The sequence below is a fragment of the Macrobrachium rosenbergii genome, chromosome 9 (assembly GCF_040412425.1).
Source record: "Macrobrachium rosenbergii isolate ZJJX-2024 chromosome 9, ASM4041242v1, whole genome shotgun sequence".
Taxonomy (NCBI): Eukaryota; Metazoa; Arthropoda; class Malacostraca; order Decapoda; family Palaemonidae; genus Macrobrachium; species Macrobrachium rosenbergii.
The window spans coordinates 5249396-5309395 of NC_089749.1; the positions used below are offsets into that span (position 1 = coordinate 5249396).

At 36.8% G+C, this 60000-nt stretch overlaps 2 long non-coding RNA genes across 3 annotated transcripts in view; one reads left to right on the forward strand and one right to left on the reverse strand.

Annotated features, from left to right (window-relative positions):
* LOC136841376 (uncharacterized) overlaps positions 1 to 20273 on the forward strand; it is a 246229-nt gene extending 225956 nt beyond the window's left edge. Inside the window, exon 3 of the long non-coding RNA XR_010853924.1 lies at positions 19801 to 20273. This is a non-coding gene — a long non-coding RNA (uncharacterized lncRNA). The remainder of the gene's footprint in view (positions 1 to 19800) is intronic.
* A 7701-nt stretch (positions 20274 to 27974) lies between these two features.
* On the reverse strand, positions 27975 to 53544 carry LOC136841377 (uncharacterized). Of its 2 annotated transcripts, none has more exons than XR_010853926.1 (5): positions 53462 to 53544; positions 48872 to 48931; positions 39309 to 39461; positions 38989 to 39119; positions 27975 to 29130 (listed from the first exon to the last, which is right to left on the reverse strand). It is a non-coding gene; the product is annotated as an uncharacterized lncRNA (long non-coding RNA). The 2 variants fall into 2 exon arrangements; XR_010853925.1 differs by lacking the exon at positions 27975 to 29130 and adding an exon at positions 31844 to 34053.
* Positions 53545 to 60000: the final 6456 nt, after the last annotated feature.

The window sequence follows — 60000 nt, forward strand, 5'->3', positions numbered from 1 at the left end:
TATCTCTTTCTGTATTTCCAGTTTCCTTTGTTTTCCCTTCACCACCATCTACGAGAACATGGTAGAACCAATTTAATTTTATGAAGTCTAGTGTAAGAATAATTAATATTGCTTTAGCAACACCAGCTATTCCCATGCAGTAAGTAGGAATTAGGAGGGTTAAGTAAGTGAATTTCAGGCAGCCTTGTGTCTGATCCCATTGTTCAGAAGAGAAATAGCCTTTACCAGTACTAAATTGTATTGATGAAATAGTAGTACAGACATCTGTTGTGCTATAACTTTACTTGAAGCAAGGGGAAACTTGACTGTCCAACGTGAGCAAAAGTTCATGTAATTTCCTCGCTGACCACACTTTCTTTCTTTGTCGGGACCAATAGGGAAGTAAGGGGGGATTGTTGTAATCCATGTGTTGCAGAGTAACCCTTTATTCTCTAGTATTGTTTTTTCCTGACTGGCGAAATTTATTCCATTAAGTGAAATTGTCTGTCTTGAGGGTAACTATAACTTTAATTGACAGGTTCCGTGTGTCATTGGCAACTCAGGACCTCATAAATTACGTTAATTAATTAAACTCATCAGCCAAGCCTCACACGGCACTATATATATATATATATATATATATATATATATATATATATATATATATATATATATATATATATATATATATATATATATATATATATATATATAATATATATATATATATATATATATATATATATATATATATATATATATATATATATATATATATATGTATATAGTTACTAATATATTCTGTGCTGTCAAATACTATGACTTTTTTATTGGTTGGCAAAAACCGGCTTAAAGTGGAATGATTCCCCTATGAGATTCAACTCAGTTGTTCAGATATTACACAATACCAGATTTGAAAGGATTTGTTCTCTATCAATTACCAAACCAGAATTGCTGATTCCTTTCAAAAAATATTTAGGGATATCAATATGTTTATATTTCCGAAACTTCCCAAAAGCTGTTTAGTTACATCACAGAGCGAAATCAATAGAAAGCGGGCTTAAGGTAGATGGATATTAAGAGGAAATGCAATCGGGATTTCAGTGCTGATGGTTCAAAAGTTTCTGTCGGTTTGGAGTTGAAGGGTTTGAGACGGAAAAGTAAACGAGTTGAAATTTTCCAGGAAATGTTTTATATATATATTATATATATATATATATATAATACCTGATATATATATTATATACATAATATATATATATATATATTATGAGCTATATATATATATATATATATATAATATATATATATATATATATATACCATATATATAATATGTATACATATATATATATATATACCACATACATACATACATATACATCATACATACATATATGTATATATATATATATATATATATATATATATATATATATATATATATATATATGTATATATATATATAAAGTAGGTGTGCGTATTTGTATGTGCGTGAGTTTGTGCATGTATAAGAAAAAATAACATTCCTTTTATTGTCTCGGTAAATATCTAAGTGAGCAAATGTTTGTATGTAATTCTCTCTCTCTCTCTCTCTCTCTCTCTCTCTCTCTCTCTCTCTCTCTCTCTCTCTCTCTCTCTCTCTGCCTTATTACGTCCCAAAATATCATATAGAACAGTTGCATTTAGATCGTTTGGTTCATTATTTTAAAAAAGTGCAATAACTGGCTTCGTATAAACTTTACACACACGAACTTATAAAGAGGGCAATAGATATTTTAACATTATAACCGAGCGTTGTCATGTCAGCAATGAACTAACGGGTTTTTCTATATAGGACAACCCACAGAAGTCTTTCAAAGCTATAAATAGTCTCTGGCTGTTCGAAAATTCAGATAATTTCATATTATTCATTGTTTTCAACAATGGAATTAAAATGATAGAGGTGTCAGCAAAGAAACCAAAAGTTATTATTTTTAGGTAAAACGAAAACAAATTCCTGACACCCTGATAGGAAGAAAAGTTATATCAAGTTTTTAAAGTAAAAAGCAAACTCCAAAATTAACTCACGGTGATTTGCTTTATTTAAGGAAAAAAGATCGTTCAGTCTTTTAATAAAGTTGAGTATCACGAAGCGCTTTCCTTGCAATGAGCTCTAACACCGAACTGCTTCGCGACAGACACTCGAAACTTTTGGCTGCTGAACATTAGGAAAAATTGATTTTCCTGAGAGATTCTGGTAGTCGCATGAGAGGGGAAAGAGAATGCGTGTGAGAGAGAGAAGGGGTGGTGGTGTCTGTGTCTTAATTAAGATGATGTTCCTAGCGAGAGCAAAGTTGAGATTAAACTCCGATACTTCGGAGGAATCTCCGTCAGAAGTTTAGCGAGCAACAGAAACACTTGTTACGGCCTCTGTTATCGGCTCTTTTCCTCCGGTCATCGCGTCTTTTTCGCTTTTATTGAGCTCAGTACGGTCTTTCGTACGCTGTAAAATAGGTTTGTCATAACCATTAAACTATCTGTCTGTCTATCTATCTACCTATCTATCTATCAACTCAACCCTAGTGGAACTCAGGACAGATAGATTGACCTGAAGAAGTAGCGAATTGGAGTTACACTTGAGCAGTAATTGCCGCAATTTCTTCTTCTTCTTCTTCTTCTTCTTCTTCTTCTTCTTCTTCTTCTTCTTCTTCTTCTTCTTCTTCTTCGAAAGACACTTCTGCTTTGCTTCAGGAGATTCTCTTTCTTATAAAATCATCATCATGAGACTTACAACACGGTAACCATTACAATGATTGCTATTCACAGTAGTGTCTGTACACACACACACACACACACAGGCTTATATACATATATATATATATATATATATATATATATATATATATATATATATATATATATATATATATATATATATGTGTGTGTGTGTGTGTATGTGTATGTGTGTGTGTGTGTGTGTATGTGTATGCGCGTGTGTGTGTGTAAAGTTGTGTGTGTGTGTGTAAAAAATATAAAGTGTTTATTATCGCTGGAGAATCTTTTATGAATTGAAATACATGATGTATAGCGCTTACATTACTTGATTTTTTTTTTTTTTACTGAACCGCAATTTTGTTATATAAAATGAATGACCCTTTGGTATTTCGAAATGCTCACTTGGGAATTTAGAGGATTATGAGTCGATTTAATATTCTCGATACAAAATAATTTAATAAAAAAAAAATTTTAGATATCTTGCCCAATTAATTTAAGAGTAATTATGGTTTAGTGTGGTGGAAATATTCTGGTTTCTCTTCATATCCATTTTCATAATATAGTATAAAAAAGGGTTTAGTTGATTTGAGCCTTTTTTCCTCTTGATGATAACATCGATAATTCCCTACATCCTGATGAGGGCAGACGACACATTTAATTAGCTGAAAATTTCCCAACAATGAGAAATTGAAGTTATTTATCGCATTCAGTTTATTGCTGATACTAATCGTGGCATTGGTTTTAGTAATGCTTTTCAAATATTCAAGATGACGATGATGGTTATAGCGACTATAAAACCAGTAGCAGTTAATATGTAGTGTAACTGAAACTTGAACAATGACAGTAACGGCCGTAATAACCGAGGCTGATTCGAGCTGAAGCAATGAAAGTGGAGTAATGGAGGGCGTCCTGTTTGTCAGTGGGAACGATCATCACCTTTTCGTGGGTCCTAAAATGCCCCATCTCCCCAGGAAAGACTCGAGGGACATTTATTGAAAATATTAGCACATGGCTGTTATTTTCCATCGTATATCGGTATCAGATTAAGTGCTCTCTCTCTCTCTCTCTCTCTCTCTCTCTCTCTCTCTCTCTCTCTCTCTCTCTCTCTCTCTGCATAACAGTTTTATTTTTTCTCCAGTGAACTTGTCCGTCTTTCATAAATTATAAAACTAAGATTACTCTCACGTTCTTACCTAACTACCACCATGATTAGTTATGCTAAAACAATGCAAGTCAGTGTAAACCAAACTTGGAAGAGTCTGTTATACTACTTTCGCCATGCACTACTTCCTCAGCATTCCTTAATTATATCGCTTCTTTTTAGGCATGTATATCATATGATTAACTGCTTAAAGATTTCCCTATTTGTATTCCATATTCATTTGTTATTCATCTGTTCTTCCAGTCTCATCACATCAAGGGGTCCATATGGAGAATCATATCTCGTTGTGTATGAAGGCATACAAATTCTGTATAACATTTATCCAACATCCTCGAACATCCGCCGGACAATCTCCTCACATGAGGCAGTTGGAAGATTATGGAAGCCCTTTGAGCTTATATGTCTTTAAACATATAGAGTATGGCTTGTTATTCATCTGTTCTTCACACACACTCATATATATATATATATATATATATATATATATATATATCGTTATATATATATATATATATATATATATATATATACTATATTATATATATACATTATATATATATATATATATATATATATATATATATATATTCTATGTGTGAAGTGTGTGTGTGTGTGTTTTGTAGATTATACGGAGAGAGAGAAAGGAAGGTATTAGACAGCTTGCATCATTATAAAGGAGGTTAATCAAGAAATCCATAGAAACACAGAGTCAAAATTGTTTTCTGTCTGTAATGAAAAGTCTTCTTCAGTAACAATTTCCTCCAAGGCAATTTCACTTATTTAATGCAACGAAATACAGCGAAGCTTCATCGTATCAAATACAGTCACTCAAACTCAACCAAAATTAATCGCGTGCGTGAGTAACTGAAAATCGCTATCGGAAATCTTGCTTTCATTCAAATATTCGCACCCGAAATGAGACGATGGCAAAATCTTGTTGCAAATAAAAAAAGGAGAGTTTTATTTGCTTTAGTTATTGAATCAAAACAAACTGATTATGTCAGACAGAAAAACTGGACTGAAAATAGTTCTTTATATTATAGGTGATTATAGAAACATTTAAAGTTGAGTTTTCCGGAGAGAGAGAGAGAGAGAGAGAGAGTAGATACTAGAAGAGTTCTATAGATATATATATATATATATATATATATATATATATATATATATATATATATATATATATATATATATATATATATATATATATATATATATATATATATATATATATATATATATATATTTTTTTTTTTTTTTTTGTCAGCGAAAGAGAGAGAGAGAGAGAGAAAGAGAGAGAGTTTACAAGAGATAGAGTTCTCTCTCTCTCTCTCTCCTCTCCAGGATAAAGGTCTGGATACATTCTCTGAACTTTATAAAGTCATAAACAAAATAAAAGACTCCATCTTAAGAATCGTCCTTTGATGGTCATAAAGAGCAAATTACTTTAAAAGACGCGATCTCCACAAGTTATAAACCCGGCTGAGGAAAGGCAAAATTTATGAAGGGACAAGTGAATAAAGTCCAATACATTCAGAAGATTACTCCAATTGGAATGTCTTCAAAGTAAGCAGTCTTTCAAACAAAATTGGTATTAAATGAAGAATACTAAACGTCAAAGACAAAAAGAATTAAATACCGTTAACATATAAATACTTTTTAAATAAAAATTAATATGGAAATGTCCCAAAAAGTAGAGAGAGAGAGAGAAAGAGAGAGAGAGACAACATAGAGAGAGAGAATCGAAACAAGTTAATCATATATTTCCTGAATGACTTTAACCTGAGTTTTTTTTTTATTTAAGTTTTTCTACTTGGAATATTTTATCTAAAAATTAAAATCTCAACATTGTACAGTAATTTTGAAGTTTGCATAGAAAAGGCTCAGAATATTCCAAGAATATTCATAATTTTGAGCTGGTAATTTTACCCATTTACTGCCAAAACCTATAAAAAGACAACGAATGGAAGAGCTGGACATTATCTTAATGGAAATCTTTACCAAAAACTTGAATAACCCATCCTGAACACGAGTTTAAGAAAATGAAACAAAACACGAAGCCTCCTCATAGAAAGCTTTCCAAGATGAAAATTTCCAATTGCTGAAAGTGTCCGGGAGGTGATTGAGTCGAACTTGTTATTAAAAAAATCGCCGACCGGTTTCAGCAAACTCTGCTCTGGATTTAGAGGCTGTGGTTCGCGCTTGAGTATTATTTCTGTTATTTAAAAGTTGATAAAATAAGGACCGAAGATCCAGCGGTCAAATTTCTCACAAATCAATGAATCTCTCGCCCAGCACCAGAAGGAAAAAAGATCTGCACTGAAGGCCAACGGAATATCATTTAATCTCAGACAGTTATATTCAACCAAATTTAGGTCAGAAGATGCAAAATTTAAATCTTATATTTAGATCAAATTTAAAACATGCATAAAAGAGATGCGGAGCTTCATTAAAAGTCTTGAATATAACAGTTGTTTTCAATCAAATTTATTTCAAATTGTTCATTGCTAATAACTACACGTAATGGATAACAGTACAAGAAGAGTCTGTAACATACAGTGATAGATAATAAGGATGCCGATTTTTGTCCTAATTTTTTTAACTTATTATTATTATTATTATTATTATTATTATTTTTTTATTATTATTATTATTATGAAACCAGCTTTCAATAACTGTTATAAAAGTATTTTATGATAAGGGTTACCTCTGGTAGCAGGAAAATAAAATATTATTCATACTAAGAAGTTTGTTTAAAGACAAAATCTTTCCAAAAAGTGTATAAAGTTCAAATTCTTTGCGTTTCCAGGTGTATGGGTTCATCCATAGAGAAAGTATTCCAGTTAAAACTAGGAGATAGTAAATCTTTCTTATATATGTATCTATACATATATATGTATATATATAATAGGATGGAATATATATATATATATATATATATATATATATATATATATATAATATATCCATATATAAATATATATATATATATATGGTATATATATATATATATATAGTATATATATATGCAAGATTTTGATATATATATATATGCAGATCAGTTTGTGTGAATCAGAGCTTGATAAATAGATACAAAATGTTGTTAAACAGTCAAGGCTTTACGCTTGTCAGACAAAACAAATCCTGCCTATCAAAACCTCTTGGACGAATCTCACGCTGAAATTTGCGTCTTTTTATCCTTCGAAATTGGTGTAAATGCTCCCAAGTAATTCAAACCTGATGAGTTCTGGATAAGTAATGAAGGTAAGCATTTCGTTGATGTCGGCTGGAGGACGTTACTGGCGTTGTAGGTCTCACAAATTAAAAATCCAAGAGAGCACGCGATGTAACGATGTGAACACGGGGAAACGAGATAGAAAGGAGCAAAGTGAAGGAAAGAAGCAGAAAAACTGAAATAAATTTGTGGTGCACAAGTCCATGATTGGGGGAATGAGAACTGATGATTAAGAATGAATTATGAAAGAGCAAGGAAATATTCAGGGTTTAGTTTAACCAATAACGAGAAATCAGAGTTTAAAAGCTTACTAAAGGATCCCTTCTTCCTTATGAAAGCACAGAAATGTAAGGATATTACTTCGTTGAAGTTATCAGCCCATTCCATTTTTTGTGGTTGGATGCAACCCAAACCAGTCGTCTAACTACCATGTACATAATCACTGCTTAGGTCAATAGAGGCATGATGCCTTTTAGCAGACTACACCCAAATCCACGCGTCCTTAGACGAGAATCAAACCGGGCTCTTCTCATCTCGCTGGTCTCAGTCGTTTATTTTCTGCGCCAGTTTTCCTCGCTAAGGATTCTGGCATTCACTTCTTTTAGGCTCATGTATTCAATGTACGGGTTTTCCATTTACTTGCAAACTTTTCCACATAACTGTTTCCACAACAAACCTTACTGTTCCATGAACAAACCCACGCACTCATCTTCTGTCTGTTCAATAACTATCCAGTCTTCATCACCTTCCTTGCTTTCTCAGTCTTTCTAATCTTTCATAGTTATGTTCCCTAGTTGACTAAATAACCATTTTTCCTTGTCTTTCCTCGTGACTGGCTGCATGTTGCTCCTTCCAGGGGATAGTGCCGTCAGTGTCCCTCACGTGGAGCATTGTAGGGATTACTAAAGGGTGTCAGCAACGTCCCTTCAGACCCTGCCTTCACCCACTTTTCAGACTTATACTCTTATCTCCTGTCCCGCTTGTTTTCTTAAGTCGTGCTGTTCAACCCCTCTAATTATTACTTCTTAGTGCAACTGAGGAGGATTTCTCCGTGCTCCGCCTTTAGACCCTTGTACTTCCTCTCCTTTGTTTTCTGGATTTCGTTATCTTCAAGTCCAACCACTACAACTCAACTCCCTCTTTTAACTGTTTTAAGCATTGAATGGCCGAAAGTGCCCCAGTGCTTGGTTTGACAGCCTATATTTAATGAAATCAAATCTTGCTTCTAATCTGATCAATTCCTGGTACCATTCAATTCTTCAGCTTCTTTATTGCTCTGTTTATATCCTCAATAGTGACTCCCATGAGAATTCCCAAAATGAGACTAATTCCTGTCACTACATCTTCGTCTCTGTTCTGTGTGTGTGCTTGTGTAAATAATTAGATATAATCCCGTGTATGTGAGTGTGTGTGTGTGTGTGTGTGTGTAAATATTTGGATATAAACCTGAGTATGTGCGTGACTTTTTATAGGTAAACGACGAAGCTTCATCCGTAATTTCATGCATGTAACAAATAAAACATAGAATGTTGCACATGTCTTGACTGCACTGAGCTCTAAATATGTTTGTTAGTTTCTCTCTCTCTCTCTCTCTCTCTCTCTCTCTCTCTCTCTCTCTCTCTCTCTCTCTCTCTTAAACTTTTGCTCGAGTCTTAATTGCACTGAGCTTTAAATATGTTTGTTAGTCTCTCTCTCTCTCTCTCTCTCTCTCTCTCTCTCTCTCTCTCTCTCTCTCTCTCTCTCTCTCTCCTTGTCTTAATTGCACTGAGCTTTAAATATGTTTGTTAGTCTCTCTCTCTCTCTCTCTCTCTCTCTCTCTCTCTCTCTCTCTCTCTAACATCCTAACCACCATTGCATTAACGTTTCTCTGGCCACTCTGAAGTTATTGTGACGAATTTTGGCAATCAGATGCATTGACTGAATATTTTCTGTCAACAAGAGTTACATTTTCGAATACCTAAAAGAATCTTCCGTTTATTTTATAGGCAGCTTCTGACAGGAACGAAAATCTTTAATGAACGTTTTCCAACAGTGTCAGTTTTTCCAACAGAAGGACCAACCCTGATCATTATGAGTGGAATTTTTAACAGGAAACAATGGAACTGTATTGAAAGTCGAATTATTGGGAATGTTATATATCTTTTAAAATCGATTCATTTCTAATTATAGAGAACAAGAGGATGAAATTTTGAATATTGGAAAATATTGCCAAATATTTTTGGTTTAATTTACTTTCTTGTCAGTCATAAAAGGCCCGTTATTATGCATGACAAGAAACAATGGAAATGTTCCTGATAAATGTCTATTTTTTTTATTAATTTATGCAATGGGATGATATTTCATTGGTGAAGAATAAAATGATGGCTTTTATCTCAAGGTTTTGTTTTGTTTAAAATTACATCATGGTACCTGTTATTTTAATTTATATAGCTCATTATGGAACATGATGTTTGAAATGCACAAAATCAAAAGATTTTTAATAGATAAAATTAAATGAAAAACGGGCAATGGACAATGTTTCATAAATCCTGGTTCAGATGTTTTTTTATGAAGAATAAATGATGGCTTTTATCTCAGGTTTTGTTTTGTTTTAAAAATTACATCATGGTACCTGTTATTTTAATTTATATAGCTCGCAATGGAACATGATGTTTTCGCACAAAATCAAAAGATTTTTAATAGATAATTAGGTCAAGTGCACACTAAATGAAAAACGGGCAATGGACAATGTTTCATAAATCCTGACATTCAGATGCTGCCTAAAACAACGTATGTTTTCATATTGGTCATTTATTCCATATATTTTCTGTAGCTTTGCTATTTGCATTGTTTGGTTTCTTTCGCTCTCAACAGATGTCAGTGTTACTTGAGGTGATGTAAGATTCCTGGAATTGTCGTTTGACTCCAAGATCCTTTGTTTATTACCTGGGCCAATCAGAGGTCGTTTTTCTCCTCTGTTTGAAAGTGAGGACTTGGGCTTTGTGATTGGTGAAGAGACGATGAGGTTTTCAGGAAAAGAAGTGACTTAGTTTAGCTCCTAGTTTGTATCCGGTCATTTTGTATTTGTGTGCTGTGCTGAAAGTGTTCTGAGAAATTTATGATGAAACTTAATTTAGTTTTGGGTAATTTATGTAAATTTTAATATAGAAGTTTTTTTCATTGAAAATTTAATGTTCATGTTCTGAGTGTTGGATGGTGAAATACTTTCTGCGAACATACGTAAGGTAAGGCCTTAGCAAAGAAACTGGTATACTGGGCTTGTTGGTCGGTTTTTTCTTGGCAGGAGGAGACCTGCGTTTGGTTGTCAAATGTATGAACTCTGTCAGTTTGGTTAGACGAGAAGTGGTCTGTCAGTTTTCTTTAGACGAGTTTTAGGTCTGTCGGTTTTGATAGGGAATGGTCTGTCGGTTTGGTTAGACGAGAAGTGGTCTGTCGGTTTGGTTAGACGAGAAGTGGTCTGTCGGTTTGGTTAGACGAGAAGTGGTCTGTCGGTTTGGTTAGACGAGAAGTGGTCTGTCGGTTTGGTTAGACGAGAAGTGGTCTGTCGGTTTGTTAGACGAGAAGTTTGGTCTGTCGGTTTAATTTAGAAGAAGTGGTCTGTCGGTTTGGTTAGACGAGAAGTGGTCTGTCGGTTTGGTTAGACGAGAAGTGGTCTGTCGGTTTGGTTAGACGAGAAGTGGTCTGTCGGTTTGGCTAGACGAGAAGTGGTCTGTCGGTTTGTCCTAGACGAGAATGGTCTGTCAGACGCAGAGAAGTGGTATGAGGTATTTCTTTGCAGTTTTAGTCTTGCAGAAACTTTTATTTAAACGAGCAGTTTCTTAAACTGACTTGTGACACTGATATTTATTTTTTTACAGGGAGAAAGTTGCCCTGTAAAAGATTCTTAATTTTCAAAACTGTGGTTTATAATTAATTTTTGGAACTTTAAGAGATTTTTGGTCGTTTTATCTGCAATTCCTTCTTAATCGTAATGTACTTATCCGCAGAACTGTAGCCATGGTCTGCTTAAGCCTTTGCCGTTTTTATCTGAAATCTAAACTTTAATTGCTTTGAATTTTGCAAACACGGTATTTTAGTTTGTCTTTCGGTCATAAATTGCCAATGCAGTGACTTCATGCCAAAGATATTTTTAAGCCTTATGAAGTCATGAGTATGAAGTTTTAGTTCTTGTAAACTTTGCATCAATGCTTTATTTACAATGGCTGGTGTTTATTTCTGAAAGATTTTAGATGCTGGCGAAGTACAAGTGTATGATCTTTAGCTAGTGTTAGTACTTGTTCTTAGTGTTCAAAGGGGTAGATCTAAGTCGGCTGTCTGCTGTGAGCTAGACTATGGCAGTTGACGTTTTTCTATAGAACTTTACCTGCTGAACAAGAATTTAAAGTAATATTTTGTTGCTCGGCTGTAATTAAGCTGTAAACTATCTTAGAACTGTAGCCGATGGTAAAGGGGACTCGTTGTTAATCGGGGTTTTGGATGGGGTTAAACACTTTCGAGAATAGCTACTGGTAAGGGAGACCCGTTGGGGATTCGGGGTTTTGGGTGGGGTAAATAACTTGGGAAAAGGTTTGGGCACCTTATTGTTGTATTTCCTGTTTGTCATTTGGAACAAAAAACAAGCTTAAAAAATAGGGGGGCGGCAAATAAATGGACAGCGGGAGCCGTTCCAAAGGCACTTTTCATGCATTACTAGTACTGTTGATTCCAGGCCCTATCACGCATGCACGGTCTTATAGGCAAGCCAATCACCCGATGCCTCCAACTGAGAGAGTAGTATTCTAACCCGGTGTTCCGCGCTGAGCTAGACTGTGGCAATTGACGTTTTCCTGTTATTTTACTTGAATTAAAGTAATATTTTTACATTTTCTGTAAACCCTGTGGCTAGTGCGCGCAGCGAAACATTACTGCCTCCCAGAGTATACGAGTTTGCCAAAAATATTTCAAATTGTGGATAAGGCACGAAGCACCGTTCCACCACCTGTTTACATTTCTTCGCCCCAAAAAAATGAATACTTGAATATAGTCCAGTCGAGCTAGAAGGGTTTCTTTTTTTTAGTGTTATTTACTTTCTTTTGCCCAAGAGTTTTTGTAATATTTTGCCAGTCGGCTGTCAAGTTTAAACTGTAACTCAGGTTGAGAGTACAGGTTGGTGCAACCAGTTGGTACCGTCATGAAGCCTTCAAAGGTCAATTACAGTTTAGTTACAGCCGGTTGGATAAAAATATTGCTTTAAATTCTTGTGTAAAATAACATAGGAAAACGTCAACTGCTATAGCCTAGCTCACCGTGGACAGCCGGCTTAGAATTACCTGCATATGGAGTAAGCCTTTAAAAGTTAACGTGCATTTTCCAAAAAATTAATACTGATAAAGCAGAACCGTAGAATGATTTGGTATTCATACTTTAACTGTGCAACATTGGTGTGTGGCATTAGAAAATTTTGCGATGTATATGACAAATGGCGTCTTGAAACTGTTAGGGGCGAGAATAAGCAAGGCTAAATTTATGGTTCTTCCCCGTTAGGGAAGTGTTTATAGGCCGCAGCCTGGCCTATGGCATTCTAATTTATATCTCAGGATCAGTAATAAGCATGGTATTACTTTCCCTGGCAGTTACTTCTGGTCGCCCATCTAAACACCAAGTTTGGGAACTTGCTAATGTTGAAGTGTGTCAGTGAATCCGGAAGTGTCCTTGCTGTAGCGTGTTTTTCTGGGACTTTGGTAAAGTGAAAGGTGTGCTTGAGTTTTTATAGACCCTCCTGTACTAAGGCACAGTTCGCTTGTCTAGTGTTTTAATTGTCTTAAATCACTGTTTGTGAGGGCAACCTGTCAGTACATCACACCATTAAAGAATATCTTAAATGTAAGAAATCTGAGCAATTAACTTATCGTTAGTTTTTCACAAATATTCGGGGATTATAACCTTTACTGCATTCCTGAATGGCTAGATAAGTTTATTTTAATACCTATGGTAAACGGTTGTAGTTTCATTCAACTCCTTAAACTGGCAGATAGAACATAAATCACGTTCCAAAGAGACGAACTCAAAACCATAATGGTCGGTATCCATAACACTAAATGTAGAGTGATTAGGTTAATATATTAACATTATTCTCGTAGTATTGTAGTATACTCTTTTCCGGACCTTATAAAGGATACTTGAGTCTAGATAATTAAGGGCTCTTGTCCTCTGGATAGCTTAGTCACTTAATGAACGAGAATTACTACTACTTAAGGCAAGCATGCGTATCCTTAATTCGACCCGCAGATCACATTGGTTTACTTGTTGCTTGGTAAGGAAGAGATCAGCACCATCTAGGAAACTAAAGCAGGAAGGTCAATTGCTGTCCAGCTTTTGAAAGCTGAGCCACAGTCCAAAATATTGATTAAAGTTCATTCATTGTGGTGTTTAAGATTATGTTCATGTGCTGAAATAATTTGTGGATGAAGTTTTCACTGGGTTCCTTGTAGAGAAGCTTCTTTTAGTTAATGGTTTAGACTGAGCTGGTTTCGCGCCAACACGGAAGCTCAAGTCCTTGTGTGAAGGGACTTGGGTATCCTGTATTCAAGGTTCGTAAGCATTCATTGTTGGCTTTAGGGATCAGCACAAATCCCTCTTACGTAATGTATTTTCGAAAATCCACATCTAACTATTTAAGGTTTTTTTAGTCATTAGTACTAAAGTTCAATTGCTTTTTACTGCATTGTTCTTGGTTAGTTTATACTGTACCCGTGCAGTAGAATTGCTCATTTTTTTTTTGTCAATACGTTTAGTAGTTATTTCAATATTACCAATAAGTGAACTACTTTCTAGCCCTTAAGAACTGTTCGTGACGTATCGTATCATCCAAAATTTACCGTTATTTTCTCATAACCCTATATTTTCCATCAGCTGGGTAGGCTATATTCTGGCAACTGGTAATGACGCGCATAAGTGACTGTAGTACGAAAGTTTTCAAGGTTTTCAAGTTATATTTTTTATTTACCTATACACATTCTTTGCGCCTGTTGTAATATCTTATTCCATAGATTACTTGGGTCTTATATCTAGTACATACTGGGTGTAAAGGGAAACATCTGTACAGAGACGTTCGTATCGCATGAGTTATTAACTTGTTCTCCACTACTTTGTCTTGTTTATCCATTTGATTGTACTTTTTTCAAATGTTTTTTTTTTTTGTAATATGGAAGTGGCAGAATGTTTGGTCTTTTGACCACAGTGAAAATGAGAGGTATTTCCATTAGTATATCAGCCTGACAGGTTGCTAAACCCGAGTGAAGTGAAGAGTGGGAACGTATTCCTGTGGCCTGAAAGAGTAGATAGGATCCTTCCCTTAACCTTAGTACAGTAACATAGTCAGGTGGTTTTCATGCTTCTTTTCGGAAAGCTAACAAGAGTCAGACACTTGTCACAATTTGCTTTGATAGTTTCTTGCTTGATGGTGGATACTGAAACATTTTAGAGATTGATTGAATAACAGAATTGCTTGCCCTTGAATTTGCCCTATTAACTTGAGGCTTGGGAATAAAGTTACATCTTCATATTATATATTCAATAGTAAGTCATTAAAATCGATACGATTGAGTAGTATCGCTCTTGATCCTTGGGAAGTAAGTTTTGTGACAAGTCTTGATAAATTTCATATCCCTATGATGGTGCTGAATTACAGGGTTTGCATTCGCTAATAGCGTTTAAAACTGGTTTGAGGTAATGGACCATCTTATTGCCCAAAAAGCTCGCTCTCTCTCTCTCTCTCTCTCTCTCTCTCTCTCTCTCTCTCGGCACTAATTTTTGAGCAGGACTTGAAAGCTTTCAGATTTAAACTTAATACTAAGCTCTCCAAGAGTTGATCTATTTGTATATATTATGAGCCACAAAATTTGGTGGTTTCATAGTTTTCATAGAATATTTAAGGGGTAACTCAATTTCTATATCAAAGTGCCTTTTGAATTCTGAGCTGTTGTTAAGCTGGCTTTATGCCAGCACGAGCTCTTGCTCATAGAGCAGCCCGTAAGTCATTTTTTTGATGTGCAGGTAAAATTAAGGATATGACGGTGATTACTTTGTGATTTATGGTCGTGCCAGTGAAATGGTGTGAATAACAGGTTAACAGGCGAGGTTACGAACCTCTGAGCTGCAAGGCACCCGTCAGTTGGAGAGAAAGAGCGATAGTAGCGAGTCCTGGCAAGTGGTAGATAGCCAGTAAGGAAAATGAAATATTCGTCTGAGAAAAATCAGAAAAACAGAAAATCTATGGAGTTAATCCCATATTTAACTTACTTTGCAAAACAAAGTATCATCGATCTTTTAGTGGTAGGGATCAATGGAGGAAATGAAGAATTTTAAGTTTTAGGAAAGCAACACAAATAGAAGTAATAGTTAAGTTTCATTCGAAAAGTGGAAATTTTCGGTCGTTAGACGTGACAGTCCTAAAGGGAAAAGGAAGGATTTGTGGAAGGAACGGGATAGTTGCTAATCAAATGATTAACCACATCAGAGTACATGTCTCAGGCTGCTGGTGAGGGTATTGCCAGGAGAAAGGTAATGATGGTAGCAGATTTCTTCGAACAGATCGCGTACCAATAAGAAAATCCTTTTTCTGGATTTCAGTGGTCTCTTTTCCCAGTGTTTGTGGCACCAGAAGGTATCTACTTGGTTTTTTTTCACGTATCTTCACGCCTTTGTCACTTTAGGGCACCAAGGAGGTCAATGTTTTTTTTGTTTATGGCTGTTGTATTTCCGGGCTTGAGGTTCGACGACGGGATTAGGAGTAGGTTGAGGAGGAAGGGAAGAGGATTGAGGTTCTGGGTTAGGAGTAGATTGAGGGGTTGGTGGTGTTGGCTGCTCAGTCTGAGTCCCTATATCGCGACACACAACGGACGCTGCTTCAACCACTTGTTCGATCGTTTCTACCCGTGGCTCTGGTGGTGTCGTTGGTCTGGGGGCAGGTGTTGCTATAGGAGGTAGTTTTGGCAGGTTGGCTCTTGCTTTCAACTGTGCAATGCGGGATAATAGATCACTGCATCGCTTTAATCACGCATGATAACACTCAGAACAGGTGGGACACTTAGGTGTTGTAGGTTCCCCTTTTTTCAGTTTCTCGAAACACAATTTCGTTTCGTGCTTCTTGCTACAGATGGCGCAGATTGCAGGGCCTCTGCAACGTTCTTGATGATGACGATAACGCTGACATCTGTAGCACCTGAAAGTCTCTGGCGTGTATTCCTCTGTGGGGAAGTATTCCCATGTCCTAAGCCATACTTGGCTCGGGACTGGTCCTCTGTAGGTGGTAAGGATCTTCCCTGAAGGTGCTTTTGTATCTAGTTAAAGACACCTCTGCGTTCACAGTATGGGGAGCTCCAGAAGAGGATCCAGAGGGAGCTCTGTTGGGTAATTACAGACGATGGTCTTGTTTAGCTTCTCATTTGGGTTCAGTAACTGAAATTCCGTGTTGTCTTTCAGGAGGTCGACTGTTGCTAGGTCTTTTGGAGTAATGGTAAATTCTCCTCTGTGGTTCGGCCGTGCTGAAATGTTGATGCTAGGGTTGTTGAATCCTAGCAGGTTTGAGTTGTAGCTTCTCGAAATTCGTTATTTAATTAAATGGCTGTAATATCATTAAATCATTTGGTTTTAATGTATATCCTCGATCATTAAGTTTCCTATTATATATTACAAGAAAGATTGTTACTTCCGATTAAGTTTCTACCATAATGCAATGTTCCACCTACCAGTTAAGTAGATTTTATTACGGTTGCTGCAGTGGATTGTAGAAGCTTCTTATTAGTTTCACGACCAGCTATGGGTTTGAAAATACTACGTCATAAAAATTTTTAGTGTGAGCTGTAATTGCCATAACTGTAAATTTCTGTAGAATCGATTTACGTGAAATTGACTTAGATTGATTGATATTTATAATTAAAGATCGGAAGCTGGATAAGTTAATGGTCTAAAGCTGAATGTTTTCAGAAGACTGTTTTACAGAGAACCTATTAGTTACTTTTATTGTGGAGACTTAATTTCAAGATTTACAAAATTATTCATCGTTCTTCCAAGATTTTTATGAAATAGTTCTTTGGTATTCTCATAATTTCGGTTTTGATGAAAATTCTTGTTTAATAATTGATACTGTTAAGAAGTGAGCAATGAATTCACAAAACACAGATCCAATGTAGTATATCAACTAGTGTAATACAAAGTTGTAAAAGTGATTGCTTATAGTTCATTGTAACTGGTAAACTAATAATAGCATGTCAAATATTGAATTCTGAAGGAAAAGTCTGCTGACAGTCCCGACAGTTACTTGCCGGTGAACTGTTTAAGAAATCAGGTTTGGTGCTAAAGCTTGAAGAGAAACTTAAGGATTTTGAGAAACTGACACATGAATGTAATGTTAAATTATAGCCCATAAAAAATGTACTGCACAATAACAACGATCAAGAGTGAGATAGCTCTTACATACAGTATATGGAGCGCTCATTGAATTAAAATAGATGAAAACAATGATTGATTATCAGGGCAACAGGAAGCAAAAAAATTACCTTGTAAACTAAGGTAGCCCAGGAAATGGAACGAAAGCGTTTAAGCAGCGCTCATATATAAATTCTCCGTTGAAAATGGTATATCTTTCAACAGCACAGGTGGTGGGGTTAGAGCTCCTTTTAAATTTTACTGAATTTCTGAGTTAATGTCAGTGGTTAATTTTTGTACTTGTCCTTTACAGATATTTCGCTGGTCAGTAATACCACCACTGTATCTATGGAACAGCCTCTTTATCGAAAAGATTTTTTGATGGCGCCAAGAATAAAGTTTATGAAGACTGCATAACTTCGTTCTTGAAGTAAGTAGTTTGTAAAGAACCCTAATATTGAATACAAATTTAGTAATTAATACATCAAAATTTTCACTTTTCTAATGTTTTGGTGATAGTTTCTGTATAGATCACACGTAAATAAAATTGATGTGCTTAACGAAAATTTTTGAAATAAACCCTTTTGACTAGCAAATAATAGCAATGACGTGACGAAATCTGAAGTTTTACCAATCAACTTTTAGTCTAGAAAATCTGAAATGGTCACTAACTTACTTTCAAAAAGCTAGGTTTAAAATCACAAGACTGTAAAATGACTAAGATCGTGAGTGATAATTTCCTGTAAATAACATTACTGAATATTTTTCCCCATAATTGTATTAAGGGATAAACTGACCATGTTAGCTGTGTTTAGTGATTGCTGGAACCTTTCAGTTCATCAAGATTTAATTTCATAGCCATTTGCAGTTCTTAAACAAAAAATCTAGTCAAAATAAATAACACTTATGTGGTAATGTAACTTATTACTGATAGGTAGTTACAGCACTTGCCTATGAGTGAATACTAAAAATATCGGCATTAGAGTGTAAGGGAACATTGAAATGGCAGTGAAAGTTTGATTAAACGTGTTACTTGAAAACTGACTATTCAACAGTATTGGGAGAGTTTATAGAAAAGCAAATACCAAAAACTTAACTAGGTAATGTAAACGTTGAACGTGAAACTCCAAGGAAGTCCTGATAACCTGACGCACTGAAATGACCAACTTCAATTATCCGATATGGAAGTGGAAGCTGAGTGGATATAAGAAAATCAGTGGCTTACATTGAAAAGTGACGTTCTTATGCGCGTAAGAAAACCAGATTTTTGGGACTTGCCCCCTAGTAGATTTAATTGAAAAATACTCTTGGGCCTTGTCACCAGCAAAAGATTTATAAGCGACAATATAATTCATCAGAGCAAACGAGTCTTAGACTTCAACGTCCATGCAATAAACTTGCAAAATATGATTTTTCTGCAACCATAAGGGAACATTACATGCCAACCATGGAACTGAATAAGACACTCCTGTAGAGCAGTTGTAGGCTACTTGACTTTTACTGTAGCTTTTTGACGTAATGGTAGACTGTTAGTGTACTTAGGCTTTACAATTTTAGGGAGTTTAGTCGGAGCTATATTTTAAGATTGTATGACAAGTTACTTTGTTATATTTTCAACTAGTTCTGCTTATTTGCATAGTCTTGACATAGCTTAAGTAAAACTAAACACTCTTGGTTAACTTTGTCGGCATCAGTCGGGGTCAGCAGTAGAAAATTCTTTTAGGAGGGAAATTGCTTTTGGACAGTGATTAAGGATCAGTTAAACCTTTTTCATATAATGCATAACTGATTCAGAACATAGCTAAACCCTACATACGTAAAAACTTTATTTTGAAATCCTGGATGTTCAAGTCCATTAAAGAATTCCAAAGGATACAATTAAATTTACTGAGATTTGCATTCCTTCCCCACTAAGAAAATCTGGGCGGTGTTACAATTCTCGTGATGAGCAACTTTAAAGTGAAAGTTGTAGTTCAATGAGTTGACAAAACCAGTGAACATTGATAAAAACAGAATCAATTTACCATTTTTGTTCTTAGTTTGATATCTAAGCATACAATCCTAAAACACATTGAGTAAAAACACATTTATGCCTGGAACTTTATGAATTAAATATAAAACTAAAATCATAACTTAAGTATTAGATACTTGGAAATTAACCCTTGAAACAGGGGCTCTCAGACTGAGATTCGCTGATCCTCATTAGTTTATGCTTAACTGAAGGGGTAATTGAAACAAGACTAAAAGATTTTTTTTGTTGCAGATCAGCCTTCGTTGACAAGATGATTCAAACACAATCCAAGACGAGGGAGAATTAACTCATCCTTGAAGACATCAGACCAAGTGACTTGCAGCTCATTCAGGCTCTGCCTCCAGGCCTCGTCGTGACCCAAATTATATTTTGCACATGACGAAACGAACTGACCCAACTGTCCTGTGCCCTCAGTCCAGTCATATCGAATAATCATTTTGGTCGAAAAGAAATTTGTTGAAGTAGAACTTATAGATATTTCATGGAGCCATTAGAAGAATTGTGTTATAGAAATTAGAGCAAGGTTCCAGAATGAAAATTGTACTATCAACATACATGAATCTATTTATCAGTATCAGTAACACTTAATAAGGTTTAGTATTCAGCAGTTTAATGTTTATGAATATTTAAAATCAGTAATATTTAGCAATTTATAATATTTAGCAATTCAATATTTACGAATATGGTTTAAGTAACATTTAGTAGCATTTAGCAATATCTTAATTTCGGAGTTTTATAGTTCGGCTGATTGTATACAATGTGCACAAGCAAAACACATGATAGAACCTCAGACCTAATTTCTTTCCAAATACTTGTGCTTTCAGGTGGTTTGCATTTATAGAATCTAGTCGGGGTTCAAAGGTTCAGCAGTAAATTTAGCACTTATATTTGTGTATTTGATTTTGCACTTGATTAAGCTTTCCCAATAACTTGATATCACTTCAGTGATATCTTACAGATGGGGAGATATCATTTTATACTTGAGATCGGCTATCTATTTACCAACTTTAGATTCCCTTCACACTTTTGATGTGGTTTTAGCAAGACGTTTCAAGTTTCATTATAGGTCACTGATCTTAAAAGTAAAACTTTTTTACAATTTTTTTTAGACTTTGGAAATTCTCTTTATTAGGATGTATCTCTACCTTATCTATTGATTCTTTACTATTCAACATCCAATGCAAAAAGTACCATAACCAACATAATTGCCAACACCAGCATGGCATCGGTACCTGTTAAAGAAGACAGTATGTAACATAAACACAAATTCAACGTTCTAGCTAAACCAAACACAAATTCAACATTCTAGCTAAACCCAACAGCCTAGCAGTCACCAACACTACATACAGCACAAACGCCAGCACCAATATCCTAGCCGACACCAACACTAAATTCACCAACGCGTGTGCTGCCATTAGTCTCGCACAAAAAAGCGCAAACACGACTGACCGACATCGCAGCGAACCCATGACTTGATGTACAGTACTTAGTCCTGAATATCAAAGCTTTTTAAGTCTGACTATAGTTACAGCATTTGAATGAATGTGTACAGTATTTAATTAAAGTGATTGTAAATGTTGCTTTACCTTAGCATTATATTTATGGCTTTAAGGGGCCGTTCAAAAATTACGTAACAACTTAGGGGGGCAGGTGGGGTATAGTGATGGTGTGTTATGAGTGACAGGGGGGAGGGGGCTGCAGCCATAAGTTATAGCATTTTCAGTTTTTATTTTCTTTTGAAAGATGTAAATGTAGGACAAAAAGAGAGATAGTAAAGATTCTGCTAAAGACTTTTTATATTTTAAATATTGAATATGGTATAAATTTTTTTACATAATTTTACTTTATTTTTGAGAATGTATTTAATTTTTTTTGTCATTGTTTAAAAATATCACAAACTCAACCCTTGTTTTACTTCAATATTTTCTACTATGTATGTATTACATGACATACAATATCACAAACTCATCCCTTTTCTGAGCTCAGGCATTCTCTACTTTATGCATAAACATGACTTAGAAAAATATCACATTAAATTAATCCTCTTCTAAGTATGGCATAAGAGAACATTTTTATTGCAAATTTTTGATTCTTTAATATCATAAAAGTATTAAGAAAAACCTAAGAGTAATAATTTCCAGGTATTAGGCTAAACTTGAATATATTATTGTGTTAAAAGGGGGAAACATACTAATTTAAGGTTGGGGCGTTGTACTAGATGTTAACTAATTTTCTAAGGAGGTTCTGGACATTTTATGGGGCGTGCAAGTGGGGGAGGTTAAAAATTAAAAAAAGTGTTGTGTAATTTTTGAAGGCCTCTAAATATTGTTAGATTGGTTTTACAACAGGTGATTATATTTTTGTTGGTTTTAAATAGGCAATTATGTAAAAGAAAAAAGCTATAGTGTCGGTCCCCTCAATTTGGTGGTGGAAATGTGATGTGTATTGACTTAATGTTTCACGATTGACTTTTGTGCTATTTCAAGGTTATTTTTCTGTAATGATTTTGATAATCTAATATTAGATTGACTTAAAAGGCAAATTGGCCCATAATTTTGAGAAAGCATATCACTCGTAAGGAGAAAGTGGAATTTAATCTCCTGTGATTAGTGTTCATACCAGTTTTTGGAACCATCGTAATGGACTAAGGAGTGGAATCCTGACAACTGTGGGACTTCCTCTTCCCACCAGATGCATGGTACTATCACTTCACATGTATGACATCAAATATTTTCTCTAGTTTGAGCGCTTTCTTCTTCCTTTCTGCTTCTCTCTCCTCCTCTTTTCCTTTTTTCCTTCTTCTCCTCTTCCTCCTTCTTCTCCTGCACCTCTACTTGTCTTCTCACCCTCCCTTCTCCTTTCCTCTTTCACCTGTCTCTCTCTACACTTAAATCTCCTCCTCTTTTACCTTCTCTCATCAAATTTCTAATAACCCCCCTATTTTCCTCTTAGCCTTCTCCTTCACCCTCACCACCAATTCCTCCCTCAGGTCTTAAGCTAAATTAGCAAAAATTGTACCCATATTTTGCGTGCTCTGTATTGTTTCGTTTTGTGCCTGAAAAACCTTTCTCTTTTGAGCAATACTTTTGCTTTACACTCCTCTGGATACGCATTGTGATGGTTGCAATCATATTTTCAAGGCAGTTTTGCTGTTTTTCATTTCTCAAGACATTTTTCACAAGCATTAAAATGCCTTAGATGAAACATTCACAAAAGATTACATAATGATAGATTAGCAGCGAGGCCACCCTTACCTGCATTTTCTGTAAGACACTGTAATCCTTCGATTGCATGGTTTCTTGGCTTTAATCTTCATCCAGAAATGCTTCGGAATTTTATTCTTGTTTTTCCTGTCTGACATGGTTCTTACGCCTTCAAACATATATCGCTTTCCCACTATTTGATGCATGGAGCCTGGTCTATTATGGGGTACTTGTAAATGTTTAAGTTGCGATGATGAAAAGTTCAAATTCTTGTGAAACTAATTTGTTTGGTACTGGATTACTTTACTCAATAAATATCCTTATTAGTGATTCTGCTATCTCCTTTCTGCCTACTGGTAAATTTTTACTCATAAGCTAAGAACACTCAAATAAAACATTTGTCAAGTGAGTATTCTGATACGAAATTGCTCATGAAGGCTGAAATACAGTTATCTGAACTAAGATTTCCCTCCAGATATGGAAAGTTGTTTTTATATTACATTTAAATGTAATTTCAACTGCTAAATCAACATGGTCTTTGGCAACATCGTATGACACTTCTTTCTTATGCTTGTTGTCTACTAAATGTTTATGGTTAATATTTAACTCAATTCAAAACTCTGTACTTCAATTAAATGAAATTCTCTTATTCGTCGGTATTTTTATATTCGGCTGAAATCGCCCAACAAATAGTCTCACTTAGCACTGCCTAGCTCCTAAGAATGGACTGAATTTCTGAAACCTGAGATAACCAGCAATAGCTGTTTATGCGTGTACAAATTACATATAAATTTATTTAAAGTGTTTCTTTTGTTTGAAGTTAAATACTGAATAAAAAATTGGAGTAACAATTCTCATGATTATTAATGATCAGACATAGGCGTAATCAATTTTTTGGTGTTGCCTTTTAAGTCGGCTCTTCCAAAGTTGCCTTTTAGTAGACACTACAAAACTTGGAGTAAACACTTCCCCTATTTTCCAACAGGATTTCGTAATTTGCAGCATTTGGAGGTCTCTTCAGTTTCTATTTTTGTTTGCATCTTTAATTTATACTCTTCCTTTACACATTATCTCAGTGCCAAAGCTATGTTGATTTCCTTCGTTTTAGCATTCATTTATAACAAATTTCATTTGACAGGTGACCCTTTAAATTTGACAACCCTCTTGTTTCTTAAAAATTGTGGTACTTGGTCTGAATGTATAATTCATCCCCAGTCACTAAAATGATTTAAGAAAATTGGTTGAACCAACACTTCTATGGGGTTATTTTGCATGTCTGTAAAATGCAAATATTTAATACTGTAAGATTCTGGTATTTGAGAGAGAATAGATTGTCCCTGGCAACGTATACGGTCCAAAGTTTATTACTTAATATTTCAGTCCCATTTCCCAGTAGTTGTATACCGAGGGCACCATACATTCATTCCTAGTATTTCAATGTTTTGGTTTATTACTTTTAAACATTGGTTTATTACTTTACTTTAATGTTAATAACTGGGAATTAGAATAAAACCTGAAAATGAAACTTCAAATTTTTAAAGTGGAATAATTTAATCCCACCGTGCAACATAAGCAATTTCTTAACTTGGACATTCAAACAGAAGCAACTGAGGCAATGTTCTCTCAGGTTTATAACAAAAGGGACGATCACTATAATTTCTTAGTTCTGGTGTACTATTTCATTTGGCAAGAATAGACTGACTGTTGCTACATGCATATTGTAACTTTTCCTTTCAAGCTAAATTAAAACGGCTGCATTTGCTATTCATGGGGGATAGAGAATAACTGCATTCCTTAAGATTTGTCGTTTGCGGCTTGTTAGCAACATTCTTTAAGTCTTTTCCTGTCCTGTATAGGTATGAAGTATATTATCAGACAAAACAATTCCAATGAGCAATGAGTTAAATCCCCATTTCTGTAAAATATAACCAATGTGTAATATTATTAAGCAGCTTTTAGCTGGTTTGAAAAGTAACTCATGCTAGTTACTCAATGAACGGTGCTGCACATCTTCATGCAATATATAGAAGTTGAATCCTGTCACATATACAAAATCTGCTAAATTGGTGCCTATGAAAAATCATTATATATGGTGCTTTTAAAACAATTTTAAACATAATGCAATGGAGAACCACCAGCTATTGAATAACTGGTGTTGGTGTGTTGCATTATGCTTACAATTAAAAAAAGCACCATATGCTTTTGTGCCAAAGTGAGTTTCCATTTGCTCCATTTTAGCAGATTTTGTATGTGACAGTATTAAAGATTTACCTATTGCATGACGTGCAGCAGCCTTTAACTAGCATAAGCTATTTTTCAAACTATATACCCCATGCTGTACAATTTTGTGCAATGACTGTGTTTGCATAGTGACATAAATTCGCTGGGAAAATCATTTTCATTGATACCACGGTTCTGTAGCATTTGTGCAAAAAATCTTTAAAATGTGCATTGTTTCTATGATGAAATTAAAATGCAAAAGCACGCTGTAGCAAAAATTACTTGTAAATTAATAAAGATGGAAGCTTAAAACATGTTTTTATTTTCAGAAGATTATCTTAGTAAAATAACAGTTCAATACAGTATCCTTAACATTTTTTTCAAATACAGTATTTGGTGTCCCCCTTCAAATAGGGGCTGACCTTAGGAATTGAGCTGCCTTACACCAATGGAGCCTTCCCTTCCATCCTACTTGCCAGATGCCTTTCACAGAGTTCATAAATGACCTCAAACCAGCTCCCTTGACAAGCGTGGTGTTGTGATTCTTCTCTTAATGAAGATAATTACTGTGATATAATTGGCACATGTGTTCAGTTACTAGGAACAATTTGTCACCTGGGTAATTTCCAGCTGATTAACACTAACTGAAATAGGTTCTAAAACAACTGTATAACAACAATCCAGAGTTGGTTATAGCATAAGCTAAGTGCTGTTCAAGTTTTGCTTGCTTACTGGTAATGAGATTTTATTTGAAAGACAGTAAATTCTCAAGAAATTTCTAAAATGTCACAGAACCAAAGATAATCTTGGACACTGAAAAACTGAGACACCTTCCGAGTTCCAACAGTAACTTAAGTGTCAAAAGTTTCGATTTTCACTTAACAGCTCAACTAGCTCTGAGCTAGTAAAGTCAACATCTCAAGACTTGACAAACAAAATTAAGATTCTCCATAAAACTCCCTCTGTGAAGTGATGCATCAGCTAACAAGCAGTTTAATTAATACCCTCCAAGGACCTTTTGATGGTCAGGCTGGCTAATCATATAACATTATGGCTGACATAAGCATACTGAAGAGTACTGTTTATACAATGATAACTTGGATAGCTGTCACAGATTTGAAAGGTTTCCCTTAAATAACCAGTTTTGGTGAGGCTACTTCAGTTTTGCTGCATATCTTACCTCCTTTAATGCAATATTTAAACAAAGAAAATGAGTCCATTGTTTACAAAAATACTCTCCAAAAGGCACAAGAATAGGCAAATATCCCCCTTATTACCTAAAATAATAGTAATGCTATAATAAACAGAATGATTCTGACTATAAAGATGTCATAATCACTAAAATACATATGTATATTAAACCTGTCCTTCAATGACTAAAACGCATTGTATTTATGACCAGAAGTTATGTGACCATGAAATTATTTTCTCCAAGCAAAAGCATACTCCATAATTTTTCCCAAATAATTATCTAAAATGTCTCTTCTATTAGCCATAAGAAACAGAGAACAAGTATTGTTTTACATAACTGTGCAGTAATTAACCCGGTATATCTATATCAACACGCCTATAAGAACAATATTAAGCTACTAGAATTTGAATAAAGCACCACTGATATTCAGGTAACTTTAGTTTACATAAGTGTCACTAGTCACCATAATGAGCAGAGTTATCATTTCAAGTCTAGTACTCTTCATTATATCAGGCTAATAAAAGTTTCCTAAAAAGCAGTAAAATCATATACATGTCCATGAGATTCTACTCGTTAAATGCTTCTTATATGTACGCATGAATAAAGTTGATAATATCAATGTGGAATACTATTCAGACACTCCTACCACCACCCTAACTGCATTAATGGCTCAGCACGGCAAGCATAACCAGTAAGAAAATGCTCTGAATAGTCATGTGTTTGCTTTACAATCAACTTGGATACCAAGAGCAGCAGTCAGTGACCTGTCTCAGATTGCAACTGCCTGACCTTTCATAAATTTAAAGCCATCTATACATAGTTGAAACAACAATGTCAAACAAATGGCCTCATAATTACAAATACCATTTCCTTAACATAACAAGACTCAAGCAATGTTAAAAGTTAGTAGCAAAACTCATCATCTGATCCATTTTCTCAATCAAACTCATCAACAAATAAATCAGTCAAAACTGAATGCAAAATGCAATAAAAATCCAATAAATAAAAGCAAATCAACAGACAAAAAATTTGCCAAAAATCAAGGAGTAAATTCATTCACATAATGCACACCTCACAGAGGCATTCCCAACTTCCCTTGTCGACAGACATTGAAAAACTACCTGCTCAACATTCCATAAAAGGCTGAGATCTTCATAAAAGTAGATGATGCACCAGTTATCTACATAAGGAGAAAATATGCCAAAGTTAAAATGCAATGATCCCTGAGACTTAAAAAGGGAAAATTAACTGGATTAAACTTTCAAACCCATACTAACAAAACCACAGTAGAGTCACTCAAATACTACTGTATCTATCAAATAACATCCAACTTTAGAAATCTCTCAAAGAATGGATCAAAAACTGTGCCAACTCTGGAGTGACAATAGGCTAAATACTAACACCAATTGAAAAAAATCCAAATTTCAAAAACACAAATATGATGATGATTTGCTACCCTTCATGGCATTGCAGTATGTACTTCAACAGGAATCAATTTGTCATCTACTTACGGACATACTGTAAGTACAAACAACAAGGTGTCCAATTTAAAAGTTCATATCTTAAGAAATCTAACCAAAAGACAGAAAGGTTCCATGCAAACATTGTAAAAACGGCATTAATAATGACCACTCTAGCACTACGCTGTGTCTGTTATGGAGAGCAATTCTCCATGGCAGTTAACTATTCCAGTCTCGAAATTCAAGAGGACATTGGTCCCACAAATGTGAAGAACATAAAAAATCATCAGTGAGATCAACTGATCAAAACATTCCTGCAGCAACTGTAGCTTTTTTTTTTTTTATCTTTTTTTCTGCAAAGCCAGTTGGAGATTGTGAGACAGTGTCTCCAACCTGCAATTGGTACTTGCAATGATTGCTAGAGCAATATAAGGCTCATTTCACAACATCCAGCAAACTAGAGAAAAACAATCTACACAGATTCAAAATGAAATTTATAATGCTCACAACAACCAAAGCTAAACAAAACAGACAATCAATAACATGTAAACAAGTCTAGGTCTCTGCACACAACAACACATTAAAAAAATTAACCCCAAAGTGATTTCCTAACTATACTGTGGACTAGACTGTGTCTACTATGCATGGAGACCAACCTCATACCCCAACCCAACAGACAGTAGTCATATGTTTACTTTTAAGGAAGAACAAAATCTTTCCAATTCATCATACAGTCCAGATCTATTGGGGAGTTATCTGAGCAAGAGTGATATAAACTACTTCCCACTGCTCGTGTCTCCCATAATGATATTCAGGGACAACCTGATCAACAAGAGTTCTTCAAAAGAATAATAAAATTGCACAGTCAAAAGATGGTCTTGGACCACTGAAAGATTTAAGAAACCTCAAGCCACTTGTTATTTCATCAACTGTAATTTAGCAAGTCAACTTTACTCACAATTAGGTAAGTAGAAACAGAAATATGTGATTTGGTTAAGTTACATATGAAACTCACAATTTTCCTCAAGTCACACATGTCCAAGTTTACCATTGGTTCTGAGACATTTCAAATACATCTGAGAATTTGGGTTCAGCCAAATAATACTCTCTTTACCAGTAAACTAGCACTTCATCAGTACAGTCTTAAGCTATAATCATCTTAAGATTAAGTTACTTAGCTGGTTTTGCTTACTTATTCCATTTAAAATTAACCAACTGCAAGTTGTCCATGGACAAATTTCTTCCAGTGACAAACAACAGAGCTGCCATATACAATAATAGTACAAATCTTCATTAACAGAAAATACACAACACCATACCTGGCATGGGAGTAGTTCAAGTATTACTTATGACTTGTGTGTAAGGCATCTGGTAGCAGGCCAGCAAGGAAGGTCCACTGGCACAGCAAGCAATTCAGTATCTTAAGGCCAGCCCCTGGGTGTATATCTTTATTCTTTCCAGTTACAATACGGTTACAGTATCAAACCTGGAAGAGAACTTCAGCTGTAGGTTCAAAACAACAGCAGTTATAAAGGCTACAATATGAATTTCTCATGACATAAGCCTAGAACCATGTTTAACCCACATTAATTATAAATTATCAAATTATTTATCATGTTTACAATCAAAACATCTCTCCGGTCTTTTAAAATGTTATGAAACTAATATAACTAATACTATACTTTCAAAGTTATTTTTTTTTTACAAACCATTATGCTACATCAGCTAAGTAATATCACCCTGTCAACCTGCTTAACCAATCTTAACTGTTTGAAGATTTCTACCTCATAAGTTGAATATTGGGTAAAACATCTGTTTTGCTTTCTAGACTTTTCATACACTGAAACCAAATTCTTTCTATGAAAAAAACTTTTTCCTTTAACTGTACCTTGCAGAATCAATAGCAAACAACACCAAAAATGTAAATTATATCTAACAATTCATTTCACACTGCCTAAAAGCACTAGATCTTTAGAATGATCTAATTAGGAAAATAATTTATGATGATTCTAATACCTTGTTTTCTCTGTGGGTATGATTTGTCTACAATATTAATTTATACAAGAGTCATGTAATACATTATACAAATGCACAGAGGTTAACTTAAGAGGCAAGTTTTTCCACCTAACATCATTATTGCTACACTTCATTACCATTCAACTTATGTCAATATACAGTACAAACAAAGGCAACAAAACATGGCATGTCCAGAATAGTTTCTTCTTAAATGACAGGTCCAAACTACAGCACCTGAAGTTTAAAGTTTAAGAAGTTAGACAATTAAATAAGAAATGGGGAATGGGAAGGGAAAATGTAGCCAGAAGTGAAGGGCCCTACAGTAAACCTCACTGTAATGATCAAAACTAATAAGACAGAACACACCTGTGGCATGAATTCTTACTTAAGAGCTGGAAATGGAAAGAGGGGTCATAAACAAGTCCAAACTTATATCAAAGGATCACAACTAAGTTTCTTTACAATGAAAATGTCCTCTTTTACAATATCATAACTGCAGATCATGTACCTGTATAATAACTTTACATATGTATAAAACATAAATTAATTTAAAAATTGTATCATGCAACAGAATTGGCCAAACTGATTGACTCCAAGAGGATTTTACAAACAGATAATTCTATACAGTCAGTTACATTCAAATAGTTTATAACCAATCTCAGCTAAACAACTATAATAAACAATCCAACATTAAAATTTACAAAGAAATTCTTACTGAATTTTAACACAAAATGAAAAGTTCAGGAACAAAACCGAAAATACTGCAAATTCTTAACAATCTGTAAACCTACTGATCTGCAGGAGCCTGAATCCCTTTCTCTTGATAAAAAGCTAAGCATACATTATAACTAAATAAAAAAAAAAAAACAATCAAGGAAAAGAGGCTTTCAAAAAATATAAAGTGATCTACCACGAAACCAATGAAATTTCTCATGTACATACGCTAAGCTTATAATTTTTACTGAAAATTCAACAATGACTTGGCAGACAAAGAGAATCTGAATTTCTGGGTTTAAACTAGTGAAACAGTAGTTAGAAAAACTACAAACTTTGAAGACCTCATAGGTTGGGGGGAAAAACTGACTTGGCAGCCTACAGATTACTGTTTTTATCTGGTACGTTGACCACAATAAGATTTTTGAAATTAGAGTAGTTGAAAGAAAAGCACTGAGTGTGAAAAGATATTCATACCCATCTAGCTAGCTATCACAATTAGCTTAATATCGACTGATTCCTGAAGTTTCTAGTATGACTTGGACTGTATTGGAACACGAAAGTTTCAAACTGCTTAGAACTTGCTGAGGACATAAATGAACCATAAGGCCTCACAATGACTGTATTCTATGTGCAAAGGTAAAGTGCAGACTGCTAAGCTGGCATAAAACATTTCAGGAAATTGGTGGGGGGGAAGGTTAATGATGATAAAGCACTGACCATCCTAATACCACAAGATATACTGAAAATGCATCTCTTAGTGTTATGATTCTGAACCAGATACATAAATATTATGATTGAGTAATGTTGCCAAATACTGTATTCATGTATACTTCCTAAAACAAATCTTAGTTTACAGTTCCCTGTTAGATTAAAGAAAATTTGTAGTACTAGGGCTGGAAATAATAAGGTCCCTTCTACCAATTTTCTGACAAAGTTGATAATAAGAACAATATAAACATTGCTATGATACTGATGTTAAAATGAGATGCTTGCATGTTTCAACACAGTCTGAAGCAAAAACTGAGGCTTTCGCAGTTCAACATCTGAATACCATAGATAACACTTGAGTAATTTTATGAATTGCAAACAACATAATTCTTTATAAGAAACAAAATTACAACTAATTTATCAAAAGAGATTGCAGCCATTGCAGTAAGTATAATTGTCCAGTTGAAATACGAAGTTTGGCCACTGCTGCAATGTAGTGCACTAACAAATGGCAACAAGATTATTAACAGGCAGAACCCATTCATGTTATCATAAGAAATTGGAAAATTATTTTCCTTTTTATCAAAAACTAACCATAGCAGTTCCTCTACAAGGTTTCAACAGTGATCTCATTACGTAGAGGATTATGGTTAAGAGGATATCCAAATAATTCATAAAAACTACTTTGTAACACAGCAAACCAAAGCCATAATGATTGCAAGCTTTTTGTGGTGAATGTACCACTGGAAAAATACACCTCCTAATTTCTGATGGTAACTTAAGAAACTTATATGGATGAATAAGTGCGTATTTTACATCTGTAAACTCCGTACAATATCTTTCTTTTTTTCTTTTTGTATGGCAACTGCAAAAAGACAAATTTGTATTTACATGAACTGAGAAGTATAAAGCTTTAACTATTCACCTATAATCAGCATTAGCTACCTGCTAAATGATGCAATATGAGGAAATATAATGAAACATCTTTAAACTGCCCTTCTATCATGCATATGTGGCAGTATCAAAATAAAGTAAAATAATTAAAATAAAAATAAATTTCTAATGGAATTCATAATGTTACGAATAAGCTTCCTATCACCTGTTTTATTTGCATCATAAGGCCTAAGGTTACTTAGTAAATTTATCAAAATTACAATATATATAAAAAGAATTTAAAAATAAACACATTTCAGCAAAATTTCTTGTACATAAATTTTTTTTTTTTTTACTTTAATCTCCAACAGACACTTTTCTCATTCCACTATTCAACTTTCTAGCACCCTCTTTCATACCCCCTGCCAAAATCATGACTACCATTGAAACTGGATCATTCTTAACGTTCTTCCTGATCTATAACCATTTGTACCATTTTATACCCAATACAATTTTATACCCAATACAATTGGGGCACTTCAGTTGCTACAGTAATACAAAATGATGAAATTCTAATGATAATGACAATGTGACATAATGGAGCTACTGAACTCATAAAAGTAAATTCTTACATTTCTTATTGGGTAATGACCACACAGGAGAAAGGACAGAGCAGATCCTTACACTTCTTAAAAGAAAATATGCTGGCTAGGAGAAAGGAGAGAAAGAAAGAAACCCATGTTTTACAAGAAGTAGAACTGTAAATTAAAAATGACAAAAGAAATGGAAATACTGAACTAAGGAGGATAGTCAATTTTATATTGACCAGATCATAAAACTCTGGGAACTAGAACCGCACTGATTAACACTTGCCGATATGTATGAACACCAGTTTGAATGCTCATGAATAGTGTTTACCTTAGACAAAAAACAAACCTCTAGTTTTTTACAGAAAGAAAATAATTGTACAATGACTCCTGCCATCCAAGCAACTTCAATCATGAAGACTCTTCCCATCAATGAAAAAAAAGCAAAACTGGATATAATCATTAAAATCCATATACAAATGGAAAAATGCAATACACAACTGTCCTTCAAGATAAGTTCTGGCCAAAAAGGAACTACCACCTTCACCAAAGACATTATTACAAAGGGGCTCTTGTTACTCCAACATAAGGACATCAAAACTTCAAAAGAATGCAAAGTTTCTATTGAGTATAAAATGGAAAGAACTATATAACACCTGGGAAATCAAGCTCTTCAATGAACAATCAATATGTATACTAACGAAATATGTTAAGATAAATAATTTTGGAATGTAAGATTGCTATATCAACTTGTTTCCTTTGTTTATTACACTAAATATACATTTTAAATAGTGTGACAAAGGACATCGAAGTAAAGCACTCTTAAGATAAGATTACAGACAGAAAAATCTAACTTTACTTATAATATCAATCAGCTCAGCAAAATCTCAAGCCACTACACTACCAAGACACAAGGCAAATTACCAAATTATGCATTTAGTATATGCAGCTATCTAACAGTTTACTGAAAGCTGACCAAGCGAGTAATGATTCTGATTGTTCTTGTTTCCTGTGATAACTCAGATTTGTCTTTCTGAGACTGTTTGTACAGAAGGCATATACAGTGCATACATACCATATGCAAAGAAAAGTAATAAATGACGAATAAAGAAATTACAAAATAAGTAAACTGAAAACACTAAGAACTCAAAACAGAAGATTACCTAAAGAGAAAAAGACAAGGCCATGTGTCAAGGCTTGGACACTGGAGGACAAAAAATAAATGAATGAAACAGTCAATCAATATGGATCTTCAGCCAATGTGTTCCTCGAGAATACATGCAGCCAGTTCACAATCCAATAAAGTTTTACAAGAATGCCTTTTAAAAAGTAAACCAAAAAGTAACATGCATTCAGCCTTACATGCATACCCTTTTGTACATAAACAGCTAAAACATGCCAATCTCCATACTAGAACAATAAAAGTTTAAAAATTCTCCGTTTCTTGCTTTAGTATAATTTAGCCTTCATGGATGAAATGCCGGGAAATGAGTAAATGGGCCTGTAATCTGAAAAGAACATAGTTGCTCTTAGTACTTCAGCATGATTGCACACACACAAAAAAATAATTGTTGGATAAAACATTTAATTACTTAAAACTTTACCATAGTAGTTGTTTACAACCATATTCTGTACTCAGAAAATATATGCCACAGTTCCATGATAGCCTTCATAATAATCTACTGATCAAAATAGATGAATATTAGAAACATCACACTTCTAAACTTTTTGATACAGCTGTTCATATAAATTATCTAAAATTTAATATTAAATTTTAAATAATGGAGTATGAACATTTCTCGCTTCTAATCTAAACTAAATATAAAAGAAAATTGTGTAAGTTAAATTTAAATAAAGCCTGTACAACAACCAAGTACAATTCAATTTTCAAATTACGAACAACTAAAACTAATTCAAGAAACTAAATACTGTACAATAAAGTAGCAGGTACAGTATATTACTACTCATATGGGTCAAAGCTGGGTCAATGAAGCTGAACTATTTGGACTATATACCACCACAATTGTTGCCAGGGTATCTCAGTCAAAAAATGCATATCTCTCAGTTAGTGACACTATCACCTACAGGTGCTATGGAGTCAGTACCACAAAAGCCACACTGAAATATATTAAATCCTTATTTCACATTATACAAGCCAAAGTTCATTTAATACAATCAGTGCTAATGATAATTTCTGATAAAAGAGGAACACACTCATTTTCAATTAAATCAATGTCTACAGCTACATAGCTAGCCCTGTAACAACTTCACATAGAATGTATCTAAACAGGGAAAATGAACACCGTAACAATATGTCACCGGAAAGTCAATTTATAGCATTATGAAAAAAGAACTGGATGGAAAATGCTGACATATGAGGCAAATAGTACAGCAAAGTCTGAAAGGATTAACCCACCACTAGTGATGAGAGCAGCATCCTGCTAACCATGTAACTGACTAATTTTCTCCCTTTTATATTTGTACTTCAATTCTTTGTTATTTTTATTACTGTTATAATGTTTTACTGTACTATCATGTTATTATAATGTTTTATTATAGTAGAGTGATAAAATATGCAAATGATATGTACGTAATTATTCCAATACTACTAATTTATGTAGCCTATTTTGGTATTCATTTCGTTGAGATACCTTTCAAAGCATGGAGTAGAGTAACACCTTTTCATTATTCAGTATGAAAATCTTTATTACAAACTTTGAATGCTTGCTTTTGGTGAAAAATTTCATCTGGAAAAGCCTCACAAAAAAAAAAAATAGACTTGGCGTTCTGTAGAAAATGAGTATTTATTATCGCCAATAAAAGTTTCACAGCACCGATTTTTTACTAACTAAATCTTCAATGGTCTTCCATTTGCAAATTTTATCACATTTCCTTTGTTTACTCACACCACCTCTGGTGCTTGACAAATTTGCTTCCCCTATCTTTTCTTGTGATTCATGATCATATCTGATCAAACTTGAAGTTAAATAATTATCTGATAAATCTGCCTATATCTAAGATATAATAAACACCACCACAGTCACTGCTGTCACTATCAGAACTATCTGATTTCCCAACCATCCTCCCCTTTAGGTGGATGGAACTTAGCTGAATGAGTCTGAAGCTATTAACTATTCTAGGAGTAAATTTTGACTCACATCTAACTTTTAAGAAACATATAATGAAAGTTTCAGCAAATGCCACACGAAAGTTAGGTATTGTTCGTAAGGCCTCATATATTTATTAGTGATAAAATTGTTTGTCATTTTTTCATAATCTGTATTTCAACAGATCTTTCACATCCATAATTGATCCCTGATCCCCTTTACCTGCCACCAGCAACCAGATTTGCTGAACAGCAACACCAATATGCAGTGAATGTGCCTCACTGTTGAACTTCTCAGTTCGAGAGGTCTTTTATTCCTCACACCGTTGGACTGTGAAACAGCCTCCATGAGGATGTTGTGCAATTGGAACTTCAGAAGTGAAAGTGAAGATGCAATGCATTACTACCCTAGTACTATTCTCCTTGCATCTTAATCATTTTTATCTATTTATTAATTTTTTCCAATAAATGGGATCTCTTCCTTTTGTACTTCCGTTTACCTCCTCTTACTACTGTACTTCCTAATGAACACCATATTCTTTGAAAGCTTGCATTTCAAGTCAATGTCCCCTGTGGGCTTGTTCCATATGAATAGGTTTCATCTTCTGAATTAATAATAATATCTGATGGCCCAGGCATCTATTATCATTGTCATTTTCGAATAAAAGCCTCTGTACTGCTGTACTTCTTCATCGAGAGAAACCTCTTCCCTATAGGACATTTTGACAGTTACTGAAGGTCTAGCACTTTTCCTGAGACTATCCACTCTGCTAGGCCCGAGTTCGAGTCTCCGGCTGGCCAATGAAGGATTAGAGGAATTTATTTCTGGTGATAGAGCTTTCATTTCTCAGTATAATGGTTCGGATTCACAATAAGCTGTAGGTCCCGTTGTTAATAAGGTAACCAACTGGTTCTTAGCCATTGTAAAATTAATCTAATCCTTTGGAGCCCAGCCCTAGGAGAGCTGTTAATCAGCTCAGTGGTCTGGTTAAACTAAGGTATACTCTCTCTCCTGAGACTATCCTGTAAGTTGGAAATCAAATCTTACCATTTGTTGCTAGAATATAGACAAAAGCTCCTTAAAATGACAAAGGAAATGCATTATCTCTTAAGAGCTGCCTAACCAAAACCAAAAGAAGATGACTGAGGAGATCAGTCCCACGTCATGGACGAAACCTTTAGATGACTAAGGGGATCAGTCCCACTCAGCAAAAGGGTTAAGCATGTATTTACTAAACTGTAGTATATATAGTGAATGAATGGAATACATAACATTCCTTCAACTTAAAACCTGTCGCATCAAATGTCATTTGGATTTTGATATATAACTGACTTGACTTTTCCTATACAAAACAAAACTTGGATTTCTACTGCGATAAAATATTTGAACAGAAAGAAGCGCATCATAACACAGATATTTCCCTAAAGAATTTGTTCTTTAAACACAAAGTTGCTGGAAAAATCCTGGAATGTTCAGCATCAGCAACTCTCAGTTACAGAGTATGATGTAAGAACTACAACAATGAGAAGAGTTGTAGGGAAAAGTTTGAAATGAAGGCCAATTACAGCAAAAGAAGTGTGATGTGAGATTTAAGGAGACAAACGTGCGAAGCAAGGCAAGTAAGGAGAGGTCCAAGGAAAGGACTAGAAGTACAGTAATCATGTCTCTAACAGCCTTAAGCTGATGCTTCATAAAACACTTGTTTCAAGTTCAGACAAGCTGGAAGGAAAAGACATGAAGTCTTGGGGAAGAACCACAACACTACAAAGAAGAGAGGATATTGTGGATAACCCTCTTAGCCTTTTCATTTTGGATAGGTCTTGGAAAGCATATCTTCTTTTAAAAGCTATCCCCTGTAATTCTGCCAAAGACTGACAAACAGCAGTTTAAGGGGACAAAAGTGCAAAGCAAGGCAAGTAAGGGAGGTCAAAGGAAAGGACTAGAAGTACAGTAATCATGTCTCTAACAGCCTTAAGTTGATTCGTAATAAAACACTTTAGTTTCAAGTTCAGACAAGCTGGAAGGAAAAGACATGAAGTCTTGGGGAAGAACCACAACACTACAAAGAAGAGAGGATATTGTGGATGACCCTCTTAGCCTTTTCATTTTGGATAGGTCTTGGAAAGCATATCTTCTTTTAAACGCTATACCTTGTAATTCTGGCAAAGACTGACAAACAACATTCAAAACTACTGCAATGATTCCTTCTACCCAATGGACAGATTTTGATAGAATCCTTCTCACTGAAGGACATAAATTTTTTACTTTGTCATCTTGCAAGGGCTACACACTTCCTGTTCAAGGAACATATGTGAGTGAAAAAGAATGAGAAAAAAGGCTACGCAATTGAACTCTTGAACTATTAAAAGCCTGATATGAAAAAAAAATAAAGCCGCACATGAAATCCAAGAGTAATACGGAAGTGTTTGGAAAGAAGCAGAACACATGCAAAGTGTAAAATCTTCAATAAAAATTTATTAAATGAGCTAACAAAAAGGCATATGATCATAACTGACTGAAGTCCTATAATAAATAGGGCTGAGGGTATGGGTTGACATTTGGATGATGTGAGATTTGAGATGCACAGATACTTGGAAGGCAAACCTCACATGAGAAGGATCTCTCTTCTATCAGCGGAATAAGACTGTCAGGGCAAATGTTAGTTAGTTGTCTATCCACAGTAAAACAGTGGGCTCTATAGTTTATATTTTTATAGCTGATGGTAAATATCCAGTCTACATCATTGAGGCCAATCCCAATTGGTGAAAGCTCACACTGTCCACCATACCCACCAGGTTTCAATTCAAATATATAAGCCAATTAAAAACAAGACTGAAACCTCACTGATATCAGCTATGGATATTTACTTCAATAAGGCAATAGTTCATACTGTCATTCATACAAATACAATTCTTGAATATTTGTAACTTCTATCCGTATTTTATTTTTGATGAAGTTATTAATTCTCTATGTTATATACTGGTAATTAGCTCATAATTCTAATACTCATTAAAAACCAATTTGATACACTGTATACGCTCCAAACCCATCAAATGGTGATAACATGGTTTATTTTAATTTTAAACTTGAAAATATTTTTCTCAAGTAATTGTTTCATTGTCCTCAATACATTCTACTAACATAAAATGCAAACAATGAAAAACCATACAATTATCAAATTACTGTGCCTCTTAAATCACTGACAACACACTGTTGTCATTCAAAGCAAGGTGTGTGAATTAGAGGTGACAAAATAACTGCCATCAAACAACTGAAGGCGAAAGAGAGATTGAACTGTTAAGAAAAATTTAAAAAAACTTACGATCATCAACATACCTGTTCAAAATAAAAAGAAATGCTGTGCATAGCTTTAGTAAATCACTTGGATTGAAAGCATGTTGATAATGTTGTATCACTTGCAGGAATAAAGCAGTCAGACTTGGATTTGGTGAGCCCAAAAACCACAGCTGATGGTGAAATGGATAATCTTAATACACTTACAACTCACTAATCAACTGTATTACACCCATAATCAGTTTGGCCATCAGAGAAGTTGCAAATAAATTTGAGACAAAAAATAATATACTGTATACCATATTAAAGAGCAGTTAAATTTAGTCTATAAAAATAAAATCCCAGGGTCAATATAAACTTACCTATTCAGAGTGAAAAGTACAGCTGTGCAAAGGCCTCAGTACTAAATCACTTGGCTTTAAAGCAGGTTCTTTAAGTTCTATAATACTTGCGGGCATACAACTTCGGACATCAGCAGCAACAAGTTTTCAATTTACTGATGCTAAAGACCACACCTAAAGGTGAAAAGAATATTCTTATTATAACTTTTAGTACAAAGCATATAGGCCTACAGTGTATATGATTGTGAAAAGCATAAGATTTACAGATCTAAGGAAGACTGGAAAATACTTTGCTTGCCTTCCAACGTCCATTATTAAGTATATAAATAATAATTGCTTCTCAGGTCTCAGAATGTTGTCTAAGTGGGTAGATTTAGCTATTCTTGTATTTCCAAACTTCTAATCTTGCTTCAGGATATTTGTTTATATCATAAATTTATCTTGTTTACTGACAATAGATTTACTTTATATAACATATGGTGTATGCTTTTTGTAGTTTTTAAAAAGAATGTTTTTCACTTCATAACTTCCTTGAAACTGCAACTAATTCCATTTTTTTTACCACACTCTCCATTTGTAGATTTTTGTTTTCTAATAACATCAGCAATGTTGTTATTGCGCTCCAGTGGAAAAAAAGGGATTTTGACAGAGGAAAAATCTATTTCTGAGGAAGGTCCCGTGTCACCCGGTGAAATTCCATTACAGCACGAATTTCTAGGTATAACAATGCTAGATATACCAGAGAAAAGAGCTTTCAGGAAAGCTTTGTTACTACCCCCAGTCGATCGTCTTTAGAAGACGTCGGGTATAATGAAGGGTGAGTGAAATACCACTACCACGGAAATATACTCGAAAGATCTCTCCTTATCAAAACCCCCGTAAAAGAGCGGTGAGCCGTTACAGCTCCCACACTCAACACCCGCCAGGACGGCGACACCAGCGCCACCTACTTCATTCCATGCTAGCACTAACCCCAGACTTGGCATGTGCAAGAAGGGGAGGGAGTGCTAGACTAGACAGGGGAGGTCACCAGGTGACACGGGACCTTCTCAGAAATAGATTTTCCTCTGTCAAAATCCCTTTTTCTGAGTTCAGTCCCGTGTCAGCCGGTGAAATAGTGATAGAGAATCATGCCAAGACTGCTACTACTGGAAAACAAGGGGGGTAACCTGAAGAAAAGGCAAAATTGTAACGAAAATAATTTTAATTAAGGAATCTCTTCCATGAAGCAAGAATACTTAAAAGTAAGGTAACTTAATTATAAGGCACACCAATAAACTTAACACCACAAAACACTGGAGGTCCCCGGTCTGATGGGGAGGAAACCTCCAAAATCTTAAAATTACTTAAAAGTAGTGAAACATGAAATGTGCACAGAACAAGAAATACAACCTTAAAACTATATATGTAAACTTAGGCTTAAACATGTAAGAGACAAGAATAATGAAAATAACACACGTAATTATCCGGGGTACGTGGAGCCAACAAAAACTGTCCAGTACCCCGCAAACGAAACAATTATGGCTAATCAGATTACAGTTTTCCATCATAAAATACAAATATATCAATATGAAGAGCTAGGCAGTGAGGCATAAACGACCAGGAAAACAAGCAGAGAAGCAAATGAGGTAGGCGGGCGGGGGGGAAAGGAAAAGATATAATTATTTAATGTGGGGAGATGACACTTCCCACTGCTACAGTAGAATATTTCAGGGCTTCGAGTGATTTTAAATAGTGGCGTTTAAACACTAGAGGTGATTTCCAACCCGTATATTTTGATAACTCTGAAAAGTCCATATTATGAAAATAATTAGTAGAAGTAGCCACTGCTCGAATATCATGAACTTTAGGAACTGAGTCTGGGTTGGCTTGTTTAATGAAATACAGAATCTGTTGTCTTATACCATTAAGGGAAAGAGTACCACCTTTCTCCCTAATAAAAAGAGGACCCGACTTACTCTGTGGAGTTCTTGAGAGATAAGATTTAAGTGTATGGACTGGACATAAAGATTGATCTTGAGGAAGGGCACCACCTTCCAGGAGACCACCTGTCCTGTGGGTCTTCGTTTTTAGCTAAAAATCTAGGGTCAGGGGAGGAGGACTTCTCCGGATGGGAGGAAGTTAACAAAATTATCACCTCTAGTGAGAGCTGATAGCTCTGAAATTCTAGCACCTGAAGCCAAACTAAGTAAGAATAAGGTTTTCCTTAACAGATCTTGATAAGAGCAATGTAAGTTATCCAATTCTGACGCTAACTTAAGGACGTCATTAAGAAACCAAGTAACCGAATGTGGACGTGATACTGGTCTCAGACGAGCGCATGCTCTGGGGATGGATGAAAAATAAGAATCTGTAAGGTCAATTTTAAAGCCGTAAAGAAATACTTTCTTCAATGCCGACTTGACTGTGGTAATAGTGGCCGGAGCCAGGCCTTTTCTCAAACAGTGACCTAAAGAAGGAAACTCCTAAATTAGTCGTCATAATTTTGGCTTCAGATGCTTTCAGGAAGGAGGCTAACTTCTTGACTGCTGAGTCATATTGCTAATAGTAGAATCTCTTTTATCTGATTCTAAAACAAAGTGTTGACAGGGTCAATGTTTGCTCCTTTTGAGCTGCGAACTTTATAAAGTCCATAAAGCTAGGGCATCTTGAATCCTTGAGGAAGCTGACACAGTCTTGGTTTGTACTGTCTGGGTCAGAATGGGCTTGGGAATCCGAAGACCCTGCAAGCCCAGTTCCTGAAGGAGAGGAACCAATTGCTCTTCGGCCAATAGGGGCTACCAGAGCTGGTTGGCCTTTGAATGTCCGTAGTTTGTGTAAAACTTTCAGCAGCAAATTTATTGGAGGGAACAGATAAATTCTCTCCCAACTGTTCCAATCTACTGTCATTGCGTCTGTGGCGAACGCCTGAGGGTCCAGGTTGGGGGCTACGTAACAGGGGAGCTTTGAAGTTGCTCTCTGTTGCGAACAGATCCACTTGGAGTCCCGGAACCCGGTAGCAAATCCACTGGAAAGATTCCGCATCCAGGGACCATTCCGTCTCCAAGGGTAGTCCTGGACAGGGAATCCGCCACCACGTTCGGACACCTGCTAGGTGGGTGGCTGACAGGTGCCAACCGTGCTTGTTCGCCAGGAGAAGACAGCTACCATTACTTGGTTTTACTCGACCTGATTTGGAGCCGCCCTGTTGATGCAATGAACCACCACTGCGCTGTCTAACACCAACCTGATATGAATCCGATTGGGAGGCGGATTTTCTTCAGCGTCAGAAAGACCGCCATGGCTTCCAGGGTGTTTATATGGAACTGCTGAAACATTGTGGACCACGTTCCTTGTACTTTTGTTTTGGTGAATATCCCCCAGCCGCTTAGAGAAGCGTCTGTGTGGATAACTAGTGCGGAGGGGAAACTGAAGTGGGACTGTTTTGGACAGGCCTTGACTGGTCCAAGGCCGCAGCCTTGTCTTTAAGATCCGAGGATAGAGGAGACCTTGTCCCTGAACTTGGTGTTTGCTCAGCTCCGCCACACCCTGTTTATGTCCTTTAATTTGGCTTTCAAGAGCAGGTCTGTTACTGAAGCAATTGGAGAGACCCGAGGACCCTTTCCTGGGACCGACGGGATGCTGACTGATTTTTGAGAAACCTCTTGGTGAGAGATGCTATCTCTTTCCTCTTGGAAGGAGGAGAGATAACGTGTGGGAGGACAGGTCCCACTGAAGACCCAGCCATTGAAACCGAGACTCCGAGGTCAGGCGGGACTTCTCCCTGTTCAGCTGAAAACCCAATGACTCTAGGAAATTGGTGACTATGGACGTGGCTTCCTGACACTCCGAACAGTTGGAGCCCAGATTATCCAGTCGCCCAGATGCGCTGCTAGGAGATTCCTTGGGACCGGGCTGCTGTACTACCGTATCCGCCAGCTTGGGTGAATATCCTGGGTGCAATGTTCAGACCGAAGGGCATGACCCTGAAGGAGTAGGCTTTGTTCCCGAGTCTGAAACCGAGGAACTGAGAGAAGTTCCGCGCAACTGGGACGTGATAATAAGCGTCTGAAAGATCGATAGAGGTGGTGACGGCTCCCGCGCGGAAGTAGAGAGTCCGGACCTGAGCTACAAAAGCATGCGAAACTTGTCGCATTTTATGTAGAGATTTAGACGTGACAGATCCAGGATCACTCTTTGCTGACCGGAGTCTTTTTTGGGAACAGTGAATAGCCTGCCTTGAAATTTTAGGTGCCTTGCTTTCTTTATTGCTCGTTTGTCGAGCAGTTCTTTTACATAATCCTGCAGGATTGATGTGGGTGGCTGGTAAAATCTGTTTGGAGGGGAGGATTCTTGATCCAGCTCACCCCAGTCCCTTGGACACAATGCTGTGTGCCCAAGGGCTGAAGGTCCATTGGTCCCTGAACCAATACAGGCGACCGCCCTACCTGTGTCTTCTCAGTGGGAGGGAGCGGGTTTGTTCCCTCTACCACGTCCTCTCCCCTTGGGGTGGTGTTAAACTTTCCTCTGTGGGGGCCTTGCCCCTTCCTCCCCCTTGCCACCCTATTGAGGCCGTGAAAAATCCACGGCCTTCATATGTAGGGTTGTATGCTGGTGAGGACACATAGGAGGGCGCCGCTGGTTGAACCAAAACATACTGTTGGGGTTGGGACTTAGAGGTAGATGGCTGGGCCACTGCCGAGACTGGGACGGCTTGAACCATCGCCTGATGAGGCCTCTTATGCCTCCTGAACCTTTTTTCCTCCTTTCGTCTGGGGCCGGCCGATTCTGAGGTCTTTGCGCTTAAAGTGGGAATTCCCCACCGAGCGAAGACTCTGGTTGGCCCGTGTAGCTCGGACATGACGGATGTAACCTCTTCTTCAGGGAAGAGGTTGGGTCCCTCAGATTGAACTTTTAATGAGCTTGTTAGGCTCGTGGCGGATTGTAGCGTCAGCAAAAATAAATTTTCTACATTCCAGCCTAGCCATAACAAACTCATGCAAGTCTAACTGGAAGGTCGCCAGGAAAGACTTAGCCAGGACCTGGAAAAATGGTTCGTCCGAGCCGGAGACGGCAGTAGCCTCAGTAAGACAGCCGGAGCTCAAGGACCGGGCTAACTTAGTCCGGGTCTCAAACTCCGCCTTTAACAATGATTCCGGCAGCTTAGGGAGTTGCTCGCTAAACTGCGTGGAAGCGCAAAGAGGGTCCAGCTTGCCTACAGTGAAAGTGGACGGAGCATCCACCCAGAACTCGTTACTTCCTGGGAATACCAGGGAAGTAGGGTCTGTTTCTCTCAATTGAGGAAAGGGATTCCCATCGAAGCATGCTCGGGTCGTGGCCAGAGCAATTTTGTCCATACACGGAGTGGGAAGATCTTCACCTAGGGTGAACATCGTGAAATTGCCCTTGAAAGGGGTCAATTTTGTGTTCACTGCCTGCCACTCCGTGAGAGTGCGCAGGAGAGCCGACTGGGCTTGGTCTCTGGGGATGATGACAGTTTCCTAGGTACCTTGTCTGACCGAATCCAGGCCTCTTCGGCAAGCCTCACGGCCAGGATAAGGGGCAAGAGATCGGGGAAGAACTCCAACTCCTCCAACCGTCTCGTGCCCAGACCGTCTAAGGTAAGTTTGCCATCATGTTGGATGGCCCGGAGTGTGAACCGCCAAGGGTTTCCGACATCAAACGGCGGGAGGTCCGCAGTGTCGGGGATAGAGTACTGTGGTTCGGCTTTAGGTTGGCGAGCCAAACCATCCAGTACATTGTCATAAGTGGCAAACTTTTCTGAGATCTTCTCAAATCTCGAGTCTAGATCCTTCGTGAACTGTTTGTACAGTTCAGTGGCCAGGGCTTGTGCATCAAAAAGAGGCTGGGGAGGAGGGCTTGATTTTGCCGCCCTCTTACTCACGCCCTTGCCGGAGGAGCTAGACTTACTCCCGGAGGCTACCGGTCCTGGGACCTTAGCCTTCGACGGGGGGAAGGGCAATGCCTTCTTAGAAGTCGAGGACTTATAGCCCTTCGCCTTCCATGAAGTCTTCAACTTGGGGATAGCGGGGAGCCCTATCACCCAAAGAGGAAGACTTCACAAAACCTGAAAAAGATGATACAGATGAAGCAGGGGAGTTAAACAAGAGGCCCGCCCAACATCCTCACTTACCTCTCCACTTACCACCTGGTCCTGCTCCGTATTCATAGGCTCCAGATCGAGATTTAGTGCGGCAACATCCTCCGAGACCTCGGCGCATAATGTCCACTTGAGGTGGCTGGGTCGCATCACGGATCTGCTGGATAACAGGGGTGGCAAGTTCTTCTGGAACTGCTGCGGCCACCCCGTGCGCCGAGGTAAAGCAGGTCCTCAACCTGGCGTCGAGGACGTTTTTCCCGACGGAACATTCCTGCGAACCCAGCCACCCAGGCCGGAGGGATTCCAAGGCAGACTTCTTGGAAGTTTCATCCGCCTGCAAGGGAACCTGTGGTTAGTCAGGAATGCAAAGACCGACGGAGAATATAAACAACGTAACGATGAGGAGCACGGACCGAGGAAAGAAGACTTTCACTTACCGACTCGTCTTGGATGGTTGCGGAGAGAGCGAAGCAAACCTCACAGCCATCGGGTGCCAAACAACCAGGTCGTCCAGCCGGACCGCGACAACTCAAGCGTGGGTCCGCACACTACGTGCCCGTAGGGTTGTTGAAGGGAGGCGGTACACGGCTCCTCACAACGAACAGTCTGTAAAGATAACAGTACATGAACCTCACACTCTAAGCAAAATAAAGCCGGCAAGGCCGGGAACTCAACTACAACCGGAATACTCCGGTGTAGGAGAACTACCAAATTAAACTGGGCCAATAAGCTTTAAATGCATCGAGCGGAAGTTTAAGGATTCATACCCCGGAGGACTCCGGGGAATGAAGGAACGAGAAACCAGGAACCAACCATAAGGGCTGCCAGAAAATTAACGGCGGAGCCCCCAGGTGTGGGACCGGAATCACGTATATGGTAGAACAAAATAATAATAAAAATAACAATAAACAAAATTAACGATGATGGTAACCCTCCGGAGACCGGAGGAGTCTGTATGCTAGCGTGACATAGAATCATCTCACACCTATCTCCCCGCCGGAGAAGCGAATGGGTAAAGGATCAATGTTCATAACATACGGCGGGGCCAAACCTAAACCCAAACTTCGTAGCTCGATGGGGAGACGAGAGGTGAGACAGGATCCGAACACGCTCGGGCAACCGAACCACCCACCCCACCACAGCGAAGCTGGGGACGTCATGGGAGGGAGCGAATCCCTCTACCAATAGGAGAAGTCCCTGACTCGGAGAAAACGCCATCTAGCGTCACCCGCACGAGTCGCAAGGCTGAAGGGGGGGGGGGGGGGTAGTGGGGAGGAGTAGGCTACCGGAAGGGGAGAGGAGACAAGGAGAACATGACACCCGCTCAACTGCAACCTTCCTTCCCAATGAACTTGGAAGGGAAGCCTACTCCAGGGAGCTACACAGCCCAAAGCCCAACATCTCCTAGGCGTAGCCTAATAAAAACCAAACCTAGCATAGGTTGGGAGGGAGAGGGGTGAAAAGGAGAGGAGTAACCAACAGGGAGAGAATTTTGTGCCGAGAGCCAACAGGGAACGAGTAGGGGATAAGAAGGCGACTAGCCAAGAGGAACACGTCCAAAGAACTCGATTCCTCCGAAATTGGGGGAAGAGGACTAAGGGGCTCACTCTGACCTAAAACGGACCCTGAGGAACAGCAACAAAACTCCCTCAACCTGATCTCCGCACTCCAAGGGGGATGGAGCCCACACTACAACCATCATACAAAAACAATAGAATAAAAATACGATCACAGGAAGTGTAGCCTACCTCGAGAGTATTCAAAATATTTTATAAGGTTCATCAGAGGCAAACTACACAACCAAAAACAAAAAACAAATAAAACTAAAAACATTAAACTTAAAATAAGAGCACCATCTTCAAGAATAACATAATAGCCTATGAGACTAAATGAAAAGGAACCCGACCTGGTGAAGTGCGGGATGGAGCAACTCCCTAAGAGAGGCCGATAGGCCAAAAAAGCAAAACAAAACTAAAGTTGGGGGGAGCCATCGCACGGAACCACCAGGAAGGAATTCAAGGGCAAAATCTAAATATATAGCGACTGGGAGAAAACTCCGACCGAAAGAACAGAAGGAGTCTTCGCCTCGCCATGGCTGATAGGGGACGCCGTGGCGTCACAAGAAGATCTCAATATTTATGAAAATACGAGACCAAAACAGCCATAATAGATCAAAACCCCACAAGAAGATGGTACTTAACTTAGAGATGGAAAAGGTGCTCGAAGTCATCGTAGATGAAGAAAAAATAAACCAAAATAGGGACGAGCACACAAAAGAATCGAACGTATCACGTGCTAGAAAATGGAATGAAGTAGGTGGCGCTGGTGTCGCCGTCCTGGCGGGTGTTGAGTGTGGGAGCTGTAACGGCTCACCGCTCTTTTACGGGGGTTTTGATAAGGAGAGATCTTTCGAGTATATTTCCGTGGTAGTGGTATTTCACTCACCCTTCATTATACCGACGTCTTCTAAAGACGATCGACTGGGGGTAGTAACCCCAGCTTTCCTGAAAGCTCTTTTTCTCTGGTATATCTAGCATTGTTATACCTAGAAATTCGTGCTGTAATGGAATTTCACCGGCTGACACGGGACTGAACTCAGAAATTATCCACATATATTCCATTGTCCTAACAACAATACTGACGGACACAAAATTCAGTTCTGCAGTGATACACATCTACCCACACTCACAACTCATTTGCTGATATAGCTATGAAAATGACAGTGAGAATGGGGCATTCAAATTTCATGTTAAGGACAAAGTATGTTAATTTTACATCCTGTAAACAAGCAAAGATAACAGACTTTGCATATTTCATCTTCTGATCATGTTCATCTAATAACTCATCTTTTGGTTTATTTTATGACTTACGAGTTCAAAACTGATTTTGATCATTCCATGAAGCAATCATGGAATTCCCAAGCTGGTGAAAGGTCCATATGCCTGTCATAATATGGAGTTAATTCTACTAATAAAGGTATTTACTAAACTTGCTAACTTAAGAAAGATATTACTGAAGGCTGGCTCAGCCATTACATTTCTTAGGTATTTTTTAATTTTCTCATAATCATATACTAAACATGTTTGAGCAATAGCGCTGAATACATATATAGGTCGTCCTGCTAGAACTCTTGCCACTATTCCTTCTTCTGCTTCATCTTTATGGTCCACTATGTTGTCCAGCAAGAAAATATTCCATGTTATAAAAATCAAACTCATAAAGGCGTTATCACAGGATAGCTCATCATCCTGGGACAAAGTTTCATGGAAGACCTCCTTAAAGTAGAGACATCTTCGTAGGCAAGCAGCCTCAAAGGACACTGATCATATTCATCAGACCTATAAAGATCACCCAATCAGCAGGTCCTTACAAATACTAGGTTAATAACACATACAAATCACACAGGGTGCTAGACTATTTTCAGTGGTCTTGCATTAAAACTGTGCAAACTAGGCTCCAATTTTGACTTCCACGGATGTGTTACCTTTAAGAAATTAACTCTTGCCTGATCGATGACTTCATTAGTGTTCTCATTTAGGAAGACCTGAAAGTCAAAGAGAGAGAAAAATTATGAATGTGTACTTCCTACCCTTACTCTGTGATTAACAATGCTCCTAATGTCAAGCACAAAATTATATAATACAGTAACTGATATCAATTGCCGCTCAACCCACATAAAGCTTCTAGAGCTAAATACTTACACATTACAGTACTTAAGTACTTAACATTTTTGCTTCTAAAACAAAATTAAATAAGAATATCTTAACCATACAGCATTCAAACTGCAAATATGTTCAATTTACCATTTGTCAAATATATAATGTGATGTCAACCATGAAAGCTATGGAAAAATCTAACAACAAGTAGAAAACCCAGCAACATATGGCAAGAACCAATGGAAATAAAAGATAAAACTAGCAACAGTAATCTCTAGAAACTAAAAGAAGTATAGAAATTTACATTGCAGAACACAAATGTCTTACTAACACAGCAGAATAGAAATAATAATGAATACAAAAACTTTAATACATTTCAACTTTTCATCAATACAAGCCTGTTACCATTAATAATTCCATTACACCTGGCCAAAAGTGGTAAACACCAAACTGATGGTGGTAAAAACATATAGTACTGAAGTATGCAAAAATGGGTGAGGCCTCCCTTGGTAGGAGTGATGGGGTGGGGAGGGGGGAACTCTTATTAAAAGTAATAGTACTTAAAAAGTGTTCATTAACTCCAGAACCAGGAACCTATTTCTTTTAGCATTGACATACCCCACTTTCAAACATTAGGTTGTTAGTGTCATCTGGCTGGAGATCATAGCAAAGTTTCCATCACGCAAATGAACTTGATTTACGTCCCCACTTAACTATGTCCAGTACAGACTTAGTAAGCATGCTTAGTGACTAATTTTAAGATAAGTGTTCTGAAGTCGTCAGGTCCCCACTTCTCAAACCTAACAGAATTTGCATATGGTAAGCTTGTGGCATCACTGCCAACTGCACACCTTGGTAATTTCTTGGTTAGTTTTCACTTTAATTGCCAAGAATAGTTTAATGTGCAATGCAATGATACAAATACTACACATTACGACATTTAGTGATTTGTCAACGCATGCATACACCAACTGTGCCAGGGAGACTGGATATACATGTGACTCACGCAATTTGCGATACACTAACATTAATTAAATTCTGATGCTTTTGGTTCAAGATGACACTTCTCAAATTTTTGGCCTATATATTCCTTCAAGTGATTGCAAGCACTAATTCCTCCCTAAATCATAAATAAATTATACTGTTATATCATCACTTGAAGATTCACGAGCCATTTATCAGCTGTTAGCTAGTTCACATGTTTATGGACATCACTAATTTGCTTTGGTATATTTTTACTTTATACTGTTCTCACATTTTGGACTTGAAAATACAATTTTCCAATGTTTTAATTGCACTTTGAACATTTCTGACCCTTGCTTTGTTAAAATATGACAATTTTTAGAGATAGTAGACCCATCCTTATACCCTACATTTTTGGGGGCTACAGTGGGAGAGCAGGGTTATTAGGCAAGAGGAAAACACAAAATGAGGGAAATAGAAGGATGGATTTAACCTAACAAGTTGACTTCTCACTTAGAGGGGAGGGCTTACCTCAGCCCAGGACCCCCTGTTTTAACCTAGGGGCTGCATCCTTACCTAGCCCTAGGCCCCAACCCCTAACCTGACCTACCTTGGATGTCAGGTCCTTACCTAGGCCTAGACACCCAACTAACCTAACCTAAGCCACAGCAAATGGAATAATGGATAATTATGTTTGCAACCTAAGTAACCCTAACCTAAGGTACCAGGTCTTTATTCTAGTGCATGATCTTACTTTGAAATCATTCCATAAACTTACCATAATCTGAGTGGCAACAATCAATGGGATTAACATCCCTGTATTTCACTTGTGTGTTTTCCACCACAAGAAAACCCCACTTTCCCACTGTGGTCCCCAAAATTGTATGATATAAGGGCAGAGTCCACCATTTCTAAATGTACAATATTCATTTGCAAATGAAACAAATGTCAGGAAAAGGATATCTTTGAGTCCGATATATGAAAACTTTAAAGTACAATAATACCAAAATAAAGTACAACTAGTTCACCATACTGAAAGGTACTGACTAGTATTTGGTGTTGCAATACCTTGCAACCTTTCTTCACGTAAATCACAATGAACATTAAAGTATTAAAATCCCTGTAATAGTTGTTACATGTATGTCTTTGCAGATTTATGTTACACAAAATAAAGTTTCTGCTAGGCTATGGGGCAATTTTTTGCATATTTTACGTTACTAGAATGCAGTATTAATTTGAGTGCAATTCTCATGGTTCCTAGACACATTTCCTTCAGGATTCTAGGCTATGTATTTAGGCTGCTGTCTGTACCATCACATACATATCTAGGCTATCCATAATACTTTTTCGTCCGTTTATTTGTACAGCGTGCATTTTCTTCCTAAATGGGATAAACTGAATATTACTACAGTACCATAGCCTGATTCCCACCAGTCGACCACTGGAATATTTACTGGCTTTTGTTTACATTTTTGTTCCTATTTTTGTCTTTTGTTTATGTTTATGATATTTACTGTCTTTGGTTTATGTTTTTATGCATTTTAAGGTAAGTGTAAAGGGGAAGGCCGCACGAAGTTATCATTTATTAATTGGCTAAAATTTTTGGGTCAAACAACATATTACATGGTGTAAGCCTATATAGACTTGAGCAGTACAGGGAGATAATCTGAGAAAACTATCAAGACAATCAGCCCCTTTGAGATTAAAGTAAAAATATAGGCAAAATACAGTGAGTTTCTCATTATCACAGTAAATGTCTCAAGTTATCTCACTTGTACTGCATCATATACAGTACACCATTTTCTACATCACTCAAGTGAAATGGGTATTTCTAAGTACAGTAATAACTCCACACGGACTGTATGGAACGGTTCAGCAAATACGAAAGTCATTAGGGAGCCATATGTTCAAGAAGGGCATACCAACCTAATGTACCCTAACCTAACCTAACCTAGTAGGCTGTGTTACTTAGCAGCGGGGAGGACCCCCTGGTAAAGGAAACCACTTTTTACCAAAAGTTCCCCCATAACACTGCGCATGTGTGATAGCATTCCAGGGTGGCCAGCATACAAAAACGTACTCAGTTCTGAGGCTAATTACAGGTTAATTTCAGTTGACCAACAAAAAATAATGGTAAATTCTTGATAAGCAACAAAAATACTATAGGAAAAGTCAACTTTAAAGGAAATACCCAATGCGGAGATAATGCTTTGCTCTACCGAACTATGATACAGAAACATATCAGACATGCAAGTGAAGCATATAGGCTATTTGAACCTAGAACAAACTGTAAGTCAGGCGAGAGAGCATTTGTATACTGCGTACCAACACTATACAACAAAATAACGCCTGAAGTGAAGATCATAGAAGAAAGTAAATTTTAAAAAGAACTAAAGACTCCTAATCTGCAGGAGCTACGATACTGACAAGAAAACACTAAAAGACAATTATAAAATACAAGAAGCACCTTGTTTTGAAAGTGTACAAAGGCCCGCTAGAGAGGGATCATCCCTGTGGAGGGCTCTACATAAAACCAAACAAAGTGAAACGATACAGATTATCTGTGCAGTCGTCTCATTTACATTTATCGTTTTTACTTCCATCTCAAAGGAGCTGCTACTAAACACGGCGCCCATTTTGTGTGTAAACAGGTGGTTACTGAGCAGAAGGGCGCTAAATTATGAGATATAAAATAGAAATTTGATTTTGAAGAGCCCAATAATAACTCCCACAACCCTTCTGGACTTTGGTAGATCTAAGTAGTAGCTCGGCAGCGGCGATTTCCTTCTAACTTGACTTTTTCTACAGTATTTTGGTTGCTAATCATGGATTTACCTTTCATTTTTGTCGCACGAATGTAATTAGCCTGTAATTAACCCCTGAAGTCCATCCAACAAGGGGTTTCCATACGTGATCTTCACAAGACAGAGCAAAGATACGTCTGTTTGGAACGGTTCATATCCCGTCCGGCAAGTGCAATAACTTGTTAACGTATGGGTACCGCCCCGCCCAGGCCAGTACTAAACACGGCGAAGGGACATTCCATTTGGCCGACAACAAACAAATGTAGCGCCAGTATCGGAAGCCCTAAAAGCGTAGAAAAAAACAGGCGCGGAGCTAGTACTTAGAATTACCTGGACTTTCTCCAATAGGGTAGTGTTATATGGTTTTACTAAGAAAGCTCATCAAGATCCACTTAAACTCTACTCATTGCCAGGTCATATTAGTTAAGTTACATTTCATCTACTTAGCCTATAACCTAACACTGTTGGCTACTGCTTGATAGGTTCACTACAAGCTAGGCGCCTGAGCCCACATTCCATAGGCCTATATGCTCTTTGTCCAGTCTATAAAACAAATAACACTTCATACTTATTTGATTACTTGATTGATAATCAATCTCACTTACTAAAACTGCGTAATATGCAAAAAAAAAAAAAAAAAGTTTCGCTTACAAGGCCGATGTACCATACCGACTCCGACTCTCCGTTTGGATCAATAAATGTAAAACGAGTTACGAGCTTAAAACATATTAACGATGTCCGTACATAACCGCTGTAACGGCCCTCCCTGAAAACTTCAAATGTAGCTGCCTAGTCCGATTTTCCTAACTTCTTTTCGAAAATTACGTTGAACAGCTTTGATTTCTTTACTTTTGGCTGTTCTACGAGTAAGAAATTTCCACATGCTAATTTTCAGTTGTCATCTTCTGGTTGGTTTTAGTGGTCATTGGCCTTCGGCGTTTGTAAATAGTAGCCTACGCAAATAATGAGAGAGAGAGAGAGAGAGAGAGAGAGAGAGAGAGAGAGAGAGAATTCTAGTTTTCCTACCTATATAGAAAAATAAAATTGTCAAAACCGTTATCCGTAAACAACTCACTGACACAATTCCCTGTTGTTTAATTACTTAAGTTCAAGAATTAACTTTATGTTATACATTTGTCTAGAACGACATTAGAATTTGTTTTTTTTACTTTCTTCTAGTATTGTTTGCTATTTGCGTCGTCATATGTAGGTACAATCTCTCGGAAGGATTCAAGCTTATCAGGTAAGTGACCTGACAACCAATCTTTCACCGAAAAGAATAATTAAATTTGGGAGCCAACGATGAAGAAGAAAGAAATACGTTGTTACAGTATTGATAACGGTGAATGATGAAGCTCACAAAAGAGTAAACCTGCAGAGACTGTTCAACTCACTATGTGAAAACTGAATCATAATAATAAATTCTCGGTGATTCGGCAACATATTAATGATTTTGTCTGAGAGCTTCTAAACAATCACCCTCGTCACCTATACAAAATCTCCCAGTCTCCCACAGTTAAAACCGAACCCTAATTCTGGGTTTAGGCCTTATGATATGATGAGATGTGCGACGCGCTTAGGGGAAGGACAGCTCAATTTCTGTGATGAAAGCAGCCGATTATCTCAGTCTCGAAAATGACCTGAAGGACCGAGCTCTCATATCATGCGTCACTACCGCGAGATTGAAAATCGTGTTCATTTTGGTTAATAGCTTTTCAAGGCTTCGTATCATGAATCACTATCAGGAGTTTGGATATCAATCAATCAAAAACTTTCAGTGAGTAGCCTATCTTAGCTAACATTCTTTTTTGTTACTTAATTTGCTTTTATGTCAGTCAGCGTGATAGAGAATAAAATTAATTTTAAAAGGAAGCGGATCTAAAGAAAACGGAGGAGGAGGAAAAGGAGGAACAATACAGGAAAGAAGAACCTAAAAGGTACAAATTATAACAAATAAGAATTTAAAAACGATATAAATTCTTTACCCACCTTTACCGACGTAAACTTATCCAGGTGGGAAATTGCTAAGGCAATGAAGTCCAAGACGGCTCTGAATTCGATTTAGTCGCTTACGGAATCCCCTGAGGAGGGAGGTTATATATTTGTCCTTCTATATTTTACGGAATTTTCGTTTGAGAAACCATGACAAATGCTTTCGAAAGAGGCCGAAGAAAATTCGTTTTCAGCCTCTGGGTTTCAGTTGATTTCACATCTGTATTATAATGTATTGAGCATAATGTATTGCAGCTATTAAAGCTAGAGAAGAAGGGTGAAGTTCAAATACAAATGCCGTTGCTCACAGCTTAGAAGAGTCCTTTTTAACTAGGCATTTAAACGCTTAGTTAAAAATGACCCATTTATCTGTGAGCAACGGCATTTGTATTTGAACGTCACCCTTCTAGCTTCTATGGAAGCTTGGTCAAATAATAATAACACTCCTATACAATTTACTCAATACATTAACATTCACGCATAATTACTCCAACAACCATTTATATCTACGTTAGCAACAATTTCGACAAAGACGACTGTTCAACTAATAACATGTTAAGAAGATTCTCTCTCTCTCTCTCTCTCTCTCTCTCTCTCAAATCATTCCCCTTCCATCTAATCATCCCATGCTTTCGAAGGCAGCACAGATGGTGACTGTGGAAGGCTCCAGATACCTAACCTGATTAAGGCAAGAATTGTGCATTCGCTGGGGAGGGATGGGGTGCAGACCTTTTAGGAAGAAGGAGGGGGGGTGGTTGGAGACTGATAAGAGAACCCTATTCATGCACCTTACCGTAGATGCAGGCTAATGAAGGGACCGGAATATCGGAGGAAACTAAAATAAAAATTAGGATTTTTCATCTTGACAGGAATCTTTTTTTTTTTTTTTTGGGGGCGGGGAAGGGATGAAGTTACCTGTTAGCTAATGGACCTATCAGGGAACTCAAGATTTTCCCCGCTGCGCAGTTAATCACTCTGTATATGTTTGGAAATAACTGAAAGAATATTTTTCTGTCCTCGATTATGATTTAATTCTTCCATGTCTTAATCATGAAAATTATTCTTTCATGAACAGATTACTGCATAATTGTTTATTTTTCTGCGGCAATGCAAATTGAATTTTAATTGTGAAAAAGGAAAAAGTTCTGCCTCAAAATACCAAGTCTTGATAAGAATGAATCTTCAGCGAATTACTATTAATGACGCTAAATAGTCTCGGGTTTTCTTTCTCTCTCACACTCATTCAAGTGTCTTCCTCTGCTGGCATGATAGTCACAGACTTTTCTAATCTTCCGCTGTTCTAATCTTCCGCTGTTCCGGTGGGCATCTCAGATATTGACTCTCGTATACTTCAGACCAACAATCTGATTAGGCCAAGAGGCGAGCTTGTAATGGGACCCTTTAGGGATGGCAAGATTAGGAGATGGGAGGGGTGGGGGTTGGGGGGAGTCAATCTTAAGGTGGTAGGAGTCCATGCAACCTGCTGAGGGTGTAGTGCAATCAAAGTTCTGATTTTTGGATAAAAACCTGATCTCAAAATTGTGATTTTTCAACTTGATGGCAATCCGACTTGAAAGCAAGTTATTTTGTTTATATATTCCTACTTGCTGCTTTGTTTCTGTAAGGAAAGGGATGAAGTTGACTGTTCATGAAGGTGCGTTCTAGAGAATCACTTATTAAATATTAAGTAAAAGCGGTCTTATGTCCAATTAAATCTGACACGAGTGTGAAAGAGGGGAGTGCCTTTAGCGCGCATCTTGCAACTTACTTCCCGTCAGTTGCCACATGCCACTTATGACTTTAGGTCAGTGTCATCTACTTATTTATTGCCTTCTTTGGTCATTGCTCTCCATAGCTTGCAGTCTATCTGGAACTGTGCGCATTCACCAGAGGCTTTATACCTGTCAGACTTTCCTATCCCACAGATACTGAGTCATAATTATAAATGTGAAGTATCAGATCTGATCAGTCAGTAGTACCATACATTTTTAAAACTTGAATGTTTCCACTTTCCTCTGTGTTTCCCGATTATGCAAATTTTCTCGGCCTGAAGAAAAAAATTTGTCTCACCTGAGCAGGTAAATCTGCTATTTTTTTCTCTGAAGGGGGGATGACTAAGTAGAATTGCGTCTCGGTTCCTTTATAGAAAGACGCACCTTGTTTTTTAGAGAGATTTTCTTATGTAAATGCTGAACTCGTTCAGCTTCCTTTTTATTTCTAGTGAGGGCCCGTTGGAAATGTTACCTCCTGACTGGCCCAGGTGAAAAGAATGAAGAAAGAGAAAGGAATGATGGAGACTTCCAAAGTTTTTCCAGGGCCAAGAAGACAGGCTCAGAAGTCTTGTAATATTTAGAAAGTTTGTGCAGGCAAAACCTACAGGATACTTTAACAAGCAAACACAGTCTTTTTCACTTGGCAATTTAAATGCAAGTAAAGGTTGCTGTATATTTTAGTCCGTACTGAAAGTGGAATTCACATTTCCAGTCCGTTCTGGAACAATCCCAAGATTTACTGTGCTTATTAAGGATTTACTGCTTCCATTTTTAGAGTAGTTTAAGACTCACATTTTAGCAGGTTAATAATGCCTTATCGAACCAGAAGCTCAATATTTATTAATACAGAAGCCATTGGAATTAATATAACTTAGCATCAGGATCAATTTCATCTAATCCATCCTAAAGTGGAGAGAGAGAGAGAGAGAGAGAGAGAGAGAGAGAGAGAGAACGTTTAACACAGGGAAGGGGAAACTTTCTCGTTAGGATCAGTTTTAACAACTTCATTTCATTAGTATTCTAAGAAATGTCAGAGAGGTGACTATGAGCAGCTGTATTGGCCTCTCCTTTTTCGTCTTGCTAGTCAACTACTGTTTTATCCTGTCCATTTATTGGACATTTTCAAAGAGGATTTATATAGAAAATAGCAAGAAAACTGTTGGTCTCTTTTAAATCCTATTTTAACAGTATTCATTTGTTTGAATAATGGGTTATTTAATTGAATTGAATTGAATTGAAAGGATATACTTCTTTTTGAAATCGAATCTCGAGTTTTTTGTTGACATCAGAAACCCAGAATTTGATCCATTGCTTCTGTTACCTAAGCAGGATTCCTCAATTTCACAACCGTTTTCTGCTGCTGTCTCGGACAGTTTTACTGTCGATAATGTTCTTTCTTTCTTTGTTCATTTGCGAAGGATCTGAAAAACATGCCAGTTAATTTACAGAGCTTATGGTTATGTTCTCAAAATCCTCTTCAATGTGATGATTTTCATCTTCATCATAAAAAAACACCGGTATTATACTGTATTTCAAAAACTGTCACGAATCATAAACAGCAAATCGTATTGTATATTACTTGTTTTTTGTCTCTGAGTTCATTTACTTTCCTACCGTTTGGTCTGATTAACTTTCAGATTTTAGAACCAAAAAAACGCCTCCTTTCCCAACTGGGAGCTTACAGCCTTCTGAAGACATTTCCATTATGAAAAACAAATGAGAAATTTTAGTTACTTAGGTCGTGTGCATTACGGCAAATGAAATTTATTGAGTTTTTCTGGTATTTTGATTATGAAGACTTTATACATGTATGTATATGCATACACACACACACACACGTGCACGTGCACACACATACACACACATGTATATATATATATATAAATTATCTATATATATATATATATATATATATATATTAATAAATCTATACATTTACATATATAAACACATATGAAATATATATATATATATATATATATATATATATATATATATATATATATATATATATATATTTATATGTATATATATTTATATATATATATATATATATATATATATATATATATATATATATATATATATATATATATATATATATATATATATATATATATATATGCTAAGACTGTTAAGAAAAAAATGCAGAACTGTTGAAAGTAAGCTGCTTTTATAGAATCCAATATTTACACTCATTCAGAACACTTTCAGCCGAGGTAGCATGTAAAATAACAATTCACCCAACGGTTTATATATGGTGCACAAATGGATCCACGAAAAGAGAGTATCATATTTTATTCTTTGAATAATTTCGTTTTTTAAATTTCATTTTGGAAACTTTGCTCTGCAGACTGGAATGGGAAAATAAAATCCTTCCGCTTGGCACAGTAATAATACAACAGCGCGCATAAACACTTCTTTATTTTTTGTTTTGTGTTTTTTTAAAGTTGAAATGGGTTGCATAAACATTATTTCGGGTCATTCCAAATGAGCATTAGAGGCTGGAATGTTACGAACGCAGAGCGAATCTCGACACTACATTTCCGTAGTGGCCTTCCAGGAAGCCATTATTTTTTATCTGAATGAACGAAACACGTGTCAAAGTCTCCTTATACAGCATATTGTGCTATGGTTAAAATTAACGTGCAGTTTAAGGATTACTGCTATGTTTTACATATTAGCTGTGCATAAGTTTTACAAAATTATGCTGCGTATGTTGATACTGTGGTGAAAGTAAGATCTAAAGATATTGTTTAGATATTTTGTTAAAGAATAAAGTTATTTTTCAGATTCTGAGTTGAAGACTAACGACTAAGGAGTGTTGTTTGATTTTTAATTTGGATTCAAACATAACTTCTCTTTAGTCCAATTTTCTATAATGATAAGTCAAAGGGCAGAGACAGTGTTACACTTGGAAATACAATGAGCAAAACCTACTTCTAATTTCCAGAGTAATGGAGTTTTATTAAAATTTTCATGACAAGTCACTCACAGATTGTCAGATGATGATAGTGACTGCATGGTTGGTCCAGCCAGGGATTATTAAAACATTACTAGAACACCCTGCAGGAAAATATGACGACAGAGACGGCAAGTCCCCATCCACGGAGCGCTACGCACCATCCCGTAGCTCAGAGAAGGTACCTTTATTTTGCACATTTATGAAACACAAGTGATGAGAGGAGATGGCCACCGGCAAGACGAAGACTAATCTGCACAGGAGTTTAGCTAGCGCAGATTATGTAGGCACATGCTGCGCTTTAATATATTATTAGTATGATTATTTTTATTATTATTATTATCATCATTGTTATTATTACTATGCATTTGTTTAGCGAGGCGACTTCTTTACGTATATGTACTTTAATTACGAAAACCTTGATTTTGAAGAAAAAATTATATTAATCTGCAAAAAATGAATAA